The sequence below is a fragment of the Sciurus vulgaris genome, assembly GCF_902686455.1.
Source record: "Sciurus vulgaris genome assembly, chromosome: 4".
In the NCBI taxonomy this organism is placed as follows: Eukaryota; Metazoa; Chordata; class Mammalia; order Rodentia; family Sciuridae; genus Sciurus; species Sciurus vulgaris.
In genome coordinates, this window is record NC_136464.1 from 180,859,284 (window position 1) to 180,931,372 (window position 72,089).

Here is a 72,089-nt window from a genome sequence, read left to right on the forward strand (position 1 = left end):
TCAGTGGTAGAGCACTTGCCTAGCATGTGTGAGTCACTGGGTTCGATTCTCAACACACATAAAAATAAATAAATAAAATAAAGGTCTATCAGTATCTAAAACAAATTTAAAGAAAAGAATAAACTTCTTCCAATGTATTTCTTTTAAGAAAGTAGTGCCCTGGTCCTTTAAATATATAAATGAAAACCTCCTAATCTTGATAAAAATAAGTCATAATATAACACAAAAACAGGAAGAATGAGAAGCCATATATTACTGTACACAGTCAAGTACAGTCAATGTTTAAAATCTGGATTAAGCCACCATGTTTGAAATCCATAGTTCTGTACTTGGGTCAGTAGTGCATTTGTGGTCCAATTTTATTCAGTGGCACATGGCTGACTTTAACTGAAAAGGGACACTTATCCAAAAATTAAATAAAATAGCCATAAAATTTTCCACTCTGAGCACTATTATTTCTTCAGAGGTAATCTGGGTGGTCACGAGTGACATGGCATACAGTGATATTTTCCTCCTGAGCTTCTCTAGCACGTACACCCAGCTTAACGACATCAGCCGTCAGGGGCTCTGCGGAGCATCGTGCCAGCACCTCACTTCTTCCAGGAGTCCTCTGAGGGTGCCTGCCTGCAGGGTCCCTACCCCACTCTGCCTCTCGAGACTCAAATGAGCTTCACTAGCTTCAACGGTGCCAGTTGTTCTTTAGGGATGTGTTAGACTGAATTGGGTGAGATGAACAAGTGATAAGCAAGTTTTTCCATCATCCTAGTGATAATTTATTTTATAAATATGAAAAAGGCTAGAAGCATCAGTTGGGCTAGAACTTTAAATATTCTCTATGCATTGATGAAATACTAGCAGTGAGTTCATAATAATTATGTGATTATGTAACTAGACTCCACAAAATACTCTGCTCTTGATCTTTATCTTTTTTGAGATTATTATTAAGCATTTTACATTTTAAATGCCAATAATAAAGATGAAATAGCTAAATAATATACATTATATCTTATCTTGAAACAAAGGAAATCACTAATACTTATCAGCAACCAAAAGTTCATGGCCTATAGAAAATATGCATGTGCTAAGCACACATAGAGACAGATATCCAAATTTAATTTAAATACTTGGCAAGTGTAAGAATCACTGTCTGATAGACACTTCATATGTTTCACAGTCTGCTCAATCTCTCCTGTATTTTCAGATCAAGCTACCAAAAGTGGATTGCAGTGGGCATGTACCCGATGTCTCTAGTACTCTCAGTTATTCAAGATAGCAGTGACTCTCTGGGAGCAGTCTCCTGCTAGCAGATTCTTACCGATATTGAGAGGGGAAAGATATTTTTGTTCTTGTGGTTTGCAAACAGAAGAGAGAGAGAGAGAGAGAGAGAGAGAGAGAGAGAGAGAGAGAGAGAGAGAGAATTTAACTTAGTAAATCCATTGTAGCTATGCCCAAGTCTTTAATTTTTCTTTTTGACTTATGAAATTTTTCTCATTTCTCTTTCATATAAACAAACCAAACACTTTTAAATTAGTAGAGAGACCACAGTTTAGGTAGTAAATACAAGAGTGTTTCATAATTTCTTAAATATTATTATCTAAATATGACATGTGAACCAGATTTTGTCTGTTGTGAAAGCAAAATCATAAGAGAGCTCCATCATTTAAATGCCGAGGACCACCAACACATCCTACTTAATGCTGCCAGGCTAACTGGACTTCATGTCACCTCAGAATAGAGTTCCTACTGTTGTCTCTAACTGTGGCAGATATGCTGTGGATGAACAGTTAGTATGAGTGGTGATGTGCAGTTACGATAGGTCCTTCTCGGTGTACACCACCAAACCCGAGGTGTGCAGACTTAAGTCTTCTGAAAAACATTCAAAGCAGAAGAATAGCTAGGACTGACAACTGGGGCAGTGACACTGGGGGTAGAGTCTGGGGAAGAACGGAACGAGAAAAGGCAGCACAAATTCTGATAATGTCAGCAGTCATCTCAAGCACGGCCACAGAGAAGGCAGTGAAACTTTCCCAAAGGTTATGTCTCCCATGCATGAGCGCATTTTCCATGATCCCGAAAGGGAGGGAAATGGAGGAAGGTCTCAAGCGTTTATGCAAGAAATGAGAGTTTGTTTCAGTTTTCATACCACTTCTTTCTTTAGATTAGTACTAGTCAAATCAGGAAATTTTACATTTGAAAATATTGGAAAATCTCTTGCAGAAAAACCAGAATTGTATTTTCAATCCTAAATTAACCAAAGTACTTTATTTAGGCATCACTTGTCGATACAAAACTGATTAAAAAACAGAACACTGTGAATTTTGGAGTTTAGTGAACTCAGAAAATTGGACTTCAAGAGTTTAGTAGTAGGACTATTCTAGACCTGCATCCATCCAAAAATGTTTTCTCATTGTTACAGGAATAACCTTCAGCTGATTTTAAGACTTAAATTCTATTGCTGGAATAACTATTGCTTCTAGTTATAAGAAGCAGTAGTTTAAAAAATGGTCAAATATTTTATGAAATTGAAAATACCATGGGACTCAATCTGTGGTCCCAACAGGTTGCCACGTATTTCAGGGCTTCTGTGTCACTAGTGACATTTGTAGGTTTAAATACCAGCCATGGGCTTGGCACCCCCATTTCTAGAAAGCATTTCCACCTGCTCACATGAGACCAGAGCCCTGGAGAAGATGAGACAAAAACTACTTAATTCCATGTAATTCTGAGTTTTAAATTTTGAATATTTGAGGAACCGTATTTTCACAACGTACCATTGAGAACGATTGCTTGGGTATCGCCATCGATTTAGGCAGAAGCTCTTTAGTTGCTCAGGATCTTTTAAATTAATGACATAAACAACAAAAAGTCTTGCAAAGAATGTGGGATTTCCTGTCTTCAAAATCTTTACCAAACAAATATTGCCAAGAACTTTCTAAAAATTTCCACAGGAAGGATAATATAGACTTACTTTTGAGTTAAAATCTGTTATTCCTCAAAATGAAAGCCCAAGCCCCTGTCTCTAATTACTCACATCACTTGAATTCATAGAGAACGACTTAAAGTTAAGTCTCTGAAATTGTAAACCAGTTTACTAAAGAAAGTCTAAAAGTAAATTATCTGAAATTGAATATCAAGTTTTGTCTTTACATATTCTTTTTAAAGCAATTGTAAAGAATAAATGTCAGAGATAACTATGTAAAATAAAGGACAGATTATCAATGAACAAAAATGTATCTCCTTTTAAAAGAGAAGATGGAAGGACAAGGGGAGAAGATAAAATAGTCTGAGGGTAATTTGACCCAGTGGGAAGGTGACCAGGGACAGCATGGAGACACGAAGGAATTGAACCTGAAGGGAACAGTATACATTTTTCTAGCAATGAGCAATTAAACTGCACAATAAAAACAGCAGCACTTTATCATCTTTCATTGTATGAAAACACTAATACCAAACATGAAGGAGTCACACACACTATTAATAATGCACTTCCATGAACTGACATGGGAGCGTAAACTAAGATATCGATGGCAGCTAATTCCTAGAGTGCAGACCGAGGTCTCTCATAGGACCCGCTGAAATCAATTTGAGAAAGAAATTCTCTCTCACTTCACCGCATGATACCTTTTAAACAAACAGGGCGCTTCTGTGTCATTACTCTCTACGGGTAGCAGGAATCAAGATCTAAAGAAAGAGCTGGCAAGGAATACTCATGTGAAAAGAACAATATGTTCTGATGGAATACATGTGAATCTTCTCAAAACTGCACTCCTGACACTGGAGACAGGGATGATGGGAGAGAGGGTGGGTTTGGAATTCAGGAAGGTTAGATAAGAAGAGCAGAGAAGCTTCCTCCTGAACCAGGGTCCTTCTGCCTTTGGTCAAATTCCCAGGTTGCATGTTACTGGAATGAGAAATGATCACCACGTCAGTAACATTTAAGTGATCTGATAAGCATGGAGAGCAACTGGCTGGAAGAAAGCTGATTCAATCATGCACTTGAGCTCCTGGAGCAGAGCAACCTTAGAGGAACAGAGGGTGGAATGAAAGAAGAAAATAAGTTCTGCTCTCTGTTGTTAATTTTCTTCGTGGTCCACGCCAATGTCAACTGGGAACATGTACTTTTACATTAAAAATGCCTTATTAACCACACCAGATTATGTTCTTGCTGAAAAACTGAATTTGTAATGTGAGCTACTATGACTTTTAGAACTTCGAGAAACCCACATTAAACAACTGTATACTCATGTTCTCTCAATCAACCAAAAATTCTTAAATTATCTATTCATATTCTGTACAAGTAAAAAGTAAACATATGTCACAGTCTCCTGCACATGAAACAAATGTATGTACATGCACACAATTTTACCTTTTAATATCATTTTTGCCTTATTATTTCAAATACCAATGGCATGAGACCTTCCTTTTTGTCACTATTTTAAAATGAAACGAATGACCTCCATTCTTGTCTTTACCTTGATTTATTGTTTCCTATGTTTTCTCGTTAAGAAAATAATGAAAAAGAGAGAAAGAAAAAAAAAAAACAGTAATTCCAAAATCTCCAATTTCTAGCTATTTAAAAATTACTACAGGGGATCCTGTAGCATGTGGTTCACAGGGTGATTTTTTTCCAAGTACACTTAAGATTACATTTAATAGAAACTAAATTAAGTCTATTATCAATTTTATAATCTAGATTTTTAACAGATTAATCACATTGATTAAGAGAAAAGCCAAAATGTGTTTGTAGCTTTGCAAAATAACTTCTGTGGTCCTTATGTGGACCCGTCTTGATCTATGGGGAGAAATAGTGAAGCCTACAGCGTGTTTTACAGAAGCATAGGAACGCATATACTGCTAGACGTGTGCTGAATGAGTTAGATCACTCACCAACCCTCGATCTGTCTCCTTTTACGAATCAAAAACCCCATTTTAAACAGTATTTTTTTTTGCTTTCCTAAATCATCGCTATTTCCTATTCAATTGCCAGGTTTAAAAATGAAGGGATTCGGGAAATTTCCATGCTGTTTTGGAAGGAGGTGTAATCGAGCATCTTAGCTTCTAAAAGGTGGCCTATAACCTAATTGGAAATTCTTGCATAAAGGAATTTCCGTTAAATAGTAATGAGTTGCATTTCTCCCCCCAATATCCCCCCCCGAACAGCTGTAGAGTGTTAGCTAGTTTCACTTTATTTTCTCAAAAATTGTGCTAAGTGCTAATAAGATCACAAATTCAATTGATTAAATTAAGCTGAAGGGGGGAATAAATGAATATACTCACATGCACACACAACATGCACACACACAAGAGCAGTCTAACTGGTGGACAAATAGCCTTAACCTCAAAATTGCTATTTTTTACGATGTGTACATAGAGAATATTCACTTTTTCCATGAATCATTCCTTGCCTCTCCAAGGAAGGTTAGACAACACAGTCTAATTAATTCCATAGCAGTTGGAGGTAAACCCATCAGACTATATAGGCAATGCATTAATTTTACTTGACTTTTGAAGACAATAAGAAACTTGTTACAACAAAAGAGAAGCTTCTGTTGTGGTGGTGTTGTAGCTGATTACATTAGGAGTGTAGACAGGATGGCTTTGCTATTCTCAGCGTAAGTGCTTCTTCCCTGATTGCTAAGGTAGGCACAGAAAATACCTTTTAATGCTTGGGATATTGCCATTTCCTGTAAATGTAGCCACATAACGGTGTGAGGTCTAAAGGTTTGTTTCTCTTGCATTTTGACGGCTTACATTACACTAGTCAGACCAAAACCAAGAGAAAAGCGCAGGCAGATACTAGAGGCCGGCTGCGCTCCCCTCAAGAGCCCTTGAGCTCCGCTCCCTCCCCCAGGAAGAACACTCTGCCCTGCACCTTCTAGTTCCTCACTACCTCCCTCAGACACTTCACATGATCCTGAGCACGACTGGGACTTCCCTGTCTTCCCAGTGGATTTGATGGGGCCTGGGCAATGCTCCTTGGTGTGGGTGATATTGGCTCACCAGTCCTCCCCTTCCAGGGAGACACCTGCTCCTCTGCCAAGACTGAGTGAGCACTGCTGGGCAGCTGTGGTCAGGGAGGCTCAGGGGCCACTGCGTCTACACCTTCCTCATTCCACGTGCATAGATCCTTCCTGGTCCTGATGATACTCACCCTGCCCTTCACTTCTTCGAATATTCACCTGGACAGGACCCACTCATCTTCAGCTCTCCTCTGGGAAATGGTGATGTGCACCAAGTTTTCTATATTCTTTTCTTATTTCACTTTGAATGTCAGTGCTACCTTATGCACTTATCACCAAATACTCTGGCACTTAAATAGGTTTTACATCCTACTATGCTCAAATACTATTTAGTGTTAATACATAAACTTTCATTGCATATTTGTTGATTGCTTAAATACACCAGACATTTTCAGGGTCCCTGTTGGGCTCCTTCCCTAAGGTCTTTGAAATTTGTGATTTTTAAGGTTGGACATATGATCATTCATTGAAACACTTGTTTCATTGTTCTTTTTTATGTGGACAAGTGGTTTTGCTTCTCTTATTTTTAAATCTAATATCAAAGTGACTATAGAGCCTATGGAAGTTTTCCATCTTCATAAAATTATTATCATTATTTTAAAGATGTCCTCCTGAGAGATAAAAAGAAGTCTTTTCTCAATAGGGCTCAACTCATCAGAAAAAGATCTATAATCAACCCATATTAACAGGAATAGAAGAAATTAATTCAGATACATTGACACATTTGAATACATCATGGAATTATACTGTAGTACTCTTAACTGCTAAATTACATTTGCTCTAATACGAAAATACCTAAGAACTTTTAGGCAGATCAGAATTCAATGGTAGGTTATGCAACTACTCTAAAATTAAAGCCTTGCTCCAGATACTCCAAATGCTGATAAATGATAGCTAAATTACTCTCATTCATCACCTCTAAAGACCTGGTGTATTAAAATATCAGGGGAGGGCTGTGAATTTCAGTCTAAAATCAGACATGCAAGAATATCCCACTTCTCTGGATTCTATCATATCAACTTCATTGTGAAGTTAATAATGTTCTTGATTGCTTTCTTATAAAATGCCAGTGTGTGTAGGTGAGTGTGTGTGTGTTGTGTGTGTAGGTGTGTGTGTTCAGAGCCACAGATCCAGGGGAGGGCTGTGCTGTGATTGCTTTGGTCACTTCGGCTACTCTAACAATGACCACAGGTTGTGGGGCTTGAACAGCAGGAACTGATGGCTGCCCAGTTCCGTGCTGCTGGTAGATGGGGGTCCTGTGCTTGCAGACGGCTGTCTCCTCCCCATGGGGTCCTGTGGTAGAGAGCGGAGACAGACAGCAAGATCTCGAGGCAGGAACCCCATTCAGAGAGCTCCACCGGTGGGCCTCTGTGACTTCCCAGTACCATGGTGCTGAGCAGGTAAGAATTCAGCATAGTCAACTCTGGCTGGACAGCAACATTGGGTTCGTAACCGTGGTCTCTGGTGTCCTATCCATTCACAGTACAAATGATATCTACAGTCCTCATATCTGGTAAGGACCATTCCTTTGTGTCTTGTGGCTTTTGTCTATTTCTGCTTGACACTTGGGGCCTCAGACTTTTTTGAGGTCCTATCTACTTTGATTATCCACTTACTGTTACCCTTAGCCACCAATAACAGTCCCTACCTGGGGTCATAGTGCTCTGCTCTCTTCTCTTCTCTGTCGAGGGGAATGCCTTTCTCTCCCCTCTTTTTATATCACATCAATTTGTTTTTTTTTTTTTTCCAGAAAACTTCTTTTTCTGCTTTATCTTCTAAATGTTATAAGGTTGCCTACAGACTTCGTGTTTTAGAAATCTATCAGTAAAAACTGAAGACCATTTTGACCAATAAGGAGAAAGAAAAGGGGAAAATGTTAAATAAAATAATGAATTAATGTTTCTGAACAGTGTTAATACACCATTAAGATGAAAATTGGACAGCTAACGTTTGGGTTTAAATCGTTGCTTCCATTAGGCTGGTTACTGCTCTATTTCATTTGTGCCCACATAGTGTGATCTAGTTACTAGAACTGAAAATGTAAAGGAGCTTAGTTTCAGAAATAAAGGAGGAAACACGGAAACACAGATGTGCTCCAATTCTCTATTTCCTTTGACTCTAGTACATCAATTACAGCGGTATCAGCCAGGTAGACAGGAGATGAAATCCAATGACAACATCACTTGTTCCTAGTACAATCGATTGTTTCCTCAATGACTGTTGTGACCAATTTTACTTTTCCTATCCTTCCACTTTCAATTTGGCACTTAACTTCAAATAGCTTAACCACATAACAGTGTGCACATGGAGAAACTTACATTCTTTTGTCCTATAAATCAAAACGCTATACTATTTATGACTAAATTTAATGTAATTGCTTGAAGTTTCACTTAATTCAACCTAAAATTGTGCACTAAATTCATACAAAGAGAATTTTTTTCCAAAATATAGATGGATGAAGTAGTCTAAATTTGATCACAAGCATACCTAAAAGATATGAATAGGTGGGTAGAGGAAAAATCATCATTGCCAGCAAAACTGCTAAAAACACGTTCACAACAGAAGAATGGGATAAAGGCCAAGAGCATCACTTTATGAGGAGAATAGCACATTTATTTATCACATGGTTCTAGTCAATTAGAACTTCTCAAAGCAGATATCGGAGAAATCAAAACTCCGTGGAGTAGAAGTTGTTAAGCCTGTTTTTTAAGCAGAACCTGTTTAGATCATTTGCTGGGATGTTTCTTAATCTCTATTAATTTTTTACTTCTAAAATTGTTAATAGAAGATAAGACCATCTAGCTCCTGTGTTAAAGTTGTGCTCAGGACAGTGTGTCCCACATGAACGCTTGCCACGGATAGCCCGACCACCCTAGGACAGCCTGCCTGCATGGAGAAAGAGAGTCAATGTCACAGGGCCTCCCTGTAAAGGTAAGAGGAGGTCTAGGAGGTGCAAGCCTCCTCCCTGAGTGGGGGGCTGGGTGGCTCCGGAAGCCTTCCCTGGAAGTGTGGCTCTGTGGTCCTGTGGCTAGAATTCATGGGGGGAGTTGATGGAAAGCTCCCCAGTTCCTCTGGTTGTGAAAACACAATTCCTTTCCTCACCGAATGTCTTCCCAATCCCCTGTGAATAGGATGATTTATGAACTCTATGTGGTGTCCCCCTTGTCCTCTAAGATCTGACAGAGAGTGTGCCATGATTCTCCAAGAAATGGGTGGGGACATTTCATGCTTTCCTCCCGTAGGGAGCTCCTCCTTCTTCCTGCAGTTGGTCAGGAAGTTCTGGGCCTCGAAGCCTCTTGGTGTCCCTCATCCCCATCTGCTCCCCATAAAAGAGTAGCTTGGTGAAGTTGAGAGAAGCCCTTCCCAACTCCCTGGCTCTGCATGGATCCCAAAGTTCAAGCTGCCTAGAAAAGAAACTGTACAATGGAAATAGGATTCTGTGGCTCCTGGGAGCGGGTGAGGAAGGAAATTTGCAAATCAAATTGGAAGTCAACAACTGTGTGAGCTCCTGAGTGCTGAAGGATCACATGATGCCCTTCGTGGGGACTGCAGGACTTCCTTACCTAATGCATTTTTAAAGGAATTTTACTATTGTTTCAAACGTTAGTATGATCAGAAGATGCTTTATAAAACTTTTCACCAGAATGGGAAAAACAAACTATAAGAAGTAAATAATGTGTGAGTGATAAATAAGGAAACATATATGCAGCAACAGCCAAGGTGTCAGTCATTACAGTCCGATAATGTTAATAGGAAACATGTTTTTCAGGAAAATGTCCTTTGCCATGCTTGGAATTTGTTTAAAAAATGTGGAGGCAAACATTTAAAGATTTTAGGGGCTGTTTTTATGTTGGCTAAAATGATACTTTTACTTCCAAAACAAACCTAAAAAGTTGTTCCAAAATCAACAAACTTTTAGAACATTCATCTGTTTCAATAAAAAAATATTTTGATTAAATTAATTAAATTTACCATTTACATCATCTTAAAATGTATATATTGCACTCTTTAAAAGTTGAATAGAGATTACAATAAACCAACTGTTACAAATGTTTGCTGCGAAGAATTGATTTTACTTCTTTCCCACAGCTCAACAGAGCTGCTACTCCATTTTGGAGGTGATGAGGTGGTTGGTACCCAAGGCAGGTAAACAGAGCTGGTTCCGAAGAACCAGCTTGGGCCTGGCTTTTCTTGTAAGTAAGGAGAAAGTGTCAAAAATGTACAGATGGAAAGAAATTTAAAGCATCAGATGTCAAGAAGAGCCCGTGGGAGTTTACACAATTCTCCCTGTGTAAAGTAGTTTTATTTTCTGAAATTCCTTTAAAAAATCCACATAATGTTACTGTCGATGTCTCATAGAACTAAGTTTCCTTTACCTCGTTTCCATACTGATAGGTATCTACACGTGTTACTTGCCTCATTTTCAATTTTGAAAATGAGTTTTTCTTGTATTAACTAATCATCTTTGCCTAATATTATCTTCAACTAAGGTTGAGAGTAATCGATATTCAATCCATAATCAAATGTTTGCTTGATTCCTGCTACACATCCACCATTTTTTGTGGCACAAGTCTCAAAAGAAAAAAAATCTGGGCAGGTTGTTAGAGGAAAGTGAGGCTCCAGATGAAGATTCAAGGAAAAGACAAGGGGACAGTTGAGAGACGGCACATACGACTCTCTATATGTTATGGATGTGAGTTCATTTATTCTTCATAAAAGACAGTTTCTCTGTTAAAATTTTCTAAATGAAGACATGGGGACAGGAAGGTTAAATATCTGTCAAGTCTTCTATGTCTCCATAGCAAACCCTGAGTTCTGGACCAATAGAGCCTCATGCCTCAGTCTGTCAGTAGCCTTCCAAAATTTCTGCCAGTGCAGCAGGGGAACACTTGTCAGCACGCCCCCAGGGCCTTCCCCTGGTCCACCTGCGATCAAGAACACCCCACCACCAGTGGTACGGACAGATGGCTCATTTTCCTTTGGTGTCCTTCTGCACAGAATTCCTGCTGCTGTGAATGTCACCAGGTGTCTCCTAAGGAATGTTTAAGATGCCCCTAGAAATATTCCTCCCCTATGAAGTTGTTTTCTCCTTTGTAGCTCCAAGCACAGATGTGTGCTGTCTAAAATCTTTCCACCTCCACCACCATTACCCCTCCTGTGAAATCTTAATTCTTTCACATCACACTGGTATCTCCTGTGAGTAAGAGAGAGTGACCCCCTTGAAAGCAAGTCCTTCATCTTCTTCACCTTAATATTCCTTTGCCAATTGCTGCATCTGTTTAGCATCTGGTATGCATTAGATGCCTGTTAAATATTTACTATAACAGTGAACAATCAAGGCATGAGTGAGACATTTCCAGAACTACTTAAGTTAGACTAAATTAGAAGAGGAAACTGAGATTTCAAACATGAACCATTGGGGGGAGATCCAAGATGGCGGAAAAGAGGAGGTTGCTTTCCTGGTTGCTCTGTGGTGTCAAAGCAAAAAAGCAGACAGGCAGTTTCTCTGCAATGTGGGTGAACAAATAAAAGGGAGAAGGGGACTTTCCTGGAACCTAAAAATAGACATTCAAAGCAGACCCGGGGATAAAGAAAGTTGGATACAGTAAAACAAGGAAAAAATCCCCAGGGGCACAGCCACTGCCATAGCGAGACTGGAAACTCCAGCCAGGGCCGACCCTCCATGAGCATAGTAGAGGGATAAGTAATTAAAAGAATCCCCACTGGGGGGAAGCCAGATGTGTTTCTGGGTCCAAGGACAGTGCCCCAAAAGGTGAAGGACTCTGCATAATATCGGAGGGTGGGGAAAGAATCAGCCATCTCTCCAGGGGTGTGCAGAGGACAAAGGAAGGAACCATTTTGTAACTGCGGTTCAGGGGCCAGCAACAGAGGAAGATGATTACTAACCACCCTGAGTTTGACCTGAAATACAGGCCAGTAAAATCACACTGCATGACATAGATTGCACTTAAGTGACCAGAAGAAAATCAAAGGTGGAGAGAGGTTTAAGTAGGGGACACTGGTCATGGAAACCTACTGGGGTACTACCCACCTCCCACTCCAACTACTTACAGGACTGGCTGGGAGAGACACATCTGGCCAGGAATTTGGAAGTTTTGGAGTTGAAGAAATTGTTTGAACTGAACACAGACCATAAAACATGGGGTCTGCAGGTGATGTAGGGGACTGAGAATTGGCTCCCCCACCACTTGAATGGAACCAGATCAGTTGGTATTCAGCAAAGAACCCAGAGCTCACCTAAGCCTAAATTCTGCCTCCATGAACTCTGCATACAGGATTACCTCTCTTACTCCAGCAATCCAGAAGACCCCACCTAAAATTTACTGAGAAGAGGAGCTGAGAATATTTTGAAGTCCAATGGAAAGAATTCTGTAAGTTTTCATCAAGATTCTTTTTCATTTCTATCTTTTTTTAAATTTTTTTTCACAATTTAATTGTGACCTTAGTAATATATGAACATTTATACACTGTACTATTTTTTCTTCTCATCTCTAGAATTTTTTTTATTGTAAACAAATGGGATACATGTTGTTTCTCTGTTTGTACATGGAGTAAAGGCATACCATTTTTGAAGTCAGTTACTTTACATGGATTCCTTTTTTGTGAAGAAGGATGTTTGATTAGTATATTTTAGTTTTGTTTTTTATTCTTTTATTTTTATTTTCATTTTAAATTATTTTTCCTTTATATATATGTTTCTCCTACCTGTTTCCCTTGATTTTCTCTTTTCTTCTGCTAATAGTCAATCTCTATCATTCTTTTTCACTGTTCCTTTAATCTTTTACTTTTGTCTTTTCTCCTCTTCTTGTAATCATCACAACCTATATCACTTCTGTTTTCTCATAGTCCACTCTTTGAAAATGTAAACCATTTTGCACACTTGCTGTTTTTATTATAGAAAATAACTGATCATATCATTTCTGTTTAATGTGATAATTAACATTGTAGATATTGTAGCAGGACTTATTTGGTTTAATGCTGTAAATTGTTTGCATTGGTTGTTGGCATTATTTGTCTCCCCTTAAACAGTGAGGTACTAGAAACCTTCAGGGACACTCTAAGTTCCCCAGGGAAGAAAATATACTGCCTCAGATGCATACTGGTAGATGGGTTGATACACAAACAACATGAAAAAGCAAAGAAACAAATTGCCCCTAGCAAACCCAGATACTCCAATAACCGAATTCATCATTACCACAGTGGAAGAAATATCAGAGAAGGAGTTTAGAATGTTCATAATGAAACTGATCTGTGAAGTAAAGGAAGATGTTAGAGAGCAAATACAGGTACCAAAAAAGCACTTCAACAAAGAAAGAGTGATTGTGAAAAGAAATCTGAACAGAAATCCTTGAAATGAAGGAAACAAACAAACAAACAAAAGAAATTAAATATTCAATAGAAAACATTACCAACAGACTAGACCACTTGGAAGACAGAACTTCAGGCAATGAAGACAAAATATATAATCCTGAAAACAGAAACCATAAATAGAACTTCCAAGAATTATTAGATAACATGAAGAGAACACATTTAAGATTTATCAGGATAGATGAAGGTGCAGTGATACAAACCAAGGAACACAATCTTTTCAATGAAACAATATCAGAAAATTCCCCAAATCTAAAGAACAAAATGGAAAATCAAATACAAGAGGCTCACAGCACCCCAAATGTGCAGAATTGCAAAGACCCATATCAAAGCATGTTATAATAAAAATGACTAGCATACAGAATAAGGATATAATTTTAAAGGTTGTGAGAGAAAAATATCAGATCACATATAGGGGGAAACCAGTATGGATCTCAGCTGATTTCTCAACCCAGTCCCTCAAAGCTAGAAGGTCCTGGAATAACATATTACAAGCTTTGAAAGAAAACGAATGCCAACCAAGACTCCTATATTCAGCAAAATTAAGCTTCAGAATTGAAGATGCAATAATATTCTTCCAAGTTAAACAAAAATCACAAGAATCCAGATTCAGGAAGCTTGCACTTCAGAATATTCATGGAACAAAATATTCCATGATGATGAAATGAAAAAAACAAAAGTGAAAACCATGGAGGGGACTATTACACTAAAGTAATAGTCAAACAACGAAGGAACTAATTCAAATTAAAAACAAGAGCTACACCAAAATGACCAGGAACACAAATCATATCTCAATAACAACCTTGAACATTAATGGCATAAACTCATCAATCAAAAGACACAGACTGGCAGATTGGATTAAAAAACAAGACCCAACAATATGCTGTCTCCATGAGACTCACCTCATAGGCAAAGACATCCACAGACTGAAGGTGAAAGGATGGGAACAATACGTCCCTCACATGGGCTATGTAAAAGAGCAGAGGTTTCTATCCTCATATCAGATAAAGCGGACTTCAAACCAAAGTTAATTAGAAGGGACAAAGAAGGACACCTCATACTACTTAAGGGAATTATACATCAACAAGCCATAAAAATTATAAAATATTTATGCCTCAAACAGTGGAGCATCTACTTATATCAAACAAACCCTTCTCAACTTCAAGAATCAAATAGACCTCAACACAATAATACTGAGTGACTTTAACACATGTATCTCACTACTGAATACATCTTGCAAACAAAAATTGAACAAAGAAACTCTAGAACTAAATATACATCAATAATGTAGACTTAACAAACATATATAGTATATTTCATCCATAAAACAGCAAATACACTTTCTTTCCAGCAGCAAATGGATTCTTCTCCGAAACAGACCATTCCTTATGCCATAAAGCAACTCTCAGAAAATGCAAAAAAATAGAGATTATACCCTGCAGCCTATTAGATCATAATAGAATGAAATTTGAAATCAATGATAGAATAAAAAATAGAAACTACTGTCATACTGGGAGACTAAATAATGTGCTATTGATTGATGATTGGATAATGGAAGAAATCAGGGATGAAATTAAAAAATACTTAGAGGTAAATTAAAATAGTGACAAAACATATGAAAATCTCTTAGACATCATGAAGCTAGTGCTAGAAGGAAAGTTCACTGCATTGAGCTCATTCATTAAAAGAATAGAAAATTAACAAATAAAAGACCTAACATTGCATCTCAAAGCCATAGAAAAAGAACATATCAACACCAAAAGCAGTAGAAGACAGGAAATAATTAAAATCAGAGCTTAAATCAATGATACTGAAACGAAAGAAACAATTAGAAAAATTGAAAAAGACAAAAAGTTTGTTCTTTGAAAAAGTCAATAAAATTGATAAATGCTTAGCCACATTAGTGAAGAGAAAGTGAGAGAAAACTCAAATTACTAAAATTCATGGTGAAAAAGGAAATCTCACAATGGACACTACCAAAATACAGATCATAATTAGAAACTCTGTTGAAAATTTATACTCCAATAAAATAGAAAATCTTGAAGACTTCAACAAATCTCTAGAGACATTTGACCTACCCAAACTCAACTAGGAGAACATACATAATTCAAACAGATCAATCTCAAGCAATGAAATAGAAAATGTCATCAAAAGCCTACCGACTAAGAAAAGTCCAGACCTGATGAATTCTCAACCAAGACCTTCAAAGAGGAATTAGCACCAATACTTGTCAAATTATACCACAAAGTAGAAAAGGAAGGAGCCCTTCCAAACTCATTTTATGAAGTTAGTATCAAACAAAGGCCCCATGAAGGAAAGAAAACTTCAGACCAATATCCCTTATGAACAGAGATGCAAAAATTATCAATAAAATTCTGGCAAATGGCATACAAAAATATATTAATAGATAGTGCACCATGATCAAGTGGGGTTCATCCCAGGGATGTGAGGTTGGTTCAACATATGAAAATAAATAAAAGTAATTCATCACATCAATGGACTTAAAATTAAGAGTAATATAATCATCTCCATAGATGCAGAGAAAGTATTTGACAAAATACAGTACCCCTTCATATTCAAAACACCAGAAATACTAGGGATAGTAGTAACATTCCTTAACACTGTAAAAGTTGTCCATGCTAAATTCTAGGTCAACATCATTCTAAATGAATAAAAGTTGACAGAATTTCTTCTGAGAACTGGAACAAAGACTAAGGATAATGACCTTTTTCACCACTATTATTCAACCTTGTCCTTGAAACACTAGCCAGAGCAATTAGACAGAAGAAATTAAAGGTATACAAATAGGAAAAGAAGAACTCAAACTATCACTATTTGCTGATGACATTATTTTACATTTAGAAGATGCCAAAAATTCCACCAGATAACTTCTACAACTAATAAACGAATTCATCAAAGTAGCAGGATATTAAATTGACACCCATAAATCATATGAGTTCTTAAGTATCAGTGATGAAACCACTGAAAGAGAAATTAGGAAAACTATCCCATTCACAAAAAAATAAAATACTTGAGACTCAATCTAACAAAAGAAGTAAAAGACCTCTACAATGAAAACTACAGAACATTAAAGAACAAAATCGAAGTGGACCTTAGAAGATAGAAAGATCTCCCATGATCTTTGATAGGGAGAATTAATATTGTCAAAATGGCCATATTATCAAAAGCATTATACAGACTCAATGCAATTCCATATCAAATCCCAATGACATTCTTCATAGAAATGGAAAAAGCAATCACAAAATTCATTTGGAAAAATAAGAGACCCAGCATAGCCAAAGCGTACCTTAGCAAAAAAAAAAAAAAAAAAAAATTGAAGCAGGAGACATCATTTTCCCAGACTTTAAATAATAAATACTACAGAGCCATAGTAAGAAAAACAGCATAGTATTGGCACCAAAACAGATACATAGACCAATGATGCCGAATAGAAGACACATAGACAAACCCACATAAATACAGTTATCTCCTCAGTAGACAAAGGAGACAAAAACACGCATTGAAGATAGCCTGTTCAACAAATGGTTGTAGGAATACTGGAAATCCATATATAGCAGACTGAAATTAAACCTCTATCTCTTACCCTGCACAAATATAAACTGAAAGTGTATCAGAGACATAGGCACTAGAACAGAGACCCTGCACCCAAGAGAAAAAAAAAAAAAAAATTGGCTCAGATTTCCACCATGTCTGCTTAGGAACTAAGTTCCTTAACAAGACTCCTGAAGTGCAAGAAGTGAAATAAGAATCAAAACAAGGGATGGATTCAAACTAAAAACCTTCTTCACAGCAAAGGAAACAATGAAGAACATGAAAAGAGAGAGCCAGCAGAATGGGGAAAATCTTTGCCATCTGCACCTCAGATAGAGCATGGTTTTTAAACAGATTTTTAGACGTGCTTTATAGTTAAACATAATATTGAGGTTCATTTTGACGTAATCATACATCCATGGAGTTAAACTTGCTCAGTATCAATCCCAAGTACTTCCTCTTCCCCTGTCATTAAAAACCTTGAAAATCTGAAAAAGAAAACTATTCCAAACTGACCAACCTGAAATTTTGCTTGAATGACATCTATCAAGTGTTGAGACTCATGTAAATTTTTCCCATATATTGTACAACCAGGAAGCAGTCTGTGCATTCTTGGTGAACAGTGTGGAGGTAACCCAAAGTGTTTTAAGTAGCAAACATGCCAAATACTTATCTTTCACTTACCTTGCAATATATTACTTGCAGCCTCAACACACTATGAACTCTCTGATATTCCCTGATCCCCATGTCAAGGCTTTACACAGGTTTCATGGACTTAATGGGACTTAATGAAATTTTTAAAGGGAAGTTCTGCTTGCTTTTCATCCCAAGAAGTTATATTTTTTGATGCTTTATGCCTATATGAAGATTGGCCTTTCATGTGCATAATAGGAAATTAAACTGGACATTCCCCACTTTTGATTTTCTCAGAACCACAGTTTGGTGCCTAAGTTGCTCATATATTTAAATGAATTGCACTTCCAACTGCTGAAAAGTAAAAGGTTCCCTGTGGAAAAGTGGAGGAAATTGCAAGTTTCTTCATGAGCTTCCTGGGGATTCTTTCTTTTACTGTGGTCAGGGTAGAACCAGGTGATTATAGAAAGTACACTGTTGCGTTTTTTTCTTTGGAGAATTACCAATCTGCCAAGTCTCCCCTCTGGCAGGGTAAGCCAGGACCCAGACAACTCAGATGACTTAGAGGCTGCCACCCTTCTCTCAAGTCAAGGACCAATGTCAAAACTCCACTTCATTTTTCATGGTACATGTCCTGCAAGCGTGGATCTGAAGGAAGCCCTGTTCAGTGTATGGCAGACTCTCCTGTACACCACCATGCATGTCTAAGACAGAGCATAGAACATAAATGTGAAACGGGCAAATTGTAGGAACTCCAGACCTCAGCACTGTAGAGTCTCTCTGGCGCTTTTCTAATGCTCCTGAGAATGCAGAGTTAGTGATATTTTCTTAGGCTGGATGCTTCCCTTTGAGTATGGTGGAGCCTAAGGCACATCCTGGCGTTTGTTATGTAGTCAACATAAAACATGCAGTCAGTGTTTTGTGGCAATAATTTTCCCCAGCCACTCCATTTCTGATTATTCATGGCATCCTCAGTCCCACATAGTTTTGTTCACATGGGAATTGCAAAGCTTTTTCTCCATGGATCTGACTTCTAAACAGAGAGGCAAAAGTACTAGAGCAAATTTATCAGATCCAAGGTATCTCTCCTTTATTTCCCCTGCCATTGCACACTCAGACCATGCCAACCAGCAGCATTAGCCAGGCTACTGTGAAAACACTGTAGACAACATAGCTTGAACGACATTTATTTCTCATGGTTCTGGAGGCTGGAAGTTCAAGATCGAGTTTCCATCAGATCCTGTGTCTAGTGAGGATTTGCACTTTTGTGGCCCAACCTGGGCAATCCAGGACCATTTCTGCATCTTGAGATCCTTAACTTGCACATCGGTTCCATTTGTGCCCCAGGTCCCCAGTGGAGGACCTGCCTCTGGAGCCCTACCTCTGCACTGGAACACGAGCTGGCACACCAGATCCAGGTGATCCACCACTTTATCCAGAGCTGGGTCCCATGCCCAGCGTGTTTATCACTTACTCTCCAGACGTTCCAAATGGGACTCTCAACACAGCTATATCTCCTGGCCACTACTAAGTGCCAGTGACATTTCCCCAGACTGTACTTACAGAGGGCTACCTTACAGGACAAAAGGTGACCTCTCTAGGCTCCAGCGGGTCGATGGACACTTGCAAGTGAGCGCTGAGTGTGCATGGTCAGGTCTTCGTTCTCGGGGGGATAGTTCATCTATTTTTTCCTTTCTTTTATTATTCTTTTATTAAATTTCTGTCCTTTTAAAATATGTTTCTACATTTCTGAATCATACTGATTTAGACGAAGTCCTTGCAGACTGAGGCCTTTTCCCCTGGGTTCCACCTGCTTGCCTTGCACTTGGCAGTGAATTTCCACACTGAAGACAGTGACAATCCTCAGATGGAACTGAGGGTGATTTCAGGGTTCTTCTCCTCTTAGCATTTTTTTCTTTTTTACAAACTACAGATCACTGCTCAGCTGTTGTTGAGCAGTGTTGTTGTTGATCACTGTGTGTTGTATTCCCGAGTGAACAGTGATCATTGTAATTCCCACAGGTCATTTTGAAAGAACATGAGTATATACAACATTAGTTATTTACTTTTCTTATTATTTGTGTTTGAACTACCAGTGATTTTTTTTGAGATGCAATAAAAAATAAGATCGTTACCTACTCAAACATGATGCCTACAATTTATATTTGATAAAACTGTAAAATTATTTGAATTTGGCATCTTTTTTGCAATCATTACTCTTAGATTTAATCTTAAAATAACTTCCAGTTCACAACAGAATCAGAAAACCCACCTCTTCCTTTACAGCTTGGTATTTGAGTTCACCACAGATCCCACCTCTAATCAAAGTTACCTCTTGAACTCCGGCTTGGGTCACAGAATGCTCACTTTCGCTCCCTGTGTCTGCAAGTGCCAAATCACGAAACTTTTGTAAATTGGAACCAAATAAATTTATTTTTTATGTTCTGGCAACCAGAAGTCCCAAATCGGCACATTGGCACACCATCATGGACTTGGAGGATGGTGCTTCTCCCGGAGGCTCATGGGAAATTCTGTCGCTTGCCTCTTCAGGCTCCTGATGGTTGCTGACCGTCTCTGCCTCCGTCTCATGTTGCATTCTGTCTTGTCAAACCTCCCTCTGCCTCTCGCCTCCAAAGACTTGTGATAGCATTTAGGTTGACCTGGGCAATCCAGGATTTTTCTGCATCTTGAGATCCTTAATTTACACATCTGAAAAGACCATTTTCAAAATAAGACAAGATCTACAGGTTCAAGAAATTAGGACCCTGGAGAACATTACTGTGTCTACTAAGGATGTGAAAAAAAAAAAAATAATTAAAGGAGAGAGAGAGAATCAAAAGAGGCACGGCCACACCCTCCACATCCTCAGCACCTTGGATCACTGGCTGCTTTCCTGCTGGAGGTGATGGAGACAGTAGGAAACAGTGCCTGTTACTTGGTCAGCAACCATTTTGGCATTGGCAGGAGGTATTTCAGATCTTCATCAGACAAAAGTAATCTCAGAGCAGTACACAGCTGGCATCACCAACTGCCACCAGGAGAGCATCAGCCACAAGTTGCCTGGGCATCAGCCAAAGTACCTCCTTCTTCAGACAGGGACAAGGGCATATTAGGTTGCAATAAATGGCATCGCAGCTGATGTCAACTGTAGAATCAAGTGCAGACATTACGACTGTGACTCAGTGAAAGAAAAAGGAAATAAAACAAATGCAGAACAGAAAACAAGCTGGAGAGGTATTAAAGGGACCTTTCAAAGACACAGCTCCTCAGGATGTTCCAAAATTATTTCCGGGGATTTTTGCAGGAACCCATCATTTCAGCAGAACTGAGAAGTGGAGGAGTGGAAAAACACTCCTTGATGCCATCCGCGGTCATCCCAGAGGTGGGTTTGGTTTGGGAAATACAGGACACATCGTGCTCATCCTGTTCCTTTGTCCCATAGAGTCCTCTACCAGCTCTGTGTGTCCTTATTCTGTGGTTTTCTGTGTGGACCATTCACATCATGATATCTTTAGCATAAAAAACATAGAAGAATCCACTGGGCTGTCACGCTTAAATGGAGACAGTTTCCCCAGGGGCAGTTCTTTGGCGTGGCGCCTACAAGCCCACATGCAGGGATGTTTTAGATCTACGTGCTTCTCAGAAGGCATTTGAGGTCTGCTCCTTGCCCTGCCAGCCTGTCAGTCTGCTCAGCTTGGGTTCTCACCTCAGCATGCTGGGCTCTGTGGACCTGCCCTACGACGTGGGTTCTGCCAAACAGGAGATACCTTCCTTTCTGGTTCATCCTGGGTGCCTGTGACTCTCTGGACATTGACAGAGTGTCTCCCATGATTTAGCAATTAATTCTATTTTCTGGAAGAGTCCACAGATATTCCACAATAAAAGCTGGTGACTCTGTGCCTCTGGAGGTCTTTTATGCAGCACGATGTCATCTGCACTCCAAGACTGAGATCATTACATTTGAAATTTTATCTCTAGGGTCTTGCATGAAATAGGTGCTTGGTAAATGTTCTTAAAGTGAAAGAATTTGATCTATGTGGCTGTGGCGATTTTATTGATTGGTGGAGAAAATACGGAATCAGAAATCCTAAATTCAGTTTTTTTGTTTCTCCAAGGTAGAAATATTTGACACCTCGAATGAAATTTTTGAAATCTTTCTTCTCAAATCACATTTCAACTAAATCTTAGATAATAACATATTTTTCCTCACTGATTAATAAACCATTTTTTGTAAAATTCCTTTATTTCTGGGGAAATATATCTCTTTTTAAATTTTTTTTTTTTTCTCAGTGGAGCAGGTGCCAAGAAAAACAGATCAGATGGGACTGGTCATGAACGAAGCTGAGTAGCCAAGAGTGGAATATAAAAACCCAGTAGGGAACTAATTTGGAGAGGAATGGCAAGAGGCCAGTTGCTCAAAGAAAAGAAATAAAACTACAAGTGAGCCAGCGTGGAAAGCAGAACCAGGGTCAAGGTTAGTGGGAGAGAACAGCACAGTTGGGCTCATTGTGGGACAGATTTGGAGCTAAGGAATTCAATGTCAAGGCCTTATTGACGTTTGGGTGTCTCACCTCCACCAGAGAAGCAGACCTGGTTGGTAGATACAGCATTCCTGGTTTGAAGATGTAGCTACCTCTACCAAGTGCTTGTTAGTACCCACTTTCTGCCTGTTGATAAATACATAATTAAACGGCTGCCACTGAGCAACCGGGACCAACCAATGAGTTTCCTCCAGAGGATGTTGAATTTGGAGAAAAGCACATTCGGTCATTCTACTTCCATTCCAAAATTTAAACAAACCAACAGACAAACATTATTGAATAAAATTAAACTCCTCGCAAAATGACAAGTAACTTGTTACAGTTTGGATATGAGGTATCATTTAAAAATCTCACGTGGCAATGCAGAATGGTCACAGGTGCAATGATTAGATTATGATCGCTAAAACCCAGTCAGTGGATTAATTCATCTGGGCAATTTGAAAGGACAGCTGTTCCTTGTGGAATTTGTAGGCAGACAGGGTGTGGCTAGAGAAATTAGGCCATGGTAGGCATGCTTAGGCTCTGTTTTGTCTCTGGATCCTTGTTTTCTCTCTTTGCTTCCTAGCCACATGAATGGAACAGCTTCCCTCCTCTGAGTCCTTCTGCCATGATGCTCTGTTTCACTTCAGATCCAGAGTAATGAATTTGAATGACCACGAACTGAAACTCAGAAACTATAAGCCTAAAATAAACTTTTCCTCCCCTAAGATGTTCTTCTCAGTTATCTTGGCCACAGTAAAAAAGAGCTGACAAACACATAACTGTAGAGTTATTGTGCTTATATGGGAAGAGTTTGGCTCATGTAAGACATGGAGTCTTACAGCTCAGCACCTATCATGTGGTCCCTCAAAACAAAACAAAAAAAATCACCTACAGTGGAAAAGTCTCCAAGAGCTGTCTGGTTTACTGTTTCAATATAACATAACATACTCCTGATCTCTCTACTCCAGTGCTCAATAGGAAGAGTTACTTGGCTTTCTGAAAGTAATAGGCCAAGCAGGGTGAATGTTGCTTGGGAAAAATGCAGTAATGAAGACAAAAAAATGATGATTCTGGACTGTCTACAAATGAAGATCCACTGGGTTTTGAAAGGGTGTAGCTACATTATGACATGTGGCAAAATTTAAATTCGACATACAGATGTATGCTTACAACTTGAAGCTTTCTCACTGGTGGATTTCAGTGACATTATCTGCCCTATGACTCCTAACTTGTGCAAACCATATTAATTTGGCCAGGTTCAATTTTACAAGGTAGTATACACAGCAAATCTAGTTCTTCATTTATTGTAAAAGAGCATTATATCAATAAATAAATAGTAAATGTTTTGATTTCTCTGGAAGGAAGACAGATAAATTTGAGTTAATCTTAATACTTGTTACAACTGCTGAATGCTCTGAATGGAATATGCAGTTCCTTATCTCAGAAGAGGAAAATGATAACTGCCTACTCATTTCTAAATGGCTTTCTGGTGAAAAAACACCTTAATGTTTGCATTTTGTGTTTGCATAAGTTATTCACCCCCAGGATTTATCTATAACTTGGCAGAGCATGGCAATTAAGAGCTTCAATTTACATTTGGAAAATAAGTTTGGCAGTAAAATATTATTAAGTCAGGTATACAAAATCTTACATGTTTTTCGATTCACAGATAAATCCTAGTGATTCATAGTTTAAAACATCATGTTCTATTCTGTCAACAAAATTCCAAGGAGCATAACCAAAGGATTTTCATGAACTTTTAAATTTTTTGAGATACACTCATACTATCGACTTTATGTTTGCATAAAATTTATGCCACCTAAGTTAAACTAATTACATTGCCTTAACAAACTTTTTTCTTCCCAAAATTTACCTTTGAACATTGTTTCATAATGGTCATGATGTTGGCATGTTCAATTAAAATCACATTTGTTTGTTAGTAAAAACAGCAGCTAGGTTTGAATCAGTCAGCCCCAGCATAAATGGCACAGCTCTCTAGAAATGCAGGTCTCTTATTTCTTGTGGAGCTACTAGGACGGCCAAAGCCATATGGCAGAAACAGACCCAGACCAAGGCAGCCAAGCTTACCTGCAGAGGGTGGCAGCAGGTGTTAAATGGATCCCCAGCTAAGTGAAGCCGTCAGTCACCAAGCCGGGGATTCACTTCTAGTCCACCTACAGGGCACACATAGCCCATGGGTTGGAAATTAATGTGATCTAATCCCAGTACTCCATAATCTCTGCAGATATCATTTTTGCCAACCTGGGAAGGAAGGAGCCTTTGGATGAGGAATGCTAACAAATTAGCACCTGAGGGCTTCAAGTGTCGCTCAGGAGCAGAGCACTTACCTAGCAAGATTGAAGCCCTGAGTTCAATCCCTAGTCCCACAAAAATAAATAAATAAAATAAAACAAACTAGCTTCCGCCTGGAGGTTTGTCCTACTTGCTGCTTTGACACTGAATAGTAATTTGAGATTAGACACCATACTTTTGCATACAGTGCATGATAAAGAAGAGTCAAACCTCTTGATTTTCATGCGCGATGGTTGCAAGTCTTCTCTGGCCAAATGTTAAGCTATTGCACTCTGGTGGCTTCTCCTCGTGGTGGGAGGGATTCTCTTCTTAGCTCGCCCCTGTACACTTCCAACAAACTACTCTGCGCTGTGCTTGACACCCCTGCCACAGCAAGTGCGCCTGGACCTCCAGGTGAAGGGCAGTTCCTCCTGGTGCAGTTCCGGCCCGACCGTGCTCTCAGCCCCCTGCGACTTCTCTCTGTATCTGCTAACAAATCTCAGTTCAATTAGACGCTGGTGTATTGATCCACAGGCCCATAATGGACTGTGACACCGAGGTAGTACACATTTGTGTTTGTAAATAAATGATGAAATGGCCAGGTACAAATGTTTTCTTAAGTGCCATGGGACATGGGCAGAGGATGCAGAGGAGATGATCTTTAACCTCAGGCAAATCGCAAGCCAGACAGGGAGACGATAATGTGCAAGACTCATTTTCAAGTTAATGGGCCATGTTTCTTGATGAAGGTGATGCGTGAGGTCGATCTACAATACAAGGGCTCCCGGGCATTCAGAAAGGTGGCATTTAACTTCTGGGTGCTGGCCAGCCACTCAGTCTTACCGGCTTCAGAAAAAATTCAGCCACATTCTCAGGTATGTAAGTGTGAAGTGAGCTGCTGGACTGTGGTCCCTCCTTCCCAGCTCCCAGCAAACCTCACTTACCAGGAGTCCTTCCTCAACTCCACACCCGCCACCCTGACTGCCTGCACGCTCCAGCCCCTCCTTACGGGAGCCAGATGCAGTGACTGGGTGAGGCATGCGGGAGCTGGGCAGCACCTCGGCCCGGGAGTTTCGGGGGCTTCTCCAGGGGTGATGCCTTTCTTGCCAAGGCTCTGAGGCCACCAGTGGGCGGGAGACCAGCTGCACCCCATCTTCACTGACCCCAGGGTCACAGGGAGTTCTCTCCAGGGCCTTCTGCTTTCATCCAGTCATGAGCTAATAGAGCACGCGGGGCATTCATGCCTGGGCGGGCAGGACGTGTTGGCTTCTACCAGGTTTTCTGACTGTGACTGGCCAGCTGGGTGGCCCCTGGAGCCCTACGGGGACTCGGAGGGGGAGTGTGCCTGGGCGCACAGGAAGGAGCTAGACCAGGCTCAGGGGCGGTGTGCCTGACACTCAGCACACAGTGCCAGTAACATACCCAGCCTGCTGCCACCCCGGGTAGATGGCTCCTCAGCACATCCTGCCCCATGCCACACAACTTCTATAGTTACCAGGAAGTGACCCAGCCACAAAACTACAACCAGCAAAGAAGTGCAGAGGGGGATTCTTTCATTTATAATATTTTATGTAGATGTTATTATTACACCAATAAATGTAATAAAGGTACTCATTTATTTAACTATAGCACAAAAGAGGAAAGAAATACAACTCTTCTTCTAGTCATTTCGATATCTCACTAGCTGACTGAAGTTTGATTCTTTGAATGCAACGATAATGTATTAATGTTGGACAAATAATTACCCAGTAGATAGTAAATGGATTTTAATAAAACCAATATGTCAACAGAAGGTGCAATTTAAATACCTACTTAATCATACCACATATGAAGCCTCTTATTTTCTTAATTGTGCTTTAGTTTCAAAATAAAATAATAATGACAAGTGAAAAGGAAGGACAGGTTTTACTTTCACTCAATTTTTGAAAATAATTCACACATTAGGTAAAATTTACACTTTCCAAACAAAAAATATTGCATCTTGTAGCACTAAGTCTGTTTTACCATTTTAAGTTTTCAAAACAAATAGAAGCTCTAGGTAGTCATGGAAAGGAGCAAGTCGAATCCTACTATTTAGATTTTATAACCACTATGCCAGTGTCATTTATTTGAAAAGTAGGTGTGCGGAGTACTGTTTTGACACATGACCTACGCCCACCTTCAAACCTTCATGAATCAATCTGTTAAAAACACATCTAATTCTTGCTGAGACAGGAGCTGACCCCGTAATAGTGAATTGTCCGAATTAAGTTTCAAGTAGTGAACGGTGTTACTAAAGGATAACGAAGTTATTTTGCTAAGTTAAAAGATGCATGCGCACTATAAAAACTCAATTCTGTTCATGGTGTTGCTCAGATCTTGGACCAACAAGACCGCCTGTCCCAGGACGATATTATCACCCACATTGTTTGGGATTATTGGCCTGTGGTGATAATGAAGAACAGATCAACATTTAGTCAGCTTTATCATTTTGGAAAAAATCCCTTCCACACACAATTCCTTTTTCTAAATTCTCTACAGTCCCCAGAGGATGTGGGTCTTACTTCCTTGTTTCTGGTATGTCTCTATCTTGCACTATGACATTTGCTTTACCTGGCTACACCAGGGATCTGAGCGGATGCCAAAGGGTTATTCTTTAACATGTTATGAGTTTGGAGGATCAAAATCCAAGCCATGTTGTGCATATACAGAAAGAATGATTAATTCTAGCTGTGTATGAGTATTTGTAACAGTGGTAGTCTCTCGCAACTAACAGCTAAAATGATTGTGAAAAATAACCCATTATCCAGAGTCACCTAAAATTTGTAAATCTTTAAGCAAAGCCAATTCACAAGTTTACTCACCCAATTATTATTTTACCCACATACCTGATGCTGTTAGGCCCTGGGGCTCTACCAGCTAACCAAGACCCTGGTCTCTTTTCTCCATTAATGATATAGTTTAATGGAATGCTGGCAAACATATTGTGCAGGAATTAATATGCAATTATATTTTGTAAGATGTGCAGTAGAGGAAAGAGTGGAGTTCAACCGGATTTAACATCAACTCTAAAGGAAGCCTGGTCAAGTTAGCCTTTATTTCAAGAATGAAGACCACAGTTCTAAAAAAGGCTCTGTTCCCTGGAGGGATCAGATTCAGCCAGGGTGTGATGTGGAGTGAGAGGGTGACTAGCTGAGGCAACCCAGCTGTCCAGGCAGGGGCAGGAAGGATCCAGGGCATCTTCCAAAGGCAAAGTCCCTGAATTTTACCTGACCGGAAGTCACAGAAAGCTGTAGGTAACCAGGTGACATGACCAATGGCTATGTTCCTGGATCATTCACCAGTGCCTGGAGCCTAGACCAAGAAGGATTAAGGGAGGAATCAGGAAGCAGAAAGAGTCCGGTGAGAGCAATGGAGGATGAGGAAGCCAGGAGATCCAGGAGGACTCCCAGGCTTCTGGCAAAAACGGGTCAAGAAGACAAAGGACAAGAAAGTCCAGTGGACATGCAAGCCACAGAGTCAGGACCTCCTCAAAGAGGGACAGGGTGTGGGAGTGGGAAGTTAAAGGCTTTGTGTTCACTGCACTGAGGATGGAGATTTCTCTGGGGCATGTCATACAGGTGTCCAGTAGATTGTATGTAAAAATCTAGGCAGGGAATGGTGTTGCGAACTGAGGTAAGTATTCCACGATCATTTATGTATGTAATGATTATACTGGCAAAGGTGCAGCAATTAGTTTTCATACAAAAACTAATATGTACTCTGGAATTCTGCATTTTACTATTCATGATATAATATACAGTAATTCATTATTTCCCTGAAAGATAGTAAGCAATTCAAAGCAAATAAAAATGTTAATGTTGGAAGTATCAATATTAGGGCACTTCAAGTAAATTTTTAAACAAAAAAGCATATATATACCACAACATGGTATTTTATCCATGCTATTTGAAACAAGATTAGGTCAATAATATTATTTAAATATATGTATGTACACATAGATTTTAAAAAGGGATGCCAGACAGATAAGAGAGAAACCAATAAGATCTCTCAAGAATAAAACTAAGAATAAAAATGAATGCAAATGAAAATTAATTATTAATCAAATAGCATTAATAATAACAAAAAGATAAACTTTTTGCAATCTTGAATTTCATAGCAACTTTATCCATTGAACATTATGGAAACTCTACCTTTTATACAGTAAAAACCAGATATATGAAATTATGACAAAATATTCCTTCTGTGCCTAAAGATGATAGCACGTTTGTTTCATTTAAAAATCAAAACAAAATAAAGACATAGACCATATACTTATGCTAATCATGGTAATAAATCAGGTTAGACTATGAATTTTCTTTCACAAAATGAGAGCTTTAAAATACAAGGAACTAGAGTTTAGCAGTGCAAGGTCTAATACTGTTAGTTCTCTTTGAAAGCTGAATCATGCCTATCCATGACCAGTGTTAAATATTTAAATGGTTTACATTGACAAAATCTCTATTAAAGTTTTGCAAGGTAGTCATAAAATATACAAAAGAAGTTAAATTAACTTAATAAGTACTCATTGATATTACATGACATTATGACATTATATGATTCATCAATATGTTGTCTCATTGAAAATGCATAGTTTTGTGCTCTGTGCAAAATTTTAATGAAAATTGCACATCAATACCTCATTTCTGTCAATATCTGAAATTGCATCTGATGTTTGCTTGAGATAGTTTTCATCTCTGGTTTTCAGGAAGTTGATATGTATTTTTGTCATATAGTAGTATATGAAAGCAAAGAGGTTGTAATCTACAAAACCAAGTGGTAAATAAATAGAAAATAAAAATGCATGTGTGAGGACTCCATGGTCATGTTGAATATACTTTTATCACTGGAAAAAAGTATTTTAAGATTGATATTATGAGCCATTAAGGTGAAATGTGTACGGCTTAACTGTTCAGGTCGGCTTTGAGAAATTCTAAGGGACACAGGTATGGTGGATTAATGGATCCATCCCACTTTCTTAAATCCTATGTCTTGTCGAACTAGACCATCTGAGAACTAGACCGTCTTCGTGTGTAAGTTCCATTCTGCTTTTCCTTTCTCAGCATTCTTTTTGTACCTGTCCTTCCTTCCTTCTGTTTGCAGAGAGGTGGCAGGTCGTCTCATAATGACTGTGTGAGCTCTTTCATCTGAACTTCTGTCCATCACTGTGGGTACAGGATGGCTGGGCCAGACCCGGTTCCTAAGGTGATGCAGAGAGACAAGATGAGCAGAGCCTCCCAGCCTCTGGTGGAGTGAGTAATTCATCTGTGATGCGTAGGTCACGTAGGACCATGCACTAGCCTGTGGACTCCCGTTACGGCACTGGCTCAGGCCAGTCTCTTTGTCAAGTGCTCTCACGGGCTGGTCCTAAGCAGATAGGATGAGAAATTTCTTTGTTGTAAAAAAGATTAAACAGCAGTTATTGGAAAGAAAATGAAAGTCCAAGCTGTTTTTAGGCTGTCCAATTAAAATAGATGCAATAAAAAGTAAATGAGCTGAACAGGAATAGATACACAGGGTCCCTGGGAGAATTAAAGAAAGATAAATGAGCACTTTTCTGAGATTCTTTTAGTGTGTTTTCCCGACAGTTCTTGATGCCTGTGTCTTCTCCTCACTGCTAAGAGATAACACCTATGTGACTAGGGTATTTGGGTGCTTCACCTGAAGGAAGAAAAATGATTAAGAATCATCTCAGAATTGACAATCATAGAGGCCCCGATTGAGGTTTCTGTAGCCCACCCAGGACAGTTGGGTGGAGCTGGCCCACATGAAGTCCCCACCAAGGGAACACACCCACACTTACCACCTCAAGGATTGCAGAGAACCTAAGTGGTGTTCCTCATGAGAATCTGCAATGTCTTCAACCAGGGTTGCAAGCTAGAACCCAAGAGCCAAACCCTGACCACCGCCTATTTGTAAATAAAATTGAAATGGAACACAGTCACACCCATTTGTGTGTTATCTGTCTTCTTTGTACTATGATGACAAAGTTAAAGAAGTTTTAACAAAGATGAAGCCATAAATCCTAGATTGTTTATTATTTGGTTCTGTGAATTAAAAGTTTGACAACCCTTTTATTAAACTATGACCATTCTACTCTAACACGTGTTTAAATGTTTGCAGAAAAACTAAACTTTGACCATTGTCCACTTCTATATTTTTAAGAGTATTTAGAAAACTAGCGAATCTCTCTTTTGTGCATTTCTGTCCTTGACATAGATTATCAAGTACAATTTTAACTCTTTACCTGAAGCACTAGTTTTTGAAGTATCAGTTGATATTTTTTGTAAAGCAATCTCTAAAATAATACGCACTGTGACATGCTCACATGAAATGTGTAAGATATAAACAGTACAACTTTCTCCAGACAGGAAAGAGAGGAAATCACAGATGTGTCATCAATCACTCATAAATCTTGTGGACAAATAGGTAGCAAGTTACATATGCTAGGTTCATAAAAGTCGATATTAAATAAAAAGCCTTTTTTTCTGTTATCATGAAAAATGAACTCGTGGAGAGATTGATAGTGCTTGCCTCGCCCAACACAGCAGAAGTCCCAACTGTGCTAAACAATGCAATGAGGAAGCTGTGGAGCTTCAAGAACCACTTGAGAAGCGACCTTCTCCTGTCAACATGTGTCTGCTTCAAGGTGGCGATGCAGAGCAAGCAAGGTCAGAGTTCAGTACCAGAGTTTTAGCAAGCAGAATAAGGAGATCTACTGTAGCACCAGCACACACTGAAGCCCCAGAGTCTGCAGTAAATGCAGTCGTAGGGCAGTGACTTACACCAAGGACTCAGGACGTGTTCTTTTGCTTCTTTGAATTCCTTTGTCATGGGACAGCATAGAATACTGAATTAGGAAATTTGATTTTCAGCATTTCTATCTTATTTAAGAAACTAAATTTGAAATCAACATACTTTTAAGATATAAACTAAAGATTAGGTGAAGTAAAAACCTGAAATGTAATAATGAAAATATGATTATGTGAAGATACTTGTCCCTGTGATCTATACTAACACTCTTCTAAGTGTTGAAGGTAGCATGATATAATAAAAAGAGCACACTTCAAGGTTGGTGGACTAGGCTTTAAAGTAAGTCTGGCTGCATATCTGTGTGTATGTAGGTTCCATGAGCTCAAGGACCAAGTTTGAATCTCCAGTCTAGTCCAGTGTTCAGGAAAGGGCCACCCCTGGCAAGGGCCCATGAAATATTTTTGAGTGATTCAATGGGCAGTGTGTTTGTACCAGGTATTAGTCATGAGAAAATCTCAGGGAAAATATTTCAACACAAGTCAGTATACATCCAACTCCAGAATTTAAACAACAAGCCTACCTTATTTCTCAGGGTGGAAATAATACCTGACTGAGCAAATTTATGGAATTGTCATGAAAACTAAAGACTGTTTGATTAAATGTGAATGTGTTTGAAAACTCTGAAGCTTTGGGCAAATGCAAATAATTGAAATATTCAGATAAATAAATAGATATCACTCATTTCCAATTTAAAGAGCCAGTATTCTCTAGGAATAGAGAACTGGGAAAGGGAGCCATCTTGAAGCTGTTTTTTTCCCTATATGCCAAGAGGTCCTAAGAAATCGAGCCTATTATTTCTTAAATGTTCACTGTTGTGTGTTACAGCTTCTTAGCTGATGATTTTTTAAATTCTAATGTAAACCCCAGAAAGCATGGTACTTTATTTAACACAAGTCCCTAAAACTCTTTTCAAATTTTTCCTCTCCCACAACCACACACACATATTCCAGCACCCACAGAGAAAGAAAAACATCCACCACATGAAAACCTTGGATTGTGTTTTTGCCTTTGCCACAAGGTAAAAATATCCATCAGTTTCCTGGGGTCATTTTTGATCAATGGACATCTGATCTCTGAGAGTACCACAAATGGTAGAAGGCACTTATGAGTGATCTTTCAGATTTTTCTCTAAAAATCTTTCTTGATGATCTAATCAGTAGAGAATAAATAGTGAAACTTTGAATGAAATATTGGATCCAATATGCAGAAAATAGCTCAATTTCCTTATTCAGAGCAGCAATTTTTATTATTTTTGATCCATACTTCTTACATAGACAATGGAGGATTTAGATATTAAGGGATTTGAAACACTCCTGGGTAGCCAGGAAAAATATGACTATAAACTATAGATTCTACTTTGATTTCCCAGTTGTTTTAATATTCTTTTACATCCCTTCTTGTCCACTGTCACGTTGGAGCTCCAGTCTCAGTCCAGCATCATGAGAAGACACAGACCATCTCATCTCACGCACAGGGCGTGTTCTGCAGCATCAGGTCAGACTACAGTGTGCCGCAGGCTGAGTGGGGTTTACTCTAACTACAGCTATTGCCTCTACAAGTTTGGGTTAGAGCTTAAGATTCTGCAGCGACGCTCCTAGGGTAATACTGATGCTGAGGGGCACGAATCACACTTCTGGAAGTAAAGACCCCCACCAACTCTCAGTAAGTTTCCAACTCACGGACCTATGCTTACTTTCGAGGATCTCCTGAGTCCTTTCTCAGCTCTGAGTTCCTCTCTGATTGCCATGTGACACCAATATGCTGCATTATAACTCTTCTGTGAATTTGCCTAAGGCTCAAAGAATGTCTGAGGAGTTTTATTTTTGTTTTTTTCTACATTTTCATTATGTCCCACTTTATTTTTTTAATTATTGATAACACAAATAACTTCAAAATGCACTTATCAAATAACTATCTGGTAGAAGGCAATGCCGTTTAAGATTTCCTATTTACTACATATTCTTACAGGAGTACATCAACTGCAGAGTGGCCTGTTTTTTTTTTTTTTTTTAAATAAAACCCCAAAACTTAATCTAGGTGTCTTAAGAGAATGAATGAAAATATTGGAAAGATATCAGGAAATCAAATAATCATCATGATGATGGAGAGGAGGTGAGTATGAGCCTCGGTCAGGTAGCAGGAAGCCCAGGTGAAGTTTCAGATGGGCCCCAGGTAGCAGCTCCTGTCTTTGCAGGGCCTCTCATGTGCCATGATGTTTGATGTGGGATCCATTATGTCAACAATGTCCTGGCCATAAGCTTCTGAATGACAGGGCCTAGATGCCAATCAAGACTGGCCTAGATTGCCAGGCAAGATGGCACCCACATGTGGCCCTCAGTGGAGCGGCAGCGATGGCAGCTGGGCAGCAGGCTGAGTTCCTGCTGAGGATACCCAGCACCAGGACCTCGCACACTGAAGGATGTGCTGCCAGCTGAAGGTGGGTGAGTTTGGGGACCCAGTCAGAGAGTTAGGAATGATCTCCACACAGGTGATCAAATATTCTGTAAAGGCACATGGTTTGTTATGTGTCATAAATAAATACTTCAGAAGACATAGCATCAAACAAAATCAATTACAGACACCTGTCCAAATGTTACAGGATACGCTTTTCTTGTTTAAAGAAATCTGTCATATGTGAGGCATTTTATGAGTTTTGTTTTGTGTTTTGGGTGACAATTACAGAACAAAGAAATGCTGTATTTTCTTTAGAGACTGCTTCTCCTGCACACTTACCTTGCTGGTGAAGCCTGCTCTGGGGTGGGGAGTGCCTGTCTGCTTTCACAGCATTTTATGCTTACGTTGCATTTGTTGAATGGACATTGCTTATTCCATTTAAAGTGAATATCAAATACAAACAAAAGTGGTTAGTTGAAAAAATCCTACAATCTCTAGGACATGGAATATCATATGTGCATAATGATGAAATAGTGGCATCATTTCTGTTTAGAAGAAATAAAAATCCAGTACATATCTGTGTGTGTGTGTGTGTGTGTGTGTGTGTGCGCACGCGCCTGCATGTGTTGTTGGTAGTTTTCTCCTTAAACAGAAACACTTAGTTTTCTTTACTGTGCCCAGTTATTTAAATTATTTTTTAATGTGGCAAAGTCCTTGGAATTAATCAGCTCCATCTGCATACACAAAAGACATGACACGGAACAAAAACGTCTGAGGACAAAACTAGGCTTCCTTTCACAGGCAGTCGGGGAAATTAGTGTCATCACTAGGTTGAAGACATAAAGAGATTCAAAATTAAAAACCCTTTGAACGCTTCCAACAAGATTCCTATAATCAGCTGAGAGATAAGTAATGATCAGAGCCCTTTAGAACAGTATTGTTCGCTCTGTTAGAACTGTTTAAATGTACCCTACTATTCACCAGAAATTACACAAGATGACTGCAGGCACCACACCATTGTCTCAGCAAGGCCCCCAGATGTTTTAAGGATGGCTTTCCCCATCAGCCTAAGGTTAGAAGCCAAGATATCAAAACAGCTGCAGCTATAAACCTTAATTACCAGGCACATCCCACCACGTAGGTCCCTGACGAATTGAGTGATCCTGAAGAGTGTGGGCTGAAGTCGATGTTTAGAGACTGGAGAAAGCAGCTGGTACAGTGGAAAGTTTGTTCCCACATGGAATCAAATTTTAGATGGTTCTTCAAACAAGCCCTTCTAAACCCTCACTAACTTGGTATTTGGAGACTCTTGACCTCCTAAAGATTGCTTTTTCATTTAGTCCCTGTTGACCAAGGTTCACTAAGATGGGTGGAAAGAGGTGAGCACATTTTCACAGGTCTAATCCCTCTGAGGTTTTTGTCATTGCCCCAAGACATGACGCACTCCAGGGCCACTTTGGGACTGAGAGCATTCCTCAGTGGAAGATAGAAAATGAACAGTTAACAGATTTACTAGGTCTTTTCTTCCATATTCCTCAGGTACTGTAAGATTTTAATATTATTAAATAGATCATTAATAGCATTGATACTTTTGCTAATAACAGTTAGGAAGGACTATTTTCCTCTCCACATGCAAACATTTTGAAGATTTCACATGGCATGGTTTATTATCATTAGCTGATGATGGAGAAAGAATTCATAGAACCTTAGCAACAGATTTCTACTAGCCAATTTGAAGAAAATAGCAATTCCAGTTTCATATTCTAGGTGACACCAAGTCCAAGGATGCACACACAAAGACAGAGGTTTAAACTCAGCGCGAACTCTGTATAAGTCAGGTCAAAAATCCCTGGAGCAGGGCGCAGATACACTGAGGCAGTGTGAAGCATAGACTTTGTTGCACACATCCGTTCGTTTCCAGAAATTTTGGAAAATGTAATCTTGGAATCTTGCTTTTCAGTATTCTAAAATGTCCCTAATATTCCTTGACGTCGGTCATGGATTCCATGGTATTTTTGACCGTTAACTTTCATAAATGAACATGAGTGCTGGAGCCACTGGGAAAGTTTTGTTGCAGAGCAACTAGAAGGAACGGCATGTGCATCCACACCAGGGGCTCGGGGAGTCCACACCATCTGCTTTTCAGATGCAGTCCAGATGTGAATATTAGTGCTGGAGAAAGACACGCGCATCCAGGAGATGAACGTTTTGAAGTGCACAGCCATGCCACCAGGACACCCGTGAAGCAGGCAGGGTGTGTCCTCTGAGCTTCGGCAGCACTCGGCTGTCCTGAGCTAGAAATTCTACTCAGCAACTACCACTCTGAGAGAAAGCTGAAATTGGAAAACACCTGTCATGTTTTACCTACTGAATGCAAAGCCATTGAGTTTATTTGGGGATCATGAAATGGATTTATTGGGCTCTACTGTACATATACATATAACAGCGAAAACAAGACAAAACTAATCCAGGTATGACTTCCCCATCTGACATGGGCACCAACTGCCAGGATGCAGGATGAGAGTCTGCATGCCCTACATCCCAACATGGTGATTCTTTGCATTTAAATTTATCTTGTTAAACTGACAGATTAAATTATATGTATTTGCTGTGCAAAACATGATGCTTTGAAGTATATATACAGTGTGGAATGACTGGATTTAGCTAATTAACATATTCATTCCCTCAAATAATTATGTTTGTGGGGAAAACACTTTAAATCTACTCTCATAGTATTTTTAAAGAATATAATAGTTATTAACAATCATAGTTGCCAAGTTGCACAGATTTATTGAATTCATTCTTCCTAATTGAAATTTTTAATTAAAAAAAACATTTACCACCTCTCTAATCTCCCTAGTACCTGATAACTACTATTTTACTCTTTATGTCTATGAGAAGAACTTTTTGAGATTCTCTATATAAGTTAGATCATAAGATGTTTGTCTTCCTGTGCCTGGCTTACATCATTTAGACTGATTGCCCTTTAGAAAGCTATGATAAGTAATGGAAAGAAGGAATTGAATGCTCATCAACACCAGCGTTGCTGTTAATATACATGAGTTCAGCTTTTCAAATATACTGTCCAGGTTTGAATATAAGTCTTTGAGAAAAATATGACTATTATAGGAAATACTTACCTTGCAGTGAACAAAAATGTTAACTGCAGGTTCATCTATGTTGTCACAAATGACAGAATGTTCTGCTTTTTCCTGTGACTTTAGAGCATTCCATCGTGTGTATGTCCCATACTTTATCCTCTTATCCACAGATGAGCACCTAGGAGCATTTCTTGTCTCAGCTATTGTGAACAGTGCTGCAATCAATGTGGGCATGCAGATCCTCTTCAGCACCCTGATTTTATTTCCTTTGAATACAGACCAAGCAATAGAGTTGCTGGGTCCTATGTGAATTCTATGTTTAATACTTTAGAACTTCCACACAGTTTTTCATGCTGGCCACACTCATTTCATTCCCACAATGGTTCATAATTGTTCTCCTTTCTCTACATCTTTACCAACGCTTACCTTCTGTTGTTATGAGGGTAGACATTCTGAGAAATGAAGTTCTGCCTCATTGTGATTTTAATTTGCATGATATTTCGCCTTCTTGAGAATTTCTTCCTATGCCTGGTGAGCATTTGTATATTTTCTTTTGAGAAAGTTCTATTCAGGTCTTCCCCCCACCCAAAATAAAATAGAATAAAAATGTAAAATTGAGCTACTTGTTTTCCTGCCAGTAAGTTGAGTGTTTGAGTTCCTTTTGTATTTTGGGGATTAACCGCAACCTCATGGGGGTTTGAGAACTATGGTTTGCAAGCATGTTCTTCTATTCAATAGGGTGCCTCTTCATCCTTGTTGATTATTTTCTATGCCATGCAGAAACTTCTACATTTGATGTAATCTCATTTTTCCATGAGAATGATTCTTAAATAGTAGTTGCATATCAGTTACCCTTAGGGTATATTAACCCTAATGACAAAAATAATTATAATTATCATAACTATTATTTGCCAAGCATCCACTAAGGACCTTTCTAACCATTTTGAAATGAAATCCCTTTCAAGAATGTAAATGCTCTAGAAATTCAGAAGCTTTAGAGGTAAGGCCCTGGTCAGATGACTCCAATTCATACTGGGAAGCCACTTTTAAAACAGGACATTACTCACAAACTATGTTCCCAAGCCCTGGGAATGAAAGCTTCTTAGTGAGGAAAGAGTTAAAGAAGCAGCAGAGGTGACCTGGCTCATCCTCCCCCAAAGTGATAGCAGTCTTAGGGTGGACGGATTCCACAGTGTTTTGAAGGCTTTAGTGTTTTTCTTCTACTCTGAAGAGTATGTTTTCAACCTTCTTCACCATTTGTCTGTGTTTCCCAAGTTCCTTGGGAATTTTCTGAGATGTGATGGCCCAATGCAATATCTGGTACAATGTTGATCCCAAGTGGGCCTTGTGAGTTCTCCTCCTTGTTATGTGATAAGGATTCTAGGAAGTTCCTCTTTCATTATTTTAAGTCCTTTGCACTAAATAAGGAATGAGCTTTGAATGAGTGTTTATATGCTCTAAGATCTTGATAAAGTACTTTTAAAATTATTTTGAGAAACCACGACCTTTCAGATGGTCACATATATTGACTTTTCCATTTGGAAAAAATCTCTACCATACCAATGGTTTTCAGTCTGCACAACCCAAATCATTTTACCTGGTACTTGAAATCCCTTGTATTACATTTGATAGATGAAATGTAATCTACCTGGAGAAGCCAGAATAGACTGTGGGTTCCTGAGGAGCAGGCGATAATTTTATTTATTTTCTATCATTGTATCGCACATTTTTTCTAAGCCTGAAGTACTTTCTGAATGTGCTTATTAAATGAATAAAAATAAATTTTTGAAAATAACATTGATTCAAAGTGTAAAGTTTGCTTTTGTGGATAAATTTCGTTCCAAAAAAATTTGGATTCTTATAAATCCAGAATTGTTGCAGTTAGCAATATATAATTTTTAAATACACCTTGGGCAACATGATTGTATTTTAGTTCTCTAATAACCAATTTTAAAAAGAGTTGGTTCATGAGTTCCACCTGGGTGTAGTTTAATATTCCACTCAGACTGTGATAAGCTATTGATAACTCACACGGCGGAGAAAGTACTTTATAAATATTTTCATTAACGAGACTTTAAAAGAATATGTAAAATGATCAGGTTTACTTAATTGCTTTGCTTCCTTTACAAGGATCACAGGTCACTTCCAGTACATTATTTCACTGAAACATACCTAAAACTTTGACCAAGAGTTAAATGATTGACTTTGGTGTAGACCCTAAGTGAAGTGAAGATAGGTAGTCAGACATGTTTCATGCAACGTAGGAAATAATCTGAAAAACACTGGCGAGGATGCAACTCTGTAGAGCAGAAGGCTCTACATAAAATGCCTGAAATGTAAAGGGTTAACCAGGACTGAATTTCTGAATCAACTCTTCCCTGGGTAATATTGGCAAAGCCTACTGCTGTTTTGCATGAGGCAGGCCTACATTTCATTGAAAGTAAATTGTTCTTGGTATTTGTGCTGCATGACAAGCTATCAGTGATGTGCCGTAAGCTGGGTTTTATTATATTCTCCTCACATTAGGCCCTAGAATTTTGATTTTCAAATCTTTAAATATATACTGAAGATATCGCTTATCTTCATTGGAGACAAACAAGGAATGTTAAAGTCTGTTTAGAACATGTCGTGTGGAAAGGCTTGCTACTGGCTGGTTTTGCCCATTCTTCCATTTTACCTCACCCACAGCACACCCATGGCCTGGCAACCAGGAAGGCAGGCTAGCTCAATACGGTACAGAGGAAGAGAGGACACAGGAGGGAAAGCAGGCGCAATGGAGAGGGCCACCCTACCCTGAAAATGCCCCTTGGTGTGGGTTTGTTTTAGTACATATCACATCTACCTGTCCTTATGCAACTTTGGTTGGCAATGCTGTTGAAATACATGAGATGTCAACAGTCCCAGCACCATTGCAGGCCTTCTTTTGAAAACCAAACTCTTTTGCTCGAGGGTCAGTATTCAAACCACCACACAAACCTTGTTTTCATACAAATAACGTAACTTGCATTTTTCCTCCATAATGCTGTTTGGGGAAAAAAAAAATCAAAGAACTAAGATAATGAGAGGTTTATCCCAGAATATGGCCATCATTTAATTATTTGAGTGCAAAACCAACCACACCTAGCTACAGCACACTCCGTCTCATACCTAATATCTGCATGCAATTTCTATTTTTTTTTTTCCACTCAATTTTCTGAGGAACAAGAAACATCTGTCTTTTTCAGTCTCTTCGCAGCATTCAACCCCATGGACAGATGTTTTCAAAACCACGTTGTCTGTGAACATTTAAAGGAATACTATATTTGCATAAACTCTGGGAATTCCAAGCTTCGTGCTCTCCATACTGTTCTAGTTTTTTAAATCAACATTTTTTTGTTCTGTACCCATCATTTTGTTTTACTCCTCATAAAGCAGACATTGTGTGCACACATCTGTTAAATCTGGGCTGCATTTATTACAGTTCTGTTCTCCCAGAAACAGGAAGGATTAATTACCACAGACCGGCTCTAGAAGCACCCCGTGTTTCTTAACACACAAAATTAATTCAGAGTTGACAAAACTCTCTCAGACACAGCCTGCTTCCTGCTGAGGGCGCTTTATTAGCATATTCTTCCCAGAAAAAAAAATGCCTGATAGACCCTCTTTACCTCTCCTCCGAGTTCAATTTGTGCAGCACTGAGTGACAGGCAGCAAAATAGCTTGAATATATCTAAGGCAAGTTGCCAAAGTCCCCCGATAGCAGCACTTTGGAGCCTTTGTTCCTAGTACATTAAAGTCACAGAAGGTCCATGTACTGTAGACAGCACAGGGCAGGCAGGATGTTCTCAGTAAGACAAAACAGCAGGTGATAAATGACATTAAATAACAGTGAGAATTTACCACAGACTAAATTAACTGCCGAGTGAAATGTTCTCAGCTCTAAGGCTGTATTAACAGTGAATTTATAATTAGGCGATTATCATTCTTTTGAGTGTTTGAGGAAGTCTATATGTAACAGTGATGAAGACAGCTCTATTTGACTCTGGAGACACACTGCTGGAAGTGGTTCTAAAAACGCTGGAGAAGGATTCTTCTTTCGGGCCTTATAAAGTCATTTGTAAAAATAAGTGCCTGGAAGAAAATTGGATCTTTGGATATCTTACACACACACACAACACACACACAGATTATTAATACGTGCTACTTTCCGGAGGTGAAATGCCAGAAAATCAAACTCTTACCAGATATGATCTTGTGGGTATCCTCAAAACTAACCAGAAGTTGTTTAATTGGCACAAGAAGTTTTTCAGGTGAGCATCACCTTCTGGGTTTGCTTTCCCATTCGTCCTTAAAAATGTTTCATTTCGAAGTCTTAGAGAATTCCTTTACGATCACTCATAGCCATGGCCTTCAGAACAACATTTCCATGTGCATTTCACCTAAGACCTCTGGGAATCTAAAGAGTGGCAATACAATCTTCCAATCCATGTACTGAGGAAAGAGAATCAGCTGTGAAGTTCTTCACTGACCTTGTTCAAAATCATGGCACAGCGATAGCTTCGTCAAATACCCTTAAACAAAACACTGATAATAATAATAAAAAAAACTACCATGTTCTTTCTCTGCACGCTTGATTTTCTCTCCCAGAACTTTGAGTATGTCTAATGAATAGTGTTTCATAGTCCCCTGCTAATTCACAAGAACCCCTTCCTAAGAGGGAACAAGTTCCAAATGGTGACAGAAGCACAGATGGGCCTTTGGTAGATTCTCACCATGTAACATCTTGTGCACTTTCCATGCGGATTTCTTGTAAAACTAGAATACTTCATATTTGGCAACTGAGCCCCTTATGTCTAGACACATTATAGTGCTTGGTTACAATTGCATTTCCATAATAAACTAGTATCCATTCATTCATAACTTTCTCAAAAATTCTCCTTGTGGGCTTTAAACTCTCCAGGCTTAGTTTCAGCCAAAAGGTGAATATTTGGAAAGTTTCTGCTAAATCCATTTTATCAGATATTGACTTATATGACTCAAAAAATCGTTTTCCATATGTTCACAAGAATTATTACCCCCAAAAAGGAACCCATGAGGAGCTGACTTTTATAATTTAAAGTTCTGAATCTGACTAGTCCCCTGAGAAGCAGGGTCAAAAGCTGGAATGAAGGATTCAGATTCAATACCAAAGTTTTTCTGTATGTATGCAAATTCCACCAAAGCATAAATACATGCACCATGGCTTCATATTTTCAAGTCTTTTTGACTATATTTTGGATATATGTGAAACATACAAAAGTAAACATGCATACATGTGCTTCCTTTCCCACTTATTTGTCTCAAAAAAATTAGTAAACTTTCACTACCAGGTTCAAGCCTGGTGTGTAACCTCAGGGTGTGGGTAAAACTGTAACCTGTTCTGACTTGGGGACACTTTTCAGTAGCACGCTCCAGACACAGACGGACCTGGTCCTGGACTCTGCCTGGAATAGGCGCCCCCTGAGTAGATGAACCGCAGGTTTAGTTCATGTGTTCTTTCACTGGTACTAACATGAGTCTTTCCTTTTCCTTTAGTGACATCACCTAGAACAATTATAAATAAACCTACGTATGAAATAGTTAATGATGTTTGTTCAGATCTGTTTGTTCCAACCCATTTCCTTTCTTCCAGTCCACTCTGCAGGTCATGGGTGCCCAGTGTACTGAGAATCTCCAGGGACTTTTTCCTCATAGATTAATTAATGAACATTGAGTTAACAACATGTGTCAGCCCTTCCAAAATTATTTTTATTAAAAAAAATGCTGGTGAAAGGAAGAATAATTCAAGAATAACAATAAAACTGATAATAGAATTTAATATACTTGGTACTTTGTCAATAATGATATTTTGTTCAAAGTGAATTCACAGCAAGTCGTGTGTAAATTACTTATTTAACCTCCCTGTCCCTCAATTTCCACATCCAGAGAGAGAACGGGAGAAAGGGGCGGGAGGATCAGTGCCTAACTATTTGGTTAATTTATGAGGCTTAAATAAGATTATTGTATGTGTCGTTTAAAGACTTCTGATTTAAATGTCCTCAGTAACTATTAGTTATTATTACTGCTATTATTATTAGAGGATAATAATTAAGATAATGGTGACTAACAAAGATGATTAAGAATAAGCCTTGAAAACTTAAATTCTGCAACTAAATCCAGTATGACCCATAACACAAATTTTCTTTCCTCTAATGATAATTCTGAGAGTTAGATATATATTACTTCCCATAATTTAGAGAACGTTTTAGTGTGCACAAACACACGCACACACATACCATGTGCACATACACAAATGCATCACTCTTACTCAAATTTCCTGAAGCAGATAGTAACTACTGATGCATGTAAATTACTAAGTAGTGTCACACATTGAATATTAAAACAAATTTAGGGTGACTTCCTGTGGTCACCCACTAGGATCAGTGCTACCTGACCCAGGGTCGGGCACCAGGGGATGCAGTTGAACGGCATTGCCAATAGGCCTGTTCACCCAGCAACCACCGGAGCAAACCGTTCTCACTCGCTTCAGTTTTGTGCATTCTTAAATCAAAAACCATAAAGCATAATTTAGAAAACTGATCAATATGTGCCTTCAGAATTTAGATTACCAGATAAATAATTTCTACATTGTTTTATGCACCAAAAGAACATAAAATATTTTGAGCTCTGATTTTTTTTTTAATCCATGAAGAAAAGCCAGTCCTGAGCTGACCCTATATGTCCTTAAGCAACTGTGCATCTGTTGCTAGAACTAAAAGAAACATTCATCAAATTTAGAGAAATTGTGCTTGGTGATATAGAGGAACATTAATTTGGCTTTTATTGTTTTTTGTGTTCCTTATCTCAACATGCAAAAGGCATTACATAGACCTTTTTGAATGATCAAAATAAGAAAAAAAAAAAAACCCTCTGTGACTATTTCAAAGTAGGTGCAGAAATGATAAGTTATTTCATACTGACTCATAAGATCATAAATCAATTAGGCAAATATGACTTCACTGAAGAATAGCAATTCAAAAAATCACCCATGTCACATGATCAGAGGTAGTAAAGTTTTAAAAAAAATAATGAAGGCCTTCTTCCTCAAATCAATTGCCTCTTATCAGTATGCCACTTTCCTTTCTTCACTTTCATTATTCATTATTAGTGACAATCTCTACTCTTTTTTTTTGTACCAAGGATTGACCCAGGGGCACTTAACCACTCAGTCACATCTTCATCCCTCTTTTTTATTTATTTGTTTTTTTTACTTTGACTTAGGTTCTTGCTAAATTGCTTAGGGCTTTGATGAGTTGCCTGGAACTTGCAGTCCTCCTGGCTCAGCCTCCTGAGACACTAGGATTAGTTTCTACTCCTTAAGACTAAAAAGATTATAATAGAGTAAAAACTACGTGTAAAATGCACTTATTTGTTTTCTTATGAGAACATTAATGACTCCATGTTTCAATAACCAACTTATACGTAACACCTACTAATTCATGAAGCATTTTCTTACTCAAAAACTCACTTCACTGTTGCAGAATCCCGAAATGTATTCATTAAGACTTTCATTCACAATTGAAGTTATGATGTTTACCAACCCCTGGCTTCTATAAATTACTAGAAACTAGACTCAGACTCAGGTCTTCCAGATCACAAGTCCCACTCCATTACCAGGCTTCTGAACACTATTGTGTTAAACTACAAATGATAATTACATTTGAAATTACTTTTAAATATCATTGAAAATGCACAACATACCAAGCACTGCTGTACGGTTTATGTTTACTATTTTAACTTATATTCAAACAACAATGTGAGATCTGAGCTTTATTTGTAATATCTTACACATGAGGAAACTAAGACTTGAAGTATTCAAAAAATTTCTCAAGATTAAAAAGTTCATTAAAAGCAGAAGCAGAAATAAAGCCCGAATTTCCCTGCCTTCAGCCTGTGTACCTAGTTGGGATCTTTGGAGAATTGCTGGACATCATTTCAGGAAGCTTTGTCATGAGCCTTTATGGAAAATGCCTATGTTCTTCAAGAAAGGGATGAAGACTGAATACAAAGCGTAGGTAGGCACTGTGAGGTTTACCTGGAGAATCCCTCTCTTCAAGGATCCTAGTGAATTGAGCAGCCAGATATGAGGTTAAAGAATTTGAAGACGGAAGTGCGTGATCACATAGATGTCACACGGTCTGTAATAAGCCCTGCGGAAAGTTGGAACTCACACCAACAGACCCTGTGGACAGAGCTAGTGAAGGAAAGAGCTAGGACGGCTGCCATGCTGACTTTTTAAAGCCTCTTCCACGCGGACGTCATTCTGTGGGAACTGTGTTGGAACTGAGTGTACTGTGGCAAAGAGAGACTCAAGATACAGAAAAGGCTGTGCAGCCAGCTTCTGGGAGTGATGATCATAAATGTGGACTTAGGAAGAAAGGGAGTTATAAATGAATGGTATTTTTAAAAATGGGATCTCTTGGACAGAAATAAGGCAAGGATATGGGTGACCTTCGAGTCAAGTGATGTTAAGTCATAAGGAATAAAATGGAGTTCTTTGTGATCATTTATCCCTCCTGGACTGGATCATGCACAAGAGTAGGATTAGCTGAAAGTCAGAAAGGCTTGAAGCCAGGAATCAGAGCACTATAGGACAGACATTTCATTAATCTAAATGTAGTAGTTAGCCAGGGTCTAGACAAGGATTTATGGATAAGAAAATTTTTTTTTAAAGAACATATTTAGCAAGTAGATCTTGGAATGGAAACAATAGGTTTAAGATAAAAAGCATCAAATTTATATCTCATTTACTTTGTGAAATTAATGTGAGAAATGATCATAATAAATTAATAACATAAGAACATTTTCAAATTATTTCCCAGCTTGTCTCACCAGTGGAAATTACACAAAACTTTGGAAGAAAGAAGTTTGCTTTTATTGTTATAAAAATACTCTAATTTTCTATCTAATCAACTTAATTTCCAAACAGAGTAAGGAAATAAAAAGGGGATTGCATCAAATCTGTTTAGAAAGCTGATGGATTAAGATATTGATTCTTAATTTGCCTGTTAACATCCCTTTCTGCAGGCTGTATAGCAAATCCCCTACTTGTGTGACAGTCAGTATTTAAGAAATTTCTAAAAACTGGTTTTAGTGTTTAGGCTAATAATTTCAAGGTCCTTCAGACTGAATTGAACTTATATGTTTTCAGGTCTCCCTCTTCATTTTTCACCATTCAGATTAGCATTTTCAGGTTTTAGTGGTCTTTAATACCTGTGTCCCAGACCCAGACAACTCCAGTCCCTGGCACCCTGTCAAGAGGTAAGGTTACATAACATGCAGCCTTTCATCAGCTGTGTTGTGTATATGAAACCACTTTCCATTTTCTCTTCCTGAGCTTGAATTTCTGAGCTTAAATCTTTCAACTTACTATGTGACTGCATAAGAATGTGTTAAATATGCACATGTCACAGTCTCCTGCTGAACACAGTTGGGCTCTTCATGGTTTTCAGTAAATTTGACACACACGAATACGCCCCTGGAGGTTTGGGGCACCTCTTCTGGACATACCATATTAGCAAACCGACATTCTGAAAGCTCTAGGGTCAGAAACACTGAGAAATTTCTCATAATTTTTTACTAAATCTTTAAGAACTCCATCAAGATTGCACAAGAACTGACTCTGGGTCAATGTCATCTAAATCGAAGATACAAAAATCAAGTATGAAAACAAATGAGCCATCATTCTTATCTTTTTCTAAACATGAAGTCCTAGTAAGATCAATTAAGCAAGAACAGGAAACAAAAGCCACCCAGATTGGAAAGGAAGAAGTTAAACTGTCCCCATTTGTAGACTAGATCACTTTATATAGAGATAACCTGAAAGAATTCACTAAAAAATTTACAAACTTAATAAAGTTGCAAGATACAAAGTCAGCTCGCAAAAATGTGTGGCATTTCTATATATTAAAAGTTGGCTACCTATAAATGAATTAACACTATTCCATTTTAAAAAGCTGCAAAAATAAGCAAAATTGGAGTAGATTTCATCAAAATCCTGAGAGATCCTAACATAGAAAACTATAGTACTTTGATGAAAGAAATTGAAAAAGGCTGAATAAATGGAAAGATAGCCTATGTTCATAGATTGGAAGAATTAATAGTGTTAAAACATGTATTATATACAAAATAATCTACAAGTTCAATGTAATTCCTATAAGATTTTAATGATTTTTAAATAAATATGAAAAAATACTTTAAAATAGTTTGGAACCAAAAACAAAACCCCAAATAGACAAAACAATTTTGAGAAAGAAGAGTAAAGCTGGATTCTTCCTACTTTTGAATTTCAAATTATTATACAAAGGTATACTAATCACTGGCATCAAAACAGACACATAGACAAGTGGAACATACTATAAAGCCCAGAAATAATTCTACATATTTGATAACCAGCTAAATTTTGACACAGGTGCTGGGAACATGTAACAGAGAAGAATAATCTCTTCAGTAAGTGGAGTTAGGAAAACTAGATATCCACATACAAAAGAATTATATTAGAACTTTATCTCAGAAAAGTCAACTGAAAATTATGTGAAGACTTATAGCAAGAATTCACACTATAAAATAACTAGAAAACACGACAGAAGAAAGCCTCATGACATTGCATTTGGTAAGGATTTATTGAGTGTGAACACACAGATAACAAAAGCAAAAATGATTAAGTCAGATCACATCACAATTGAAAAGCTCTGCCCAGCCAAGAAAACAGTCAACAAGGTGGAAAGTCGACCTGTGGAAAGGAGAATGTATTGGTCAATTATATATCTCATCTCAAGGCAGGTTAATATTAAAAATGGATAAGGAACAAAAGCAACCCAATAGCAAGTGTACACATAACCCGGTTTATTATTGGATAGAAGATGAGAATGGAAATTTCTCAAAAGTTGTCACCTAAAGGTCTAATGGGTATGTGAAAAGATGTTCAACATCACTATCAGAAAAAGCAAATTGAAACAATGAGATATCCTCTCAAACCTGCTAGAATGGTGATTATTACAAGTCAAAGACCAGCATTCACAAAGATGCAAAGAAACAGGATCTCTTACACATGGTGGGTGGAAATGCAAATTAGTATAGCCAGTATGCAAAACAGTATGGTGTTTCCTCAGAAAACTTACAATAGAACTACCCTCAGGTCCATCCAGCAAAGCACTGTTGGGCACACATCCAAAGAAAATGATTTCAGTATGTGAAAAGGGTTCTCTGCACTCCCATGTCCACTGCCCCATGAGTCACCCTAGCAAAGATCAGAATCAACCTCAATGTCCACCAAAAGATGAGCAGATTAAGAAAGCGCAGTAGGTATACACAATGGTAACTACTCATTCTTAAGAAGGAAGGAAATCTTATCATTTGTGATAACATGGACAAACCATGTTCAGGGCCTTAGGTTAAGCAAATTTATAAAGTGGTGATGAGAGTTAATAACATTATATTGTATTCTTGGAAAACATGGAGACAATAGATTCTACATGTACTCATAAAAATATTAGGAAGCAGGCTAATATGTATGTCAATTAGCTCAATTTAGCCATTCCACAATGCATACACATATCAAAATAATACTTTGTGCGTGAAAATATACATATTTCATTTGTCAAGTTTGTAACAGATAAATTAGTAAATAAACAGAAGCAGAAAAATCATAGCAACAAATCTTGATGAGAGAGTGGAAAAAATGAAGTCTCAGATGTCCTGATATTAAATAAAATGATGCAGCTACTTTGTAAATAGTTTAGCACTTCCTCAAAATGTTAAACGGATCTATTGAAACTGTACCAATATTTTTAAAAAAACTATACACATGTAACATTCACACAAATGTTTACAGCAGCATTATTCATAAAGGCCAAAGAATAGGAGCAATCCAATGCTCCTCAATGGATGAATGAATAAACCAATGCAGTATATCTACATAATGGAATATTATTCAGCAATTAAAAAGTCACAAAATATTGATACATGTTACAACATTGAGGGATCTTGGAAACATTATACTAAATACATAAACCAATTAAGAAAGACAACATATTATATGATTCCCTTTATAGGAAATATCCCAAATGGATTAACATATAAAAACAAAAGATAGAGTACTATCTGCCAACATTAGGAATGACTGCTAATGGGTAAATGTTTTCTTTCTTGGTTTTCCTTTACCCTGGATTGATTAAAATGTTTTAAAATTAACTGAATTTTATATTTTAAATGGGTGAATTGTATGGCATGTGGCACATATAGAGCTAATATCTCATTAAATCTGTTTTATTGATAATTGACCAATAATCATTTTTTTGTAATTTTAAAACTAATATGAAAGTCTTTGCATTAATTTGGGGAACATATGCACATACACACATGATATTAAATTCTATTAGTAGGTATTTACTCTCCGTAGGCAAAAAAAAAGAAGTTGAGAGGTAAACAACATCAAAGAAGAATGGGAGACATGTCAAAATTAAATGTTTTCTTATAAAAAGAAAAGGAAAATTGTGTAACTCCCAATGGGTACACTGGAAAACAAAAAAATTAACTGAAAAAACTGTAGAACATTCTGATCATCAAATTTTTGTCTTTGCATAAAATTATGTTGACATCTTAATATACTGTAAATAATCTGTAAGTATTAATGTGTAATTTTTCAAAACAAGTCACCCAAATACACTTGTGCTGATATCAGTCCCTTCATTCTGTATCATTAAAAATAGTAAGATAGTATTTCCTCGGCCTATAAAATAGCAATGATTTTAAAGACAATAAGAAAATTAATTTCCTCTTAAAGTGAATCCTACAGAAATAACCTGAGATATATTTGCAACATATATATTTAAGGAATTTAAAAAATTATCAATAAAAAATGAAAACAATTTATATGATCTAGTTACATAAGCTTATAGGATTATGTGCAGGCAATGCATCTTCACCATGTTTTAATACTTAAGCATCAAGAGATACTTGATGGGTATGCATTACTGTTTGTTTTTCAATCTAAACTTCAGAATATTGGGGAATTGATTTTATCCTGGTTTCCCTTAATAGCTAACTGTCAAATGTTATGCAATTGAATATATTTGTTTTTCAGCATGAAAGATTGAAAACAGGAATTTTCAAGTAGTAAGACCTATCTGTCAAGTAATTTTAAAAGCAACATTTATTACCATGTAGAATTTCCAGATTCAAATGTAAGGGTGAATAAAATACTTTGAAAAGGACAACAATTTTGAGCACTGAACACAAGTCAGTTCTGGAAAAACTAAGAGACCCAATTACGTAAGATTCATGCATTTGTTCTTTCTATGGACTTAGACTACTTCTGTATGTGACACTCACCTGATGTCATTTCAAATGAGATTCCTGTTCCAGAATGTTTATTTCTTTGTTCTCACGTTATTATAGTATAAAAACTAGTTCTCAGCATTGCCCACATTTAGATGCTCCTCCTAGACATTGCTAATAACAGATAGTACCAGAAGTATACCTTTAAAATGCATGAAGTTTTCTAAATGACAGCCAATGAACCATAACCAAGTAGAACCTCCCTTTTCTGGAAGTGATCAGAAAGGTTCAAAAAGAATGTCTGATGAGATGCCAAGTCAGCACATTGCTGCAATTACAAAGCAATGCCCACACCCCGACAGCTTGGGCCGCTTCCCACAGTGAGCCCAATTTAGCACAAGATCAAAAGTCCCAGCACCACTAGTGGGTTTTGTGACATTTCAAGTGGCACAGGACCCAGGTAAAACTATTGAACTTTATCTGGGAATATGTCATTGAGAAAATTGAAACCTCAAGCCAGATTTTCAACTTTCATTAGGACTTTTCCCATAGCACACTGAGATGTCTCTTGAGAGCTTCAATGGAACGTTGGAACAAGCTGCCTGACCCGCAGAGTCACCCATTGAGAAAATACTGTAACTACAAACTCAGGATTAAAGTGCTGTGTTAAGCTTCTTCTGCTTCTAGTTCTGACTTTTGGGGATTATTTTGCTTGCTCCTTTAAACAACTATTGTTCCTCCAATATCTTCATTATACCTGTTATATGAAACTTTGTTAGTTAAAGCATGGTGACTTTCTATTCTACTCAATTCCATGTGATTGATTACATTCCAGTTCTACAAGATCCTAAATTATCTATGAATCCATATGTTTTAGAACAAAGCCTTAATTCCTTATTCATGTGGTAGCTACCTGTGATGCCATATCTATTTTATCGGGCAGAAGATAATGGACAATTACTGAAATAATAGAATCCCAGTATCCCAGTCAGAATGGAATTTTGAGATAATCCAAGTAAAAACACATTTTGCAACATATTAAAAAGTAGCATTTTCAATCACAGAAAGGATACCAATTCTTTGAAAGGCAATTGTTGTGATTCCTTGACATTAAGGACTGTTTGTTCTTCTTTTGTCTTTAAGAGCTTTGGAAAAGTCCAAATGTTCTTTCAGGTAACAGTCCTGGGAGTTTTGAAAATAATTTTGATGAACTGGTTGGTTTCACATATGGTACATTAATTCAGAGCATAAATGGTCTCCAGAGAAACTGGCCCCAGCCCTGTAAGGTATGGCCACCAAGCTGACTCTGAGACTGTGTGGGCGAAAGGCCTTTCCATTTGCCTACCAAGCCAGCTGCATGGGAGGCCGGTGAATTCCACAAGGAGGACTGGTTGCTGCACTTCTGCTTGCGTACTGAGCAGAAGCCATACTGTGTGGAAAGCCATGAGGGAGGTCAAGTGTGAGTCCTAGAGTGCAGACTTGCACTCCCTTGTTCACAGTGACTATCCTAGAGAACAAAATACTGCCCCGTGTAATCAGTGTGCCGTCGGTTGGATGCATGATCGCCTGTAATGGTGCCACTCTGGGGACTCAGTGCTGGTCATGCAGCCAGCAGACTGGGGCTCCAGTTGGTTCCACAGGCAGGCACCCTTGGAGTGGAAGGCTTCATATGGACTCCATCCTTGACAGCTGGACTTTTCTGATCATAAACCTGATGGCAATGAAAAGGGTGACTGGGGAAGAGCTAACGGGTGTCCACAGAACGGGTCAGTCTGTCAACTTGGTTAGTAACATCTCCTCCTCTGAGGTTACCCTTTGGTGAGCATCCATATATAACACAAATATTGCCACGATTTTTGCCCATTCAGAAATATATATATGGATACGCCTTCCACAAATTTCCTGTCAACTTTTCCCACATTTCCTCCTAGGTTCCTGACTATCCAACCAAAGCAGTAGCTACAGCACACCCTTTGATATTTATTCACCTGTCTAGGTCTTTTTCCTTCTTAGAAAAAGGACAGTAGATTCCGTAATGAAAGGCCTCCTCTTACGGCCTCTCCCCCGTGTTTCCTTATTACATAAAGTGACAGTGGATAGAGACATACTGTGACATGGTAAGAGAGACGCCCTCACCCAGGACATTCCAGCTGATACCACCCCTTAGGCTCCTGTCCTTCTGAACAAGACCAAGCCCTGGAAGAAAACTATGGCTAAGGAGACCTGCCAATTATGTGGAAGTGAGTTGATTTCCTAAATCCTGCAGAGGTCAACAGTTGTCTGCCATGAAAATAAATACTTGATAGTAAATGGAATGTTCCTTCTCTTTCTGCCTCTGCTGGCTCTTCCACATAGGTATATTCAATGACCTCTGCAGTCTCATCTAGCATTCTGTGTGTCGTTGCTACTAGACAAAGAATATATACCAATAGTTATAAGGCACTGGGGTTATCACCATAGGACTCAGTGTTCCTACCATCCCCCTGTGGACCACCAAATGACCTTCTGAACACTCACTGGCATGCCAAATGAGGGACAAAGCATTGCCAACTCTGGGTTCTGTACGTAAATGGCGTGTAGAACTACCATGTCCATGTTTCAATAATGAAAGTTGGTTTTCACTCCACACTGGAAAACACACTTTAAAATTTTCAGGCATGAAAATTCCGGCATACTACTTTGGTGTACTCTGAAGTCAGAGAGGGTGTGACTTCGTGCTGGGTCACGAAGGGTGTGAGTCAGACATCTCTGACCAGGCCTCACACTCCAGTAGAGAAACGAGGGGATGTTGATTCTGCGTGTGTTCTTTCTTCCCTGGGTGTACGTGTGTCTATGAAGAGTCACACGTGGAGGCTCCAGCGCCCACTTTAAATGCAGTTCAAGGTCACCCTTTGTTACCCTTCCTCCACTGCTTATTGCCCAGCTCCAGAGCACTCCTACCGTGTCTCCAGTAGGGTCCTCATCAACTATTGCCCTGTGATAAATTTTTGTTTCTACTATTTGCCACCAAGAACCTCAATGGTAGCGTTGGCTTCATGTACCGTCATTTCTGTTCTCTGTCCTATACCTACAGTGCCAAAGAGGCTTAGGCACACCCTTCATCCAGAGAGGTATTCTCAACTAAAAAAAAATGGTGGAAGAATTTCAATAGCTTTATAAATGGCGATTAGTGCTAAACTTTATAAATGCCCCTTCGTATGACTTTCATTAGTTTGGTTAAGAACTTGAAAAGTGTCCCAATAAGAACAAAAATATAATCAATCAAAATAACTTCTATTTTAATAAAATTAAATCATTATATTCTTTCCTTTTAAGTATGCACCTCATTCAGCAACATGCTCTCACACAACATTTGATATACCTAGGTTTAAAATGAGTCATCTCAACACTCTGAGTTTATTTCTGTTTGAATCTTTCTAAAAACTGCAATAGAAGACTTCCATTTCAACCTCAAGGTCAAGGAGTTAAAGCTGAAAATCCATCTTGATACCTTGTCACTGATCCACCCCAATTTGTCCACTTATTACACTTTTGTCCAATAAAATGCTCTCATTTGAGGTTCTAAATGTACTGAGTTTTAAGGAGATTTGTAAAATGATGAACATTTATTGAGTACTCCTTTTTTATTGGTCTTAGAGACAGTGGTTCATATATTATCTCTTTTATTAGAAGCCACAAATCTATGGTGTGGACACAAACACTCCATTGAAGACAAAGAGACTGAAAAGTTTGAGTAACCTCCTCATGAAAAACTTCAGGAATTAAGTCAAATCAGAAGTTCAACCCATGTCTCTGCAAAGTTCCTGTTCTTTGCGATTCACTTTGTTGTCTACTGCTTTCAGTCTTGTTAAATTCTAACGTCAGGACCACTGTTTTACACAGGGTGATGTTTGTGTGTACATGGATATTCGTTATACAAATGACAAAGTTGTAGGTATATTCATGTTCTTGTTCATATCCATAAACTGGCAATATATAAAGTGACTTCTACCTCTGTCCCTGGAAGTACACACCACAGTAAGCGACAGGTGCCATAATCCAGGACACGCCTCCTCACTTTCAGGTATACTTTACCATCTACTGTGACTGTAAATGATAGGATTCATTGCCCCCTTTTCCAGATCGATAAATTGGGTTAGAGAGTTAAGGGAACTTGCCGGGGCTGATGTAGCCAGTAATGGAAGTTGTGAAAATGCAGGGTCTGTGAATTGCAAGGCAGGTGCACATTCCCACATAACGTACTGCCTGTCTGGTTATTCATTATCCAAACATGAAACCCTTCTTTAAATCAAAGAGAGGTGCTTTTCCGCATCTTAAATTGCCAGGCACAATGAGATTTTCAAGTCAAGTGAAATAAAAAAGTCCAGTCCATTTTTCTGCATTCCCTGCAAACCAAGTGAAAATGTCAAGGTTGCAGCCACGAATCCCCAACTGAGAGTCCCTTCTCTTCCTGGACACAACACACTTAAATGAATTGCACCAAATAATGCAAAATCTGCATGCCATCTGAAAGTTTTCAATCATCTCTACTACTATAAAGTCATTTGCAATAAGATTATGGCATGTATTTATTTATTTATTTTTGGTTCACAGGGGAAAAAATGTTGCACTAAGCGGCTAGCACAAACATGTTTCAGTAAATTACATGAATGAATAATAGAAGTACCCTGTGACCATGGGCCATTTTTTTTTATTTTAAGTCTTGAGATTAGCAGAAATTTCTAAACAATCATATTTCATAATTTTGCCTGAATAAGAGGGTTTTTCTTCCTCAAAAATCTTTGTATTCTTTAAATTAAGAAAATACATCAAAGATAGATTTTGCATGTGCTAAATGTTTTCCAGGTCTGAACTTGACTCAGAATACTCAGTAAAGAATTCTGAACCAGTGGTGTACTTACGTTTAGGCAGTTGGAATAATATAATTGTTTTGTAGTATTACTAGATTTACTGCCATTATAAAGATTGTTTAAAAAAAAATTTAATGTGGAAAAACCTCACTAACAGAATTTCTAGGACCACTTTGATAAAGATCAAAGCACACGTAGTGAGTTCTCAATGAGTTAACAGAATAAAGAGTTTTTCCTCTGAACAAGTATTCCTGAGGCATTTAGATACCCTTACAAATATACCTGTGTTTCCTCGAATCTTCCTCTGCCTATACAACACTATTTTGGATCCAAAGGTACTTGGGGTGAAGTCCTGGGAGGAGCTCAACAGTTCATTAGTCAGCACATACCTATGGTCAGGCAGCCGGGGCAGGTCTAGGGTAAGAATGGTGAGCAGGAGCAGAGGTGGCCCCCATAATGGAATTTCACATCAGTAGAGACATCCTATTTTTCTTCTTTTACTGGTGTTTTAAATTTAATTATCAGACAACGGTGATGCAGGGGGTCAGCCAACCATACTTTGTTTACCACTTGTGTAGAGCACTGTGCTGGACAGTAACATAACACCTCCAAAGAGGAATTTCTTCCAAATGCATCAGTAAGATATGGTGGATGGTGGGATCACAGATTCTGATTTAGATGCAAGATAAATTCCAGTCTTCACAAACTGGGAATCCTAAAATTTAAAAAACACATTCTTCCTCGGCTGTCTAGGATGAGTCACAGACAAATATCTTTGGGAATTCTAGTTGGGAGAGGCAGGATCAGGTGGAAACCTTACCCCCACAGCAAAAAAAAAAGAGTTCAGCCTTAATTGTTTTAAGTATAGCTGTAAAGTCAGCACAGCCAGATTTAGCACTTCCTGCTTCACTTACTCAGAACTCACCTTTATAGTTCATTTTGTGACATTTTGCTGATATGAATTTCTTATCCATTGAGATGGTGTGCAGAAATCAGTCTCATCACTAGTAAGTGAAGGAACTCTTCAGCTCATCAATCTAAAATGGTTTTCTTGATAATGACAGACATGAATCAACGTGTTTTTTTGTGTGTGAAAATATTCTAAATTGCTACTTTGATGGAAGTTAAGAGAAGGTTCAACATTCTATGAAACTATGACTTCTGGGGCAGAGAACAGGCATTTAGCGTCTTATTTATAAAATTTTATTTATAAAATCATCGAAGGCCTAAAGATATTATTTTGAAGTTCTGATTATAATTTTGTACTCTGTGACACAAAATCAGTTCGATAAAATTATTTAAAATCTGAAATTTAAAAAGTACATATACTTTCATAAAAATCCACAGTCTTCCACAATCTTCTTATAGATGCTTTGTAAAAGTGAAGTGAAACCCATCACTTATAAAATTAAATACACTAATAAAAATTAAATACTAAAAAGTGAAATATTTTCCTTTATTTGTAACTATATTCACTCTAAATTTATTTTTCAGTCAACAAGAAAGAAAATTAATTGAAAAATGATATAAGCTGTAGTGTAACAAGAAGTCAACAAAAATTTCAAAATGCCTAACACTTGTAACTTTGAATATTCATTTGATTTTTACAAAAAGTCTTTAAAGTTTTGTGGTCTAATGATGCATAAAAATAAAAGATTGACATCATTTATTAAGCCTGGAAAGAACAATGTGACAAATTTTTAGTTCGCGTAAGTTTATCCACAAATTATGTTTGGACTACAGCATAATTCCATTTTTTCCTTTGTTTACATGAACATTCACTTCCTATCTCACGGTCGCTTTGGCCGCTCTGTTCAGGACCCCTTGAGTGTCCTCTTCACCTAACACACGTTCTCTGGTTTCCAGTGAAATGTTTCCCTTCTCACCATTTGGCTGCTATGACAGGCTCCATTTCCTTGCATGATTAGAGGATTAAAAGACATAAAATACTATTACTTTACTGAAAGGTTATCGTTTGACATGTCTTTTGACAGATTCATAAACACGAGAGCAAGCCAACCTTTGGAGGGAAACCTACCATCAATTTCTTGGTTTATTTGGCTTGAGCAATCTGAAACCACATCTCACTTTGGGAAGAGAGTGGTCCCCCCACAGCCAGTCCGTCCGGTCACTGTGTTTGTGGATTTCTAACAGCATGTGCATGGTTGCTCCAAGAAGAACCACACAGACCTCCTTAAAACAAACGAGAGGAGCAATTGCGTCCAACATTCTTCCGTCTGGTCAGGAAGACGTCTGGAGATAACACTGCTGGGAGATAATTGCTGCGGTGGGAAGTGGTGGATGGAGGACAGCTCAGCAGTGGTTTGAGAAAGAGCAGATACAAATCTCCTTCAGCAGATACACAGCATTGATATTTTTATCAGCGGTTTCCTTTATTATTTTACTCAAAATGCACTCAGTGTTAACTTGCTAGCCAAAAAACATTCAAAAGAATGGAGATAATCCCTGGGTACTTGAAGCCACTTTAGCCACTGACCTGCCAGGGGCCAAATCTTGGCCTAAGGTTCTCATACCTCAGCTGTGAGATTTTGCACACCACTAGTTCTTTTTTTTACTAGCAGGAAAATTAATTACGGTAGAGCAACTTGGACCACGATTTACAATTAATAAATTTTACTATTAAAGTAAAACACTCCGCCATGCCTCGCGGCTCCTTGATAAGTCAGCTTTTCCACCTGTCACTGTCTGCGTAGAGCAGTAGGAAGAAATCCTTTAAGAGTTTAGTGCTAGGCAGACAATGCAGAGCAAGCATGGATGCTGACAGCTGTTGGGTGAAAAGTTGGAAGGAAGTGGAAAACGGAATGGCTTGTTGAAGAAGCCAGAGGGTCTGAAGGAACAGAAACCCAGCCAAGTTTTGCTATGGATGAGCAGCATTTCTGATGCATTCCCATACATTCTCACAGTTTCTTAGCAATCTGTTATCCACAGGTTTTAAGTGCAGACACCTGACACATTATGAAATAATAAGATACATGTATCATTAGACCCTGACAGGTGAATTATGATCCCATTTCAAGCCCACCATGTTTGAGCAATTGCAAGTAGGACAGCCATCTTCCAGTCTGCTGTGTGTGCATAGTAGGCTCTTTCTCATACCTTCTCTTCCCTTTAATGTGCTGCTCTTGGACTTGGGTGCCTCGCTGCCACTGGGAGCTAATATCATGTTAAGCCACAGATATGAGACAAAGTGTTTGAAGGTCATGTGCTGCCATTGTCACCACGATCCATGGATCTGCTCTCAGAGAAAAACAGCCATCCGCATGGGGCTGAATTCTCAAGGACACAAGAGCAAATTGCTGGCTTCAATCTTGAGAACAGGAGAGAAATGTGCCCTCCTTTGAGAATTGATAACAGGTGCACATAGCTCTGTCATGTGGGTTTTGATAAGGATACAGATGCAGAGATGATGGAGAGAGGAGAGGGAGGGACGGGAGGAGTGACTCTCCCAGGCAATGACACACTATGTCCGGGGTGTTCCCTCATGCCGACTTCCCGTCACTCACCTTCCTAACCCAGTTCCTTCAGAACATCCTTGACAATGACATTCCTCACTTGCCTGGCTTTCACTCAGTCACAGAACATGTCTACCACTATTGTCCTTAAACATTCCCCCAAACTCCATTCCACGTAAAATTTAAGCTTTACTTAAACCATTAATTATTTAGAATTGCAATGCTATTATGGAGAAAAAAGAGGTTATGTGGAAGGCTTAGATCTTCCCCTAAAATCAGTTGCCTAATAAAATAATTTTATGCAAAGTGATCATAAAATTCTTAAATATACACAAACATAAGCCATCAATAGTTAAGCGCCACGTCCTCGTCACCCAGATAAGTGACTTCTGAGGATTTGGCTCACCTCCTTTGTCTGTCTCCTGTTGTTGTTGCTGCTAAAAACATTTTAAGAGTGATTCTAAACATTACCTCACTTCAACTTTGAATTGACTAATGATGACATAATTTACAGTAAAGAAAGGAAATTAATTCCTGTTTATTACAGCATTTTTGGTAATAACAAAATGTTGATATAGTAATAATAGAAATATACATAAGATTAATAAGTGAAGGACAAGATAATTCAGGTCCATCATATATGGGAATTCAACATAACTCATAGTAAAATATAGATTTGTGCATCCAGTCTCATTTTTAGCAGAAAGGTAGTTGCTGTATATACAAAATATGTTGTTTTATGTAGATAAGAGTACCTATGTAGAATATCTACCTACATACACAGATAGATAGATGTAAAAGATGTATGGCATATTTGTGATTTTTATGAACAAGAAGGTATGATAAGTGGTAATTTGAGGAAAAATCTGATGGGTAAGGATCCTTATTCTGTGATTTTTTATAACTCTGTGGTCTGAAGTCATGGAATGTATATGTTTTGCTCATTAAAAAAAAAAAATTCTGAATCAAAGATTACCTGTGCTAAAATCCCTATTTTTCTACACATTACTTTCATGACCTTGAATTAATTAGTTTTTCTTTCTAGGTTCTATTTTCCATTTGTCAGTGAGTTATTTATTAATACTAATTTACATAATCTCTCTGATGGTTAAATTACCTGTATGAAAAAATGCTATGAAATAATTTTCAAAAAGTTATTTGTTATTAGTATTTTAAAATACTACCTCATCACTCAGATATTCTAAACCCTTCAAATTTTGCACTAAACTCAATAGCATATTTTATGTTTATTTTTAAATATGATGAATATTTTACTTTAGCATGTTTCTGTTTATGAGTGTGCTAAGGACACTCAATTAGTTAATGTATGCTGAAACTTTAAAAAACAAAATTTCCATGTTTCATTCTAGGAAACCTTGCTTATTATTTCAACAGGGTCATATTTTGAAATATTTAGAATATTCATATGTGTCTTTTCATTAAAAATATTTTCAGTCATATAGTCTGAAAATGCTGCCTAACTTGCATATATTACCCATCTTTCAATAAGTTGTTATTGTTGTTGTTTTACTACTACAATGCAGGTAGAAAATTGAATTCAGGGTCTTCAAAGATCCTTTAACAAAACACCAACAAAACAAAACAGAAAACCCTTGGTTCTTTCCTAGACATGCCCTGTTACTGATGTTACTGATGGCAAGTGTCTTTGGCAGAAAGACACTGTCAAAGAGTCCCTTTATCTCTCAGCGGGAAGGGGATTCCTAATGAAACAGTACCCATGACTCTGATTCAGAAGATCTACAACATTACTGCTATAAGTAGGATAATGTGTTATCACCATTCTTCTCGATTTTAACACCATAGAAAGCCATTCAAAAATTATGGTTATTAAAGCATTGATGCACATCCTGGCATTAGGGAGACTGTTACATATTACAATATCAAGAGGATTAAAACTCCTCGAGGTGAAGATAATAAATAATTATTATGTCGTTAATCTTTATCTTTCACAAAATTATGTTACAATTAATTAAGACCTTCATTTTACACCTTGACTTACGTCGAGGAGCGTCTATAGATTCTGCACCGGTGTTACCTGTTGCCCTCAAGAGTCAACCTCCGCTATGACTCAAGGCTGGAGCTAGCATGTCCCTGGTAGTAAAACTGACCTGGTGGTGTGAAAGTCCCCTGAAGGGTTTTGCAAAGGAAGATGACACTTGTGTTACATGTAGATCTTATTTGCTAACACCAAACAGAAAGATGGTGCTTGTTCGCACAAAGTTTAAGTGTTTTAAGGTAACCTAGACAAACATAGCTCAATGGTTTGAGGCTAAAAAATATATATATTAATAGGGAGACGGGAGAGGAGACTCAGGACTACATACAAAGATATGGCCTGCTTGTGTTATCCAGAGGGTCTGTCTTCCTGATACTCTTCAGACAGATGGGGTCCTCCCAGTCACAACCCCTTTATTCCTAATGTTCTATACAAATGTGTTACTATAGTTAATATCTGTCAGAGGAGCTTGCCTCTCTTCTGAAAGCAGTTGAGAATTGTGCTTCAAGGTTTGGAAACTCAAGGCTTCTCTTGGTATGTTAATGTAGCTAAATGCATTTTGCAGCACAATTCTGCAAAACTACTATATGTCTAGACTTGCTGATGCAATTATTTGTAAGGACAGATTACGATGTAGGGGAAAGAAGAGATTATACAAGAAATCATTATGTTTGCATTACTAGGTTTATTTCTATGACCATCTTTTTAATTACTCCATCTCTGCCCTTTCCAGCAACATTTGGGCAAACTTTTAAGAACAGTATTAGCCCAAAAATATAGATGCTAAACGAAAGACATAGAGGGACACACCCTCCATACATGATTCAGAGAACCTGGTGGGTTTATAATGAAGAACAAATGTCCAACCACAGCCCTATGCCACACTTTATGTAGCCCGGGGGTGACTGAACATCAGCACACTCACCCAGCTTAGTAGATTCTTAAGTCATTCAACAGTCCTGCTCAATATACTAAAAAGTTGTGAACAAAAGCCATTCTGTCACACTCATTTGGGAAAGGATGTAATTAGTTGTTCTTTCAGTTTTCTAGATAAAGATGGTACATATGAAAAATAATAGGCTGTCAATACCCTTAAAGGGTTAGCAGTATGAACTCACAAAGGGATATATTATAAAGCAACAACAGTTTATTTTTTCCTCTAATATCTATGGTATTTTTGGATTCCTGTTGACATGAAAGCTTATGTTTAAAATGCTAAATGGGTGTATTTAATTTTTATATATTTTTATCTTCAAGTCCTAAAAATGTTTTAATCATAATTTTAAATTTTTTAAAAATCATCGCCAACAGTGAACTTGCAACATAGAATCATGTAGAAAGAATAGCTCTAAAAATGTTTCCAAGGACCAATTTAACCCATAAAATCTGTATTAATGAATTAAATTCACTAATATGTTTCAAAATAACTCACCAATCCATAAGCATCTATTGAAGAATAAGGCTATGGAAAGGGAGGCTGGAGGAAAAGGGGAGGAAGTTGGAAGTTGTCTTCTCCCCACAGTGAGCCCCGGAATGCTGATGTGGTTGCACAAACTTTGTTGATATGCATATGAGTTAAAACAAAAAAAATCAGATTACAAGCGATTACATGTGGGAGCATATGTAAAATTCTGTCTGCCTTCCACTAAGACAAATGTCAAAATACTTGTAAAAATGTGAAACAATTTTTCAAAACCTCTCACTTTAAAAAAAAATCAATGAATGTAGGATTCACATTTAAAAAGTTTTATTTTTAATAATTATGCTAATTTTTCTCATTTTAATATCTGAAATAGTAAATATTGATAGATAAATCTTACTTATACAAGCTCTTTAGGGTTGATAATAATTTTTTAGGTTAGGAAAGTGTCCTAAAACAAAAATGTTTGAGAAACATTGATCTTTTAGAAGAAACATAGCTTCTTTGAACTTAGGAAGGTACTCAGCACACAGTAGGCACTCAATATATGGTTAATAAATACAATGATGAAGCATGTTTTCAGCCTTATTGGATAGGTTCTTGCATATATCTATGAATAGTTACAGTTGAGCAGTTATTTCAGTGAATCTTTTTCTATTTTAGCATCTTGAGATATACTTCAGATAACAGAAATTTTGCCATTTACAAGAACACACTTTAGTGTTATTTTCGTATATTCACGATGTTTTTGAACCTTCACCACTAACTAAATTCAGAACGTTGGGATCACCCAACAAAAAACGCTGTACATAGTAGCAGCCACCTCTGATTTCCTGTTCCCTCTACTCGCTGATGGCCACTATCTGTTTTACATCTCTGACTTGCTTGGTTTTATGGTTTGGATGTGAGGTGTCCCCCAAAAGCTCACATGTGAAACAATTCAGGAAGGTTCAGAGAAGATTGGGTCGTAAGAGTCTTAACCCAACCAGTGAATTAATCCCTCAAGGGACTGATTGAAGTGGTAGGGTAACTGGAGGAGGCAGGTTTTAGGGCGTGGCTATGGGGTATATATTTTGTATCTGGAGAGTGATCTCTCTCTCTCTCTCTCTCTCTCTCTCTCTCTCTCTCTCGCTCTCTCTCTCTCTCTCTCTCTGTTTCCTGATGGTGTGAGCTGCTTCCCTCTGCCACACTCTCCTGCCATGATGTTCTGCCTCACCTTGAGCCCTGAGGAATGGAGTCAGGCTTCTATGAACTAAGATCTCTGAAGCTGTGAGCCCTCAAATAAACCTTTCCTCCTCTATAATTGTGCTGGTCAGATTATTTAGTCACAGCAGCAAAAAAGAGGACTAAGACACCTGGTTAGAGCATTTCATACACGTGGAATCGTACCTTAGATTTCTTCTGTATCAGAGTTTGTTCACTTAGCATAAATATTGTCAAGGTCCACCCATGTTCTGGAAAGTCACAGTGCTTTATTCTTTTTATGATCAGTGATCTTCCTGTGTGTAGATATAATGGACATTGTGTTTGTTTCTATGATTGACAGTAATGAATCTGCTGCCAGGAATATTAGTGTACAGGTTTGTGTGAAAACATGTCTCAGGCCCACAGGGCTTTGCCTAGCTCTGTAACTGTTGGTTCATATGCTAATTCTATATTTCAGATTTTGTGGGGGTGCCACCCTTTTTCACAGTGGCTGTACCATCTTACATTCCCGCTAGTGATACGTGAGTGTCCCCATTACTCTACATCCTCACAAACACTAGTTTTTCTTTCCTGTCCATTTATTTTTTTGTTTTCATTATAGTCACCCTTCTGGCTGCGAAATGATTTCTCATTCTGTTTTCATTTGCATTCCTTAATGACTAATGATAAGCATCCTTGCATGTGCTTATTAGCCATTTGTATTTTGTCTTTGGGGAACGACTTATTCATATAGCTTTGTTCACCATCAGGTTGGATAATTTTTTTATTGCTGAACTAGAGGAGTTTCTCATATGCTCTAGATATTGAATCCCTATCAAATATACTTACAGGTATTTTTCCGACTTTGGGAGTTGCTTTTCACGTTCTTGATTGTGTTCTTTGATGCGCAGAAGTATTCAATTTAATTGAAATGTAATTTGTCTTCTTTTGTTACTTGTGCTTTGGCCTAGTTTAATTTTTGCCTGTTTTCTCCTAAGAGTTTTATAATTTTCACACTTACATTTCTATCTTTGATCCACTGGGGTTAATTTTACATGTTGTGTGAAGGAGGCGTCCAGGTTCTTCCTTTCAAAGGTGGACAGGTGCTTCCTGTGGCGAGTGCTTTATTTGCAATGTTCCCTGGTCTTGCTCTCATTATTGGATGAGCAGCCCTATAGCAGAGCAGCCTATTACTGCTGGATGAGCAGAGCAGCTCAGCATATTACTCCTTTTCTTCTTCTCTTTAATAGAGTCCGTCTTTCTGATGGAATCTGCCGTCCAGAGAACTTTCTTGACTTGCTATGATTGGGATCCTATTCTGGAAGCTACTTAACCTCTCATTAACTGTGATGCATAGAACTTACTGAGACACTAGATTTTGTAAGAAAAACATGAAATTCTCCATCATCTGGCTGTGAACCACTTGCAGGGTCACTGGAACATCCTTAGACTTTGTGGCCATCAGAAAGCTTCTCTGGCTCAGTCTTCAGCTGCTTCTTAGTCCCTATGAAAGCAGTTCAGTGATGCTGAAATAAACTACAGGGCATTCATGGAATTTGTAAATACCCGCAGTTGGACAGAAGGAATAACTGCTTGTATCTTAGAGCCTCGTAGTAAAACTATGGCTGACCGCCAATAGTTATATAATTTCAAAATAGGTAGCAAACAAGACCTGGAGCGATCTCCATAAGTATCAATGGTATACGTTTAAAAAGATAAAGATACTAGTTACTCTGATCTGATCATTAGTTACTGTATACATGTATTCTAATTACATAGCATGCATGAATATGTAGAATTATTATGTTAATTAAAAACAAAACTTTTAAAAACCTCCAAGAAACAAATTCTAAACTCAGACAGACCTGAATCTCTTAAACTTTTTCATATTATAAAATAATAATAATAATAAAGTTAGCATGTAATAACAAAGCAACGGTTGTATCCTGCTGAAATATCATCATATATTTCACTTTATAAATATACACAAAAATCCAGTGTTGTATTAGAAACATTATACAATGAAAAGTGGATAAATTGGGTTGAAAAAGAACTTTCCTTTTTTTTTGTTGTTGTTGTGTTTTTCAGTCTGACAAAAAAAAGATAAAAAAAAAAAAAAGATCTGATGTGCTTAAATTTTAATCTGAAAAATAGAAGACAAAATTCTAAGTTGGTGAAGTGACCTTTGAGTCATGTGATCCAGTAACGAAATTGAAACGCAGAGGAGCCCTGTGGTTGTCTGGAGGGCCCATAGCTGGGGAAGTCCTCTGAGCTCTGAGAACAGCCAATCAGAGACCTGGAGTCAACCTGTGTAGTCTGCTATCCACACCACGTGCTCCCAGCCCTGCTGCCCCTGCGTGTACTATTAGGCCCAATGGAGAATTTTCTGCTTTCTTTTTCCTTTGTGCATAGAATATTAAGAGATACCATCACAGGGCTCTTGTTTAAGAAGAAAGGCGAGAAAAACAGCTACAGTCTCTTTGGAAACACACTGTTAAACTGAGTCTCATTTTTGCAAGATTGCAGATTTCTTTTGAATCAAAAATTATAGTTTCTAAAAATGGCTACGAGTCTAAGTTATGCATATGATTTTGGCATCACGTAATATTTTGAAAAATTAAAGGAAATGGAAAAAAATCTCTATATTTGAAATTCCTCAGATTTTTTAAGAACGGTTTGGTCATATTTTTTCATTCAACAAATATATATAGAGGTTGCTTAATATTTAAGCATATTTTCATTTTTATAATACTTTATCCAGAGCAAAGCTTAGTAATGACATGTAAAAATCTTTGAAGGCACTTGACGACATCATGGAAATTGGATTTATGAAATAAAAACATGCTTTTGGATCACTGACTGACCTATACAATAAAAAAGAATCAAAAATAATATGGGATGAATAGTGCATAATAGCCATTCTTTCAATCCATTACATGCACATTCAATTGTTAATGAAATAAAGTCTAATCAATATTTTTTGGAATAATTTACATACTTTGGTTTAAAGATGTCACAGAGCTGGGTGTGGTGGCTCACGTCTGTAATTCCAACAGCCCTGGAGGCAGGAGGATTCAAAGTAACTTAGTGAGTCCCTGAGCAACTTAGTGAGACACTGTCTCAAAATTTAAAAAAGTAAAAAGGGCTGGGGATGTGGCTTAGTGGTTTAGCCCCTGGATTCAATAACTGGTATGTAAAAAAAAAAAAAAAAACAACAAAATTTAGAACTTGCAAGTGGTATTGTAACACTTTTAACAGTCTGCATAATACCCTTCTATGCTTCACAGGAGGATAGTACATAGTAGTTCACAATTTATACAATTTTCATACCTCAAGTCATGAAATTATCCTAAACTCACAAGTCAATATTAATTCTAACAAAGGGATAGTTTGTATAGAATATTATTTGCTAAAATTATATCATGAATTGTCAAACATAATGCATTCCTCAGTATCCACAGGGGTTCCAGGACCCACTGCCCAAAACCAGATGACACCATCATGTGCCAAACTACTTAGTGCAAGATCAGCATTTGGTTGAATCTGTTAAGGCAGAATCAGCACACACAGACTATAGGTAGTAGACTTATTTTTTAACTCACTCCACAATATGTACCATTATGCAAATCTTGACAAGATTTTAATTGGAAAGAATTGCATTATATTTTATTTCATAAATGGACTGAAAAATCTATTTATACTTTTTATCACCCTACTAAAATCTGTGTATTTAAATGCATACGGAGCATGAACTCATCCTAAGCAGACACCGCAATTTTAAGCTATGACCCATAGAATAAATAGTGGTACACGACATGTGTACTCAGGTGTATGATGTAAGTCACCAAGCATGATGGGTCTTCTAGAAAACATTCTCAAAATAAGGCTTTTGGCTTTTCTCTCCAGAATTTCTACCAGGTGTGGACAAATCAGTTTCTTGGTGGACACACCAACAAAACTCAAGGGTGAAGGACACTTACACCATAATGCAAATATGTTCAGTTACAATGAGAAATAAATGTACAAAGAAGAGAAATTGCTTACTGTGTTGGCTGGTCAGTTCTTCTGCTCTGCATTTAAATAACTATTTGAGACACCTGCATCTATACTGTGGGAGAACATCATGTATTATTTGGCAGCCCATTAATTCAGATGTTAAACAGCTGTCAAAATATCTGTTCTAACTCACAATACTTCTGTAAAGGTAAAAATAAGATTAATCATATTGCTACATGAACACTCTTTCAAATGGAATCACGGTATTAAGTTAAACTGGAAAAGAACCGAAGTGTCTATAGTAAGTTTTAGGAAGTCAGGCTTGTGTGTCCCCAGGAGAAGGCATCCTTGTTCTTTGAGCATTTCCTTTACTGTATTTATTTCCAAGCACATGCTGCGTGACGTGTAGCACACACAGGGCAGCCGGCGAGGTGCGGTGAGCAGTCAGCACTCACTGGCACTCCGGGGTGCGCTGTCCAGGGCTCCGCCCGCGCTGCGCACTGCGTGACCACTCCGGGGCCATCGCGGCCCTGCAGCCGGTCTTACACCTCACCTGAAGGCTCACGGACCCCGCACGTGGTGGCAGCCTCTCAGATGTTACTCATGTCAAGTGCCCTACTCTCTTGATTCCACCTTTAGCAAGCAGGATATTCTCCACTCTTCTTGCTTCCGACCAGCTGCTCCCCTTGTGCGATACCTTTGTGTCCACACTGAAGTGCTGGAACTCATGGGGATTCTTCACCAACCTTAGCTCAGTGCGCGCCTGCTGTCCCTTGCTCTCCTCCTGTCTTCCTGTGAGCGCCGCCTGACTTGCCTCTGCACCTTCACTAGAATTCCAGGGGCACCAGCACTTCAAGGGAACACTCCTCTCTCCCACATCTTGCCTCCATCCGTTCCTTCTGTCTCCCATGAAATCTGGAGATGGCTCCATCTCAAACTTCCTCTTCCTGTCAGCTACCACGTGCTCTGGATTCTGCTTAATACACACAACACTCTTCTACAGTGTTCACTCTTTTTTTTAATTTAATTTTTTAAATTTAATTTTAACTTCTTGTTCTAATATGTTGTACATGACAGTAGAATGCGTGTATATAGTTGGTAGATCGTACATAAATGGAGTGTAATCTCTCACTTTTCTGATTATACAGACTGTAGGATCACATGGGTCATGCAGTCACACATGTACATGAGGTGATAATGTCCTTTTCACTCCACTGTCATTCCTTCCTGGTACCCACTCCTCTTCCTTCACTCCCCTCCACCTAATATACAGTAACTCTATCCTTCCCTATCCCCACCCCACTATTGTGAATCAGCACCCACATATCAGAGGAAACACTTGGCCTTTGGTTTTCTGGGTTTGTCCGACTTCACTTAGTATGATATTCTCCAACTCCACCCATCCACCTGCAAATGCCAGAATTTCTTCTTCCTCAAAGCTGAGCAATATCCCACAGTATACACACATCCGTTTATCTGCCTCCATCTGTTTATCTTCTGAAGGGCATCCAGGCCAGTCCCATAGTTTAGCCACTGTGGATTGAGCCACCACAAATATGGATGCGATATGTCATTGCAGTATGACAATTGTAAGTCCCTTGGGTACAAACAGAGGAGCAGGACAACTGGGTCAACTCTTTAGAGTCACTGCTGCTCCCAAATAGATGCAGGTAGGTCCTCCACTAGTTCCTTGAGCTACGCCCCTTAGGATGTCAGAATGAGCTACCCAGAGCGTATGTCCAGTTACACGATACTTCACTCTGAAACTTTCCAATGGGTCTCTATTACCTAAAACCTGATTATTAAATCGTTTGTATTATAAAATATGTACATATGCACAACTTAATAGTCAGTTTATGTAATACCTGGGCTCATATCTCCCACATCACCTAATTCAATCTCTTGCTATTTTGCCCCAGAATTGGACATTTCACTTCCATCCTTCATGCATCTGTTAGCTTCACTGTTGTCTCTTACCTGGAGGGCTCTCGTGTTCTTGTCTGGAAGGATTATAACCCCATTATTCCTTCGAGAGAAAACTCACATTTTCTGTGTAATCTTTTTTGTCCATCTCAAAAGAACTATTTCCTTTAGTGTATTACAGCTCTATTTCTGTTCTAACGATTTATTCCAATTATTTTATCTTCTAATACCCTTGAAATATATCTCAAGTAACCGTCTTTCCACAGGGCTAGTATAATGCTGGAATATAATACATAAAACAAAATTATAAAAAAAGACCAAAAATACATTTCTTTAAAAATTAATTAATAATTTTCTTCCACGATGTTTATAGCATTTTACTAGCTGGGGAAAGGGAGCTATCATTTAATAATTCCTTTTCTCTAGGGGCCTCAGAACCCATAAGGGATCACAGAAACATCTAGAGGCAACTTCAAAGTAAGGCACAGAGTTTGTCTGCAATAATAGCATTATAAATCATGATTAAATGGAAGAATTCCAAAGTGGAAGGTGAGTTTGAATTCGGCTAGAGGGTGGGGTTAGATGTGGGCTGGAAGAATGGCTTGATGGTAGTGAACCTGGACATGGGGTAGGGAAGGTACGACGTACTGTAAGAGCCATTCTGCGTTCAGATTTCATTGTACGTGTAGAGAAGCCATCCAAGGCATGAGACCCAGTAAGAGATGGTGCACTTTAGGTAAGTTTTGAGGTGTTTACCCGAGTGCACCAGGTGATACGCAACGCACTAGATATTGTGGAAGATGTAGACATCAACATATGAGAGAATCACTCAAGAGCCTTGAATCTCTTGATGGACAAAGAGGTGTACCAAAAACACTGGGCATTCGAACTGCAGAAAAACAAGAAGTGTCGGCATGGGATGCCCATCATCTCTTGGAATTTATGGATCCTGACGGTGAAGGCTGGTGGCTCCTGTCCCCACAGAGTCTTGTCTTTCCGCATATTTGGCACATGCGTGTACATTGAAGGCTGTCAGACTGAGAGAAGCTTAGGGGAGTCAGAAAAGGATTTCTTGGAGGACAGGACATGACTGGAATTGAGGGCTGACAAAGTGGAGGCCTCTTTTGATAACCACTATGTATCTTCTTTTCGGGAATAATATCAGTTTCTTTGAGGGAAAATTATCCTTCCATTTTAGGCTTCCGTGAAGAGGCTGCCTATCAAGGTATTTTCCTTGCCCTAGAAAGCAGGGCCACTTTGGATCTCTTTCCCATCAGCAGACCCTATACAGTAGGTTGTAAGGATGAGAACCTACAGGCAGCTTATTCAACCCTAGGAGGGGCTTACCTCAGGCTGGTGCTTTCTGTTGGGCTCTGAGGCTTCCTTCTATTCTAAGAACTGTCCCCATGCTGGGCACATTGACCTGTGGCTTAAGTGAAGCAAGTTGGGTTGGTTCCTGTTCTCAGAACCCAGCACAGGGTGGTGTAGTAGGGAAGTTCCCAAAGAGTTCTACTGTTTTGCTGTATTTACATAATTAGCTCACATATTCCATGGGACATGTTTGTTTGCTAAGCACTAAGACATGGTGGGGGAACATACACAGACATGTTCTCCCCACAAATCAAGCTGTAGACAGGGGAGCTGCAGGTGGTCTTAGTCATCACTGAGCTGCTGGACAACCTCTCCAAAACTGAGTGCATTAAAAATTACCATTCTTCACTTACTAATATTATGTGACTCCTTATTTGCTTGAGTCTAGTTATGTTCTGTATATTTTCATAACACACAGAACTGAGGAAATAGATGCAAAGGTTGTAATAACTTCTTGTGTTGTACTGCTATGGAACACGGTCCCATAAAGTCATGCATCACATATGCCAATTTAGTTGTGCAGAGAAAGGGAGAAATATTATTGACCAAGCCCCATCACTAATGAATGGACAAAAGAGTTACCCATAAAGGAACATGTTCTTTTTTAAAATATTTTTCTTTCATGCTTCTGTACTTTTGCATATGAATTTTTGATGAGGTTTTTGTGGTATATTTGTATATATTCAAAAATGTAATTTATCTGGTATAATTTTAAGTAAAAACTTTAAATTTTAAAAGAAAAAACATGTAGAGTATTTGAACAAAGAATGTAGTAGTCTGTTCTGATAGTGTATCTCAAATGTCAGAAGTAAAAAGACAGTTGCATAGGAGACTATGGACTCAAATTCCACAGAAACACTACTTTGGTCTTCATTTTTCCCATCTGGAAAGTAGAAACTAAAATCTTGTGATTTCTATTGAAGACTATCTGGTAAGGGCAGGAAATTTCTAAGTGCCCCTTTTACCTGATTTTGTGAGCGGACAAAATGCCTGAAATCCACTGGTCACCTTAGCAGACAACTTTCCATCTGCCTCTGCTTCTCTTTTACTCAATACAAAATGAAATGATACTTGGAAATACGCTTTTGCAGCCAAATTGATTACGAGAGTATCAAAATTATTGTTTGCATGACACATTGTAATCAAAGTGCCTGCTCACACTTATTGCTTCAGTTCTTTACAGAAGCTTTTGACCATTGTATCAAATATCTAATTTCCTATCATCGAGTACAGGACATAAATCTTCCATAATCACTGTGGGATAAACCTGGATTTAAATCCTCTAACAAGGAGAGATCCTTGGACACACTATTCACTCTCAAAATGAATTTTCACATGTAACCCAAAGCCCTTCACTTCAGCCAAAGTCTTATGCCACTTGTGAAGGAACAACACAGAAAAAGAGTAATCCTTTGCCCCTTCTTGAATGAAAAAACAACAGCAGATCAGTTCTTCTAGAGTCTTTACTTCAAATGCATCCCTGTCTACATGCAAAATCTATTAGTTTTAGCTGATGTTAAGTATTAATGAAAATAACTTTGAATTTAATTTAATTCTTGCCTTGGTTATTCATTACTAAGAAATCTCAAGCAAATGACTCAGTTTTTCCCTCTCATATTTCTCACTTACAAATGATAGTACAAATGATATCATAGGTTTTATGAGATATATCTATACATATATATATGTATATATGCATATATATAGTTTGTGTGATAATATAATGTATATAACACTTTTGGTTGCGCCTAAATATCCATTGTTATTATTATGGACTCCAAAAT

At 38.2% G+C, this 72,089-nt stretch overlaps 1 long non-coding RNA gene across 1 annotated transcript; it reads left to right on the forward strand.

The window, feature by feature from the left end:
• The first annotated feature begins 8,817 nt into the window (after window positions 1-8,817).
• LOC306659624 lies at window positions 8,818-30,730 on the forward strand. Its single transcript, XR_013763354.1, has 3 exons — window positions 8,818-8,951; window positions 29,531-29,679; window positions 30,016-30,730. It is a non-coding gene; the product is annotated as an uncharacterized lncRNA (long non-coding RNA).
• Window positions 30,731-72,089: the final 41,359 nt, after the last annotated feature.